Here is a 72,089-nt window from a genome sequence, read left to right on the forward strand (position 1 = left end):
TTGGTGTCATTTCATGCAGGTCAGCACATAGCACATGTGCAATCACCATCATTCGGGTCTGCCGGAGGGGGAGCCCGAAGGACGTTGTTTTTCTAGAGTCAACCAAATGGAATTTTGAAAATAGAATGAAAATTATATTTAAGAAGTGAAACAGAAGACAACATACAATCATGGAATTTTGATTTTTATAACTATAATAAGAAATAAAATACAAAACATATACTTCAATTTTAAAACTCTAAGAAGAAATAACATAGAAAAAATATATTTGATATACCTTTTTTGAAATAGAAAACAGAAAAGATATTGCATTTTTTGAATTTTAATAGTGTGAGAATAACTGAAAGAGTAGAAATATATTAGATTTTAAATTATTCTACATATAAAAGAAAATAAATATTTGATTGAATAAGTGAAATATAAGACATTAATTTTTGGTACACATTGAATAAGTGAAATATAACACATTGAAGCAGCTCGGTTTTAAATGTGGTAATAATCTGCGCGCGGGTGAGGCTGGCCTGGGACGGCCCACCCGAATTAGGCCCAAGCGAGCGTCACGCCGGGCACATCCCAGCAGTGCTGGGAGTTTAGTCCCACCTCGCCAAGCGAGGGGAGCTCGCACCGGTTTATATACCGGGCTGAGCTTCCCTTTTCAAGTTCCTTTCTAAAGCGGGCAGCACATTGCCTAACCCTGTCCGTCCCTGCCCAGTGGGCCCTACTAGCTGCCTATTATCACAATCTGGCGGGCCTGCATCCTGGCCCATTAAATGATTGGGTTGCTAGTCGTATGCTGGCCGTTGAATTGTGTAGTATGCAGCTAGTAGGCTGGCTTTTTTTGTCATATTTCACTTTTTGCATTTGTCACCATTATTTGTTGTTCTTCAAATCACCTCATAAAAGAATATAACACAACAATTTTCGCACATTCATGAATTTTCTAACTGTCAGAACAAATAATACAGAAAAATATATATGTGATTCAAAATTATTTCAAAGATAAAACTAAAAAGAAATATTTTAATTAACAAGTGAAATGAAAGAGAATGTATTATCTTGCATAATTTGAATTGTAAAACTGTCGGAATTAATGAAAGAGGAAAAATAGATTTGATTTTCAAATATTTGAAATATATATAAGAAATGAAATACGTAAACATCATGGCAATGCACACATTTCCATTGCAACCAGTAATTTAGGCTAACTAGGATTGTTTTCAAACACAAATGTGAGATTATGATAACCTTGCAGGGTTAAGCTATGTATTTGAATCTAGAACCAAATTAACGCAACCTTAGAGTTGAAGAACTGGCTGATCCATATATCAATAATAATGCTCTATTTTCACTTCAAGCCAGCATAAACCTATATAACCAAAAGCCAGCATGGCCTGCAGTCTACCTAACCCATCATCCTAGGCTTACAAAGTTCATGAGCACCGCAAAATAACAGCAACAACTACTAAAACATCGCAACAAAGTAAAGGCCACATCTTCAGCAGGAAGTAGAGTCTTCTTTTTATCCTTCCAGTCTTGCCACGTTGATTCTCCACCCCTGCTTCGCTGTGTACACTTCACTTGCTACTCGCTCTAGCAGTCTTGCTCCCACCTCCAGCACCTTTTTTGTGGCTCCTTTGTCTGCAAAATAGATCAATCAACAATCCAATGGCTCATTAGTTTGATTATAGAGAAAGTAGAAATTGGATTATTTTTGAAAATAAAAGGATAACATATGCATTACATTAACAACTGCATTACATAACTTAACAGTTTGAACACATCACATTTGCACTACATAAACTTCATCAGTACATAACTTAACACTTACTGCAGTTCTCTGGGTTTGGTAGCATGGTACTATATGAACCAACGTATTAAAAACTACAGTATTCTTGCGTATACATATGAGATAACATGGTTTGACTAAAACAGAGATTTTTGGAGTATTCACAATAGATACAACTGTTTGGTATGCTGTAAATTGTGCTGCCTAGCCATTGCATTTAAGCACTCACAAACTCTGTTTTTTTAAAGAGGCTACATTTTTCATGCAGAGAAATAACTATAGTTTTCCCAATACTGCAGTACTAAAATCACATTTATTAGGGGCAACCAAACAGCTCACTGTAAATAAAACTAACATAATCTCAAATACTGAAGTATTCTCAAAGAACTTAGAACATAGTATGCTATCAAACGGGTCCAAACTGACTCACACAGATAGACTAACTGAAGACACTGACATGCCATCACTCTGTTTTCTTGTCCTTCAACTTGTTGATGCGCTCTGAGTGACGAATGCCCATACGGATGTAGGTCTCCGCTTCAATCGGCATGGTCCTGTCTCCGAGCTGCGGGATCCCTGGACCCACAATCTGCACGTCCGCCGGCTGCTCCTGGACAACATCATCCTGCTCCTCCTCTCCAGCACTGTCGTCCAGCAGCAGAACAACCTCCTCTTCCCCGCTCTCATCCTTGCTCTGCTCCACATCTTCGCTATCACTCTCATCCTCGCTATGCTCCACATCTTCACTATCACTGTCATCCTTGCTCTGCTCCACATCACTGTCAGAGTGAACATTGGACTGATCAACCGGAGCAGGCACCGCGAGCAACACTCCGACAAGATCTGGCACTGGAATAGGAGGGGCGCGGCGGCGGGAGCGGTACATGTACCACCTCGCACGCTGACGCGGATCCGGGGAGTTCTCCGCTTCGTTCATAGCCCAGAGGAAAACCTGGACTGGAACAACTCCTCGAGCAGGACCAAACAACGATTTCTTCTCATTGCCCGTAAGCACTTTGATGAGACCCCTACCATGGTCGATGAACATCTGCAAGCTGGGAAACCAGCTGCAGATCTCCTCCACATTCGCCCTCTTCTCCAGATCGCCCTGACAGAACTTCCCAACTGCCTCCTCCCACTTTTCTTGAGCGCGGCGGCAATCACTTGCCGACCGCGACCTCCTTCCCTTCTTGTCCCCCATCGCCAACGACGCCAGATGTGAGATTTGAGCTCACGGAGTGAATGGGGAACAGAAGCAAAGACCTAGGGTTCGTATCTGCCAGATGAAATGGGGAATTTTCCCCTCTCCAGCTGTTAACCGCGTGTGAGGCCGGCCTGGTACGGCCCACCCAAATTAGGCCCAAATAAAAGTCGCGGCGGGCACTGTCTCGGGGTGGTGGGAGTTTAGTCCCACCTCGCCAACGGAGAATAGCTCGCACCGGTTTATAAACCCACCTGAGCTAATCATCTCAAGATCCTATCTAAAGCAGGCAGCTCATTGCCTAACCAGTCTCTCTCTGCCCGTTGGGCCTACCGGCAACTTATATACATTCACCGCGGGCCTGCATCCTGGCCCAATGGGTTACTAGTCGTATGCAGGTCGTGGGGTTTCATATAAATGCTGTTGTAGGCTGGCATTTTTTATTATTTATTTAATTTTTTTGCGTATGTCACATGTCTAATTTTTTGCATATGTCACATGTCAAATTTTGCAAACAAGTTTGAATCATTAAATTTTCAAATTTTAAATTAAATATAAATTTTAAAAATATTAAAAATATTTGGACCAAACATTTCCACCATGTGAGGATACCCAAAGTAAATTTTTAAATTTGTATTAAATTTTTTGCATATGTCAAATGTCTAATTTTGCACACAAGTTTGAAACAAAATATGTCACATGTCTAATTTTTTGCATATGTCACATGTCAAATTTCGCACACATGTCAGGACCACCTCCAAATCACCTCAAATTTGGCACACATAATCTCTTGCACAAACAAAGCTAGGTTTACAAGGTTTTTAAAATTTTTTTAATTTTTTTGAATTTATAATGACCTCTAGACTGACTGGTCAAAACATCGGTCTATACCTAAAGGGGCATTGTAAAGTATTATTTTTCCAAATTTTCTTTCATAGCCATGTTTGGCACATGTGGGTCACCATGTACAAGAAAAATTTGGGTGATTTGGAGGTGGTGGAAAAAATCACGTATGTTCAAAAACTGGCTTAAGTTAGACCAAATGGCCCCTCCGGAATGCGATGATTTTTTCGACCACCTCCAAATCACCTCAATTTTGGCACACATGATCTCTCGCACAAAAAAGCTAGTTTTCCAAGGTTTTATTTTTTTGGATTTTTTAATAATTTATAATGCCCTCTAGACTGACTGGTCAAACCATCGGTCTATACCTCAAGGGGGCATTGTAAAGTATTATTTTTCCAAAAATTTTTCATAGCCATGTTTGGCACATGTGGGTCACCATGTACAAGAAAATTTGGGTGATTTGGAGGTGGTGGAAAAAATCACGTATGTTCAAAAACTGGCTTAAGTTAGACCAAATGGCCCCTCCGGAATGCGATGATTTTTTAGACCACCTCCAAATCACCTCAATTTTGGCACACATGATCTCTTGCACAAACAAAGCTAGGTTTCCAAGGTTTTATATTTTTTTGAATTTTTTATTAATTTATAATACCCTCTAGACTGGCTGGTCAAAACATCGGTCTATACCTAGGGGGGAATTGTAAAATATTCTTTTTCCAAATTTTTCTTTCATAGGCATGATTGGCACATGTGGGTCACCATGTTCAAGAAAGTTTGGGTGATTTGGAGGTGGTGGAAAAGATCACATTTGTTCAAAAACTGGCTTAAGTTAGACCAAATGGCCCCTCCGGAATGCCCTCAAGACTGGCTGGTCAAAACATCGGTCTATAACTCTGGGGGGGGGGGGGGCATTGTAAAATATTCTTTTTCCAAAATTTCTTTGAAATTTCTAATGCCCTCTTATATTTGTTTATAATGCCCTCTTATATTTTCTTTGAAATTTATAATGCCCTCTTATATTTTCTTTCTATTTTTTTTGAATTTTTTTTAATTTATAATGCCCTCTTATATTTGTTTATTTTTAATGCCCTCTTATATTTGTTTATTTTTTAATGCCCTCTTATTTTTTGTATTTTTTGTATTTATAAAGTTAGGTTTCCAAGATGGCTAGGCTGGCCCATGCTTTTCCTTTTGTTTAATGCCTTCAGTTTATTTTTTTAATGCCCTCTTATATAACTTTATTAAAAATAAAGTAGATCTTATTTCAAATTCCTTTTTTTTGCACACATTAATTTTTAACTAGTATTACATTACTCTTCTAAATTTACATTTAATTCCTTCACACTTTGATGATGAAATATTTGCTCTGTTATTGCAACATTGGTTCAAATGATGGAACATTTGATCTTTTTGCTTATTCAAATTATGCATTGATGGAATGTGTGAGGATGAACAATTATAAGTAACTTTACGAAACCCCATGTAATATAATTCATGACAGCCAATTTGGAACATTGTCAGATTCAATATTTGGTATAATTGGCACATGCGCACAGCATGTTGCACTTGCCCACAGCATAGACAAGTGTTGCAGCATGTCTGAAGCAACACTGAAGCGCCATTTGTGATCATTGCACAATCAAAACAACAAGTAAACATGAAGGAAGCATTCACCACCAATAAAGTTAAGGCCACACATATATAGATAGCATTGTAGGTTACCACCACAGGTACCAGGCAGTTCACAACAGATCCAGTTCAGACACACAATACATTACATTACATTAATAGAGGTAGTTTCCAACCAGTTCAGACCCAGATGCAGCTTTCCAAAAGTAAAACATCATCAAATATACTGATGATGAGTACGGCTTCCAGCTTCTGATGATCAGCATGATGTAGGACTAGAGGTTAGGGTTTCTCAGGACCTTCAGGAGGGCAGAATGCTCAGCCCTGATCTTGTACTCATCACTGGAGATCGATGTAGCCCGGCAATGTTCCATCAGATGCTCCAATAACCCAGACCTGGGCTTGGGCTTGCTGCAGAAGGGGCAGCGGTACTTTTCCGTCCTCCAGTTGTGGTACATACCAGGTCCTTGGGCCCTGATCTTCAACACCACCTTCTCTTCAAACGACTCGACGTTCCCCTCGACCACATCATCTCCAGATTCATACTGCACACATTAATGACTGACATTAATACATTATGCATTCAAATACTATAAACACGTAATACTAACTCAATGCACAAATAACATTTCAACTAGGCCTTACCTCATACGGCTCATCTTCATCAGAGTCATATGGGTAGAACCCAGTCTTGTCCCACTTCCTCTTGTTGCCCACAAGATCCTCCTCCTCCTGCTATATTGTCAAACAAGCACATCAATTACAATGAATTGAATTGCAGTTCAAAGAATGTCATTACACACAAAATTGTGAATGTGAACCACATTGGTATGTTGCAAGTGACCAAATGCTTTCCTTATAAATACAGAATCTAAGCAATCAATCAACAGACAAATGCTTTCCTTCATAAATGCTAATGAAAATCCAAGCTGGATTCTTGACATTCCCTGGATTAACCCAACACTTTTCTTTTGAGGGAATCCCCCCCCCCACACACACTACTTAATGGAAACATATAGTATATTTTGTTGCTAGGATCCTGCCTTGGAATGTTTACTTCATAGTTATACAATGGTGACATCCTAGCTGCATATTTTTGTAATTCATCATAAGTATTTGCACAAGAGGAAAATCTCTGGCCAGGTTAATTTTATGAGGCTGGACAATAGGCCTGCCTACAACATTTGGTTTATAAAATTTTGGGCAAGGACAATATTTCAAGGCCATGTTACTGTTTTTGAGGCCACCCTTCTGCAATTGTAAAGTGAGTTATCTCTTAGCCCCCTAAATATAAAATTACATCCATTGCTACTAATTACAGAAGCCAACTACAAATTTTAATATGCACAAATTACTGTTTTTGGGATAATGCAGCAAAGCTCCTACACATATTAACATAATGCAGTAGTTAATTAGGTACAACTTCAACTATAAATGCATACATCTCCAACAAACATCTAAAATTTCATTACTTACCTAAACAACAACAAATTATACTATAGATGAATCTTGTATCATCTAAACCAATTCATTGGCACATCAAAATTAATGCATTCCAAATCAAATATGTTTCCATCCAGTATCATTGAACCACAGATCAAATCAAATAATCATATATGTCTGCAGCATTGAACTACAGATCTAATAATCATATGACGTCTATCTGACCTTAAATTCCCCCTTAAATAAGGTATTCAACCTCATACTAATTAAAATCTAACAAGCAAAAATTCCACTACTAACCACTGAAAAAACCCCAAGGTGCTTTTATCTCTGAAGCAACGGCATTGGAGAGGATGTTCAATGCTGTAAATATCTCTGAAGCAACGGCAAAATTCCACTACTAACCCAAACTAAATAAGCATAGACTGCCCCTTCCCCTCTCCTTCAGAAGCCCCAATCCAACACAAACAAATCCAGCCCTTGAGAAGCTCTTTTTGATTAACATGACAACACCCATTACATGAGCACATCCTTCACTATATTTACAACCAAACTAATGCACCATCTAATCACCTCAGGTAGACATTTTCCAAAAACACAAGGACATGCACAACCCATCTCATAGCCTCTGCCTGACAGGCATCAATCAAGCATCAAAGAACTGCAACTATGACAACATGCATCAATCAAGCATCTAAGAATTGCAACTATGACAGGCATAATCCCTAGAACTAAGCATCCATTTAATTAATCATCAAGCCAAAGAACTAAAGCAGGCACCAACCCAAACCAATAGAGAAGTATATATTTGACTAATCCATCGTCTAATCCTCAAGCCAAACACCTAAAGAATTGCAAAAATTCCACTACCAATCTAATAAGCATCTGAAAAAACCCCATCCCTCAATCCGGCTACTTCTAACCTAATCTAATAATCATATGAGGTCCACCATTCTTGCACGAATCAAATACACAAAAACCCTAATGCAGAGAAAACCCTACATCCAACAAATCTATCCAAAAAACCTTCTGGCCACAAACCCTACAATCTAAAAACTACCACATTAAAGTGAGAAGCAGATACCTTCTGCTCCGCCTGCTCCTCGCCAGAGCCGGCCTCCACCTTCTCCACCTCGTGCGCCTTGCTAGAGCCCGCCTCCACCTTCTGCGCCTCGCCAGAGCCCGCTTCCACCTTCTGCGCCTTGCCGGAGATCGCCAGAGCGGGCACATCTGGCTAGACTGCGCCGCTGCAGCCCGCCCCCGCCTTCTCCAGATCTGCAGCGGGGGGAGCACCGCGCTGGACGCCGGCACGTCCCCTCACAAAGGTGCCCGCAGCGACCTGCCGCGCCTGCTCCACCAGATCTGCGCCCCAATCGGGGCGCTCGCCTCCTGCGTCCGCCATGGCGATGGAGAGGATGCGGTGAGGGCGACGAGGAGGTTGGAGAGGAGAGGGAGTGGGGAGTGGGGAGTGGGGAGAGGGAGACGATGCGGCGGGAGGAAATGGTAGGCGATGCGGCCGGAGGTGGTTGCCGTCCACATTTATATGATGGGACGGTTTTGGAATCTACCCGTGACACGTGCCGCCCCACGCGCGGGCGGCTCCACGCGTGCACGAAACGCCGCCATATACAAATACGTATACGGCCAGGTATACGATCTAACCGGGCCCGTACGGGCCTCCCAGGGCTCCTCGACGGCTATACGCGGGGACAACAAAGACGATCGTGCCCCACGTTATAAACCGTTTTTGGTTCATCCTAGCCGTCAATGTGTTTTTCCACCTCGCGAGCCCAGGGGGAGCACCGGAGCAAAAACGGATGTGGACGATCCTCAAGGACACCAGGATGTCCATCGAGATCGAGCGGAGCGGGGGGCGCGCCGCGTTGGACGGCCGCGCCGCCGAGTCGGAGCTGACGATGGTGGAGCACAAGTCCGGCGGTTTCTGGCACTGCAAGGAGTACATGAAGGGGTACGTCAGGTTCGCGGGGAGGAAGGAGCTGGAGGAGAGTTTCACCATCAGGTGCACTCTGTCCGCCGACGAGAAGGTGGTCAAATGGCTCAACGGCCGCACGTCTCCGCCGGCGTCCTGCTCTCGAATTGTCAAGCAAAAACGAGCCAAGAACAGCTTATACTAGATAGTCTGAAGATCAGCTTCCTGCAGGCCGGCCAAGGCCCCAGCGGCCGGTCTCTTGGATATCTTCTTGCCTACTTAAAACTGCGATTCAACTGTTGGCTTGATTGTTACTCGCTCCGTCCCAAAATATAAGATCATTTTTTATACTACATTAGATGCGTAAAGAATCTTTGATTGATGCAGTGTAAACGTAAATTTATTTTGCTGCTACTTCATGCTTTAACAACACTTGAATCGATCTGTAATGATGCTTTGAACAACTTGGACACTGCCTCTTGATCTGTTTAGTCTTCTCTGTGTTCTGTTCATCTGCATGAAGTGTGCCAAAAAAAGAGTATATGATCTATTATAATGGAATATACTAAGAGAGTATGAAAGAGAGTACACATTATGCATTGGTACTTTATCTCAGTCGCTCATAATGTTGAGGGCAGTAAAGTTGAACATTTCATTGCCTGAGGAATCAATTGCATCCTTGTGCTTCAGCTGGCAGATGCACCACATGCATTATGACTAGGATACTGCAAATATGCGAATCAACCTGTGGTTGGATGGTTAGAGGGATTGTGCTATCCTCAACCCAACAGAGTTCAAATCCTGGTGCTCGCATTTATTCCTGGATTTATTATTTCAGGATTTCCGATGATGCGCATTCAGTGGGAGGAGACGTTCCCATCGACGCCGAGGTGCCTACGGTTACTTTGTAAATTTCAAGATGATATGCCGGCTCAGTCTTTCGTAGGTGCTCATAGGGGTAGGGTGTGCGTGTGTGCGTTCATAGGGGTCAGTGTATGCGCGTATATCTGAACGCTTGCTTCTGTACTGTGTTAAAAAAAGGATACTGCAAATATGCAATTAACCCAACACTGAACCACTAAAAAGCCCCTATTAGCTTACCACTATATGCAAGGCAATACAAATTACATGCTCATTTATAATAAGTTTGGTGATCTTATAATTGTGGGTTAGTCGGATATTTTTTTTGGCGAGATGTGTGGCTATTAATAATTCCATGTCATGTTACATGTACACCCTCACACGGGGAGCTAACTAGTGAAAAGCTTAAAAAGGAGTATCATGCCATCATGAGTGTTGCAAACTAATTTTTGGTATGTCAAGAGGATGCTTAGCAAGTTGTATGCCGAAGGATCTTGTTCCCGGCATTAAAAGTGGTAGACAACATATCTAAATCACTTTTTGTGATTTTGCACATGCAGTACTCCATGTCAATTGGTGTTGTCAAAACCATTGTCATTTTATTAAATGCTCTTAAAGATACAATCCATGATTGTAAAATGTTTTATTTATAATTCTTTGTCGTTCCTCTTACTAAAGGTTTATCATCTATCTTAGGAATATATTGTCGATAAGGGTTTAGGAGCCTTCTGATCTTGAAAATTAGAATCATCGCATTTTTAAAGTCACATAAAGTGCTATGTTTTCCATTTCAAGATAGAATGATGTACTATAAGTACAGACGTTCAGGGACATCACATTAGTTTTTCTAACACTTCTCATTGGTGTATTTTTTTTAATATTATGTATGTTTTTTCGAGAGTAGGCATATAGTGTTTGTTAGCCTTATGATTAAGGGGAAGAATGTTCGAACTGATCTAATGGCTCACCACATCACATGCATTCACCATGATCGGAGACGCCACAACATCTTTGAGTTTGGTCCCATGTACCCCGCACACACATATGTAAGAGCTAAGTGTTTTGTTTTGAGGGACAACTTCAAAAAAATCTCAACCCACTAGTAGAAAAAGGGCCATTTGTCCCGGTTCTGGAACCGGGACTAAAGGGTCGTTACTAAAGCCTCCCCCCTTTAGTCCCGGTTCTTACACGAACCGGGACTAAAGGCCGTCCACGTGGCCGCTGTCTGGAGCTCCACCTTTAGTCCGGGACTAAAGGTATTTTTACGATTTTTTTTTTTGAATTTTCAAATTTTCAAATTTTTTCAATTTAATCTCTAATCACCCCTCATCACTGCTTAATTTAACTTATAATCTTTAATCACCCCTCATCATTCCAAATAATCTAACTTCTCGGCCAGTCACCCATCCTCTCAGTACTCCAGCCTGAGCACGCTTAACTTCCGGGTTCTATTCCCCCTCGTTTCCAAGTCTGCACTTGTTGTTTTCCTGACAATAGTAAGATGTCAATCCTATTAACCCTCAGGAGTTTAGCTTGAGCATGAAGTCACATGTTTCACTGTTTGAGTTTGAAACTATTATTCTAAAAAACAATAATTATTTAGTAACACTAATATTTCCTAAATAAGTAGTTTGACCATAGTTTGACCAGATTTGACCAAAATTCAAAAAATTGAAATAATTATTTTGTAACACTAATATTCTTGAATAATTATGTAGTAACACTAATATTTCTTGAATAAGTAGTTTGACCATAGTTTGACCAGATTTGACCAAAATTCTAAAAATCTGTAATAATTATTTAGTAACACTTATTCTTGAATAATTATTTAGTAACACTAATACTTCTTGAATAAGTAGTTTGACCAAAGTTTGACCTGATTTAACCCAAATTCAAAAAAAAATAAAATTTGAGCATAACTTTTTTTCCTTTTAGAATTTGAGGATTCTAAAAATTTGCAAACAGGCCGTAGGCGGTCAAACTCGGATGCGGATTTTCGTGCTGAATGGTATAGCCGTTTTACTTTTTCATGACACTTTTTTGAAAAACATGTCCAAATTTAAGTTTTTTAATTTTCCTAACTAGTAGATGTAGTAATATAACTACATCTCGAAGGATTTTATTTTTTGAAGTTTTTATCATTTTCTTTTGCTTTTTAGAAAACTGAAAAGGCGATCCACGCCGGGGGGGGGGGTGGGGTGGGTGGGTGTAGAGTTTGAAAATGGGACCTTTAGTCCCGGTTTGAGACACAAACCGGGACTAAAGGTCTAATCTTTAGTCACGGTTTGAGATACGAACCGGGACTAAAGGACATCGCACCCTCAAACCAGGACTAAAGGGCTCATTTGAACCGGGACTAATGCCTTTAGCCGCACGAACCGGGACCAATGCTCACATTAGTCCCGGTTCGTGACTGAACCGGGACTAATGGGCTTATCTGGCCCGAACGAAAGCCCTGTTTTCTACTAGTGACCACCTGATTGCCGATCCGAAAGGTGTGCTGAGATACATGAAGACTATCTCCGTCGTCGGCCACCACAAGTCGGCGAGGTCTCTGACCCGCTGCATATTTCTTCAACAAATTCTACATTATTGGAGTCTCAAGACGACCAATAGCATTGGCTACTCCTTTTGTTTTACAATAAATGGACTTTATTCATCACAAGATTGCCATGTTTGTTTGGAAGAAGTGACGACATAAAGACAGGAACAAGAGAGTCCCACTAAGAAGGTGATCAAGTGCCAAATGTTGTTCTGGCTAAACAATTAGCTACCTCATTTGCTTATCTGTAACAATTATTAAAAGTGACATGACTAAAATCAGTGGCTAACTTCTTACATTGCGCAGTCACTGCTATGTTCAGGCCTAAATAATACTCATCCTTCTCCAATGGTTCAATGGAAACAAGCAGTCTCATTATTAGTTATATATGCCAATTATGGCTAGTCACTAATATTTCGCTGAATATGAGTACTCCATCTGTTCCTAAATATAAGTCTTCTTAGAGATTTCAACAAGGACTACATACAGAGCAAAATGAGTGAATCTACATTTTAAAATATGTCTATATACATCCGTATGTAGTCCATATTAAAATCTCTAAAAGACTTATATCTAGAAACAGATGAAGTATGTCTAACACTGTTGGTTTCCTTAATAAAAATTTGGGGGAACCCCCTTACATAAAAGATAGGTTGGTAAAGCACATCTAGATTGATTTTATCGGAGATTTGTGTGTGTATTTTCTTTTTTTTTTCTTTTTGTTTGTATGCTTGATTGAGTTATTTAGGTATGCAATAATTAAGGCACATCTAGATTTGGATACCGAGAATGTGTAACAAGGTTTGGATTCCGTGTACAATTTTTGTTCTTTGAAAAACCAGGGCTATATGCATGGCGCTAGGAACCGTCTGAGGCAAGTTAGGAAACAACTTTTAACATTCCAAAAAACAAAGTAGGAAACCCAATTATGCGACTAAGAAAATAGGAAACCATGGCGCCGAGCCACCGACCAAGGAGTTGATATATAGGCAGTACGCGGCGTGTCCAGCCGGCCGTGTGCACGTACTCTTCTTTGGATTTGGATTGACAGATCGAAGCACTCGGCCGGCCGGATCAGGCATCCGGCTTCCCGCGCCGGCGATGGGCTGCGGCCACTCCTCGCCGTCCTCGCCGGTCTCGTGCACCGTGCTCAAGAGGAAGTCCACGACGGGCCTTTTCACGGTCCCCAAGTTCTCCGAGTGGTCGCAGGCGCGCGCCGGCACTGCGCTCCACTTCGAATCCTTCTACTTCCGCGACCTAGGCTGGCACCTCAAGGTGTACCCGCGGGCTTCAGCGGCGCCGACGGCGCGGAGGGCTTCGTCGCCATCTTCGTCCACGGGCCCTACGCTCAGTCGGTCAGCAGCGCCAACATCTCCATCGAGATCCTGGACGCGCGCCGGGAGAGCGCCGTCTTCGACGGCCGCACCGCGGGGTCGGAGCAGACGCTGCTGGACGCCCACGATGACGACGAGGGGTCCGGCCGCGACAAGGGGTACGTCCGGTTCGTGGGGAGGAAGGAGCTGGAGGCGTCGCGGTGCATCCGCGCCGACGGCAGCTTCACGGTCAGATGCACCGTGTCCGTCGATCTGGAGGTGACCAAGCCGCTCGCGAGCGCGTGCGCCGCAGCCTTCCCCGCGACAGGCGTCAGGACCACTGCACGTCATGCCAGCAGCTCGCCTCCTCCGCCTCTGCCGCTGTACTGCACGTGGCGCAAGACGAGGTCCACCACGCGCCTCTTCGCCGTCACGGAGTTCTCCTCCAAGTGTGCCGGGATGCCAGCCGGCCACGCGCTCAACTTCAAGCGGTTCTGGTTCCGAGGAGGCTGGTGGCGCCTCATGCTGTACCCATCGGGCATCAACCAGGGCGACGGCGTCGCCATCTTCCTCGCGTCGGGTATGCCTGTGTGGATGCGCCTGAAGGACACGAGGATGTCCATCGAGATCCTGGACGCGAGCGGGGAGCGCGCCGTCTTCGACGGCAGCACCGCCAGGTCGGGGCTGACGACGGTCATGTACAACTCGGGCAGCTTCTGCCCCTGCCCCCAGTACAGGAATGGGTACGTCAGGTTCGTGGGGAGGAAGGAGCTGGAGGTGTCCGACTGCTTCCTCGGCGACAGTTTCACCGTCCGGTGCACCCTGTCGGCCGACGAGGTGGTGACCAACTGGCTTAACTTCACCGGCACGTCTCCGCCGTCGTCTCTGCTCTCGGATTTTGCCAAGGAAGAGCGAGCAAAGAACAAACGCCACTCATGATTGACTCCCTCTCCCTTCGATGCTGAGCCGAATGTCCTCTTTGATCTGCTGTCCTCTTGCGAAATCGATCGATCTATTTGCCCGCCCTAAGTGGAGTAAATTGCATAAAACCATCACTTTGAGGGCTTGGTTTGCGAAAAACACTAGGATACAGATTCTCTGCAGAAAGCACCACGTTTTGCGTAATTGTTTTGCAAAAACCACTGATCGGCGGATCGAGCTGAGTTAAGTGAGTTTATGACAGGTGGGGCCCGTTTTTCGCGTACGTGGCACTCCAGGCCGTCCCGACAGCCGTTAGACGGCGTTAGACGGCGACGTCGTCGGCCATCTTGGCCCACTCGGGCACGTACACCACGGCGACGTCGCTCGCGCCGACAGCGTTGAAGTCGTAGAAGATGTCCCGGTGGGAGAACCGCGCGGAGGTGGCGACGGCGGCGGCCGCCCGGTCCCTGGCGTGGCCGGGGGGCATGTCCGCGAGGGCGGAGACGTGGGCGCCGGAGGCGGCGACGAGGCGGCCGTCAGAGAAGAGGACGTGCAACTCCAGGTCGGAGGGCGGCGGCGGCGGCGCGAGGCCGGGGGTCCGGGTGGGCGTCGAGATGGGGAGCGAGCGGAGGTAGGAGATGTCGGTGAAGCGGAAGGCCTCGTTGGAGCGGCGGGTGGGCCAGGGCGTGGTGAGGAGGGAGAGCGTGGAGGCGGAGCGCAGCGGGTCGAGCAGCGGCGAGGACGGCGCCGCGTCCTCTAGCTGCTCCGCGATGCGGAGGACCAGGTCGTCGGAGACGGACAGGGCCGCCGCGCGCGACGCGGCGACGGAGGCGCAGGAGAGGGGGCGGGGGCGGGCCGGCGCGGGGAGGGGCGGCGCAGAGCGACGGCGGCGACATGGCGGCCGGCGAAGCTTCGCCGTGCCTCTCGTCTGGTGGCAGAGGAGAGGGGATGGGGGCGCAGTTGGGTTGTGACGCGTTGGTGGAATCGGCTGACGAGTGGGGCCCAGAGAGAGCAGATGATACGTTCGGTGGGGCCCGAGTGGGCCAAGATGGCCGACGACGTCGCCGTCTAACGCCGTCTAACGGCTGTCGGGACCGCCTGGAGTGCCACGTACGCGAAAAACGGGCCCCACCTGTCATAAACTCACTTAACTCAGCCCGATCCGCCGATCAGTGGTTTTTGCAAAATAATTACGCAAGACGTGGTGCTTTCTGCAGAGAATCTGTATCCTAGTGTTTTTCGCAAACCAAGCCCTCAAAGTGATGGTTTTATGCAATTTACTCCCCTAAATGTTATAGGTACGTATGAAACCGGTGAAATAAAACTTTCCATTCGTCCATCCCGCTAAACGGAAGTGCCTCCCAAGAATTTTTCAGTTACTATTTGTTTTTTCTTATAATATACTCCATATCCTAGCGCAAATGAACATCCCCGTATCATATACTCCCTTCGTTCGGGATTAATTACCGTAGAAATGGATGTATCTAAACCAATGTTTTAAATAGTTGGATCTCAAAATCAGCTATAACGAAGCTATAACGAGCTATTTATACATGAAACCATTTAGCGGCATCCTGCTGAAAAGGCTATAGCGGGCTATATGAGAGTTATAGTCGGGCTATTTAAAACTATGATCTAAACGTATTTTTAGTTCTAGATAAATCCATTTCTACCCATTTGTGCGGCAAGTAATTTGAGACGAAGGGAGTATATAGCTTTTTTTTACTGGTACCGTGGGCGCCGCTTACCTCCTTGGAGGCATCGTTGTACTTGTTGTCTGCACCCTCCATGTCGCGACCCGGGGGGAAACCCCTAGTCCAGGTCCTCCTGTATGAATGATGGCAGCGCAACCAGCGTTGCGGCCCTTCTTGAAGGCACCATCTTTGGAGTCAATATGGTTGTTGTGTGGGTGTTGCTTACTGAAGGAATGTTGGTGGTGGTGGTGTGGCCGATTGTGGTCGGTAGTGGTCTGTGTTGCTGTAGCACCACTTCCTATGTGTTCATCTTCGGTGGTGTTCCCTGGTTTTGGCCATGTTGTTGTGCATGTTCAAGTACCTCCCATGGTAGCCATTGTGGTGCGGTGAGCCTAGTGCGCTTGGTGTCGTTCCGGTTCATCTTTGCTCTTCGATGAGCAAGATGCCTCCCCAACTTGCTAATCGTTCAGAATTCTCGTGACGGAGCTCCCAATCAAGGTTCGTGTTGTTACTCGTTGGTTGTGGTTGCTCCTGAGTTGTGTTGTGAGGTTCGATTTGCACGCCGATGCGGTGCGTTAGGTTGCTTGCTTAGTCTTGGTATTGTGATCCCTCCACTACACCCCACATATACTTGTGCCTCCTGTGGTGTTAGTCCTCCGTCTGCTAGCTAGGTCGGGCCTTGTCTTGGGCGTCCTATTTCCTCATCTTTTGCAACTTTGTTACTTGTACGGTTTTCGGCCCGGTTTTCCTAATAAACGGGTTTGTTTAGGTTTTTGATCCGGTTTCCCTTATAAACGGGATCAGCCAAAGCTTAAGAGGTGACTCTTAGCTTCGGTAGCTTTTTTAGCAATATATTCAGGTGGGGAGGATCCCCTCCCTTCCTGTGACCGTTCAAAATAATAATAATGAAACTTTTGCAAGTTTTGATGTCTCGTACAATCATGCAGTGGCTCCCCATGTTTTGTGAGGCATCCAACTCTTTGACAACCTTTAATCTGATGCTGTGTGAATCTTGTCGAGCGGCAAATCCTATTCAAGAGCTAGAGCTTCTCGATATGCATACACTTCAACAACCTCTGGTCCCGAATTCCTTCATAGACCACGTCAGATGCCCCTTGGAACACACCTTCAAAATAGGTAAACGCAAGCATCTTCCTGGGGTAGGCTTTGTAAAACCTAACACGAAAAGGCGAGCTCTGGCCCAACATTCAATCGCCCGAGTCCTTAAAATGCCAGTTTTTGTTCTTGCTAAAAAAATGCCATTTTTTGATTTTAAAATATCAAATACTCTCTCCGTCCGGAAATACTTATCGAATTTTAGTTCTAGATACATCCATCGTTATCCATTTATCCGATAAATATTTCAGGACAGAGGGAGTAATTCATTCCTTGGATTATATATTATTTTTCGGAAATTGCCAAAAATGCTCTGCTTTTTTTTTTGAGTAACTCCAGAAATGCTCTGCTCGGGCCGAGTTTCTCTCGCCAAAATAGAGAGCTGCTGCGTTTTGGGCCGGGCCATCGTGAAAATCTGCTTAGTCCGTCCATACCTGATACCTTTGTGCGTTTCCCGCATCGTCTGGTTGAAAAAGGAAACGGCCCCAAATTTCCCCACTGTTCGGTTCCGTTTAAGGAAAATGGCAAAACCTAAAGAGCATTCCAGCGGGTTACATTGTTCGTGCGTCGTTCTGATGTTGTCTGCTCGCACGCACGGTTCGTGATTTGGTGGCGATTTCGCTCCCCTTCTCTCGTGTGCGTGACTTGAGGATTGGGGGCAGTCCTGCTGCGGCGTAGTGGCTTCATGCCTGGTTTTCTGTAGCAACAGTAACATTGTTTGCTTGCTCCTGTAGCAACGAGATTGGCCTGGGGTGTGTCTCTGATGTGGCTACGCCACTGGGGCAGAGATATATGAGGAATGTCCGGTTCTATGATACAGTTTTTCAGGTTGTCAAACAGCTGTTTTTGGTGAGGAGGAGGACTAGTTTCAGGCGGTTCAGAGAATGAATCATGTAGTCAGGTTGTGGGTAGTCACCGGCAGAAATGGATTGGTGATTATTATAGACTGTGACTGCACTGTTTCGGTTTGGGGAACGCGGTTGATTGCATAACAGGAGCAAGTTTGTTTCAACCTGTACATTGCAATCACATATTCGCTGGTGGTACGGTCATTCAATTTACATCGTCCGGAGCGTTTCTCTTCTTTGGGACAACCTTCTGGTTGTTGTTCCTGTTATGGAGCTTGAGCCCTGGTCGCGGTGGTCCCAAGCTTCAAGTGTTTTCCAGGGTCGTCAGACAGCGGCTGCGGTTGTGGGCTTCTCGTTGGAGCAAGTCCTTTTCTGTTTGTTTTGCTCCTTGTGGGTGGTTTTCAGGCTTCTTTCCGTTCATTAGTTTCTCCATGTTGTAAGGCTTTTAGAGCACTTTGTTGTTTAGGTTTGGGGTTTGTTTTGCTCTTCTCGATTGACGGCGGGGATTGATCCTGTATAATAATGCGGTGTGCCTCTGATTAGAACTTGTAGATGCAAGCTGGTCAAGGCACTCACTCAGGGCCATGCTTCTGGTGCGCTGGTTTAGACCTTTATTTAAGAGAAGCACTCACCGGAATTAGTAGATTACATGGCTTCATAATCGTACGGCTGCACAGATTATAAAACAAGTGCCACTCGAAAATAAGATTAGATCACAAGCAATTAGATGTGATGCATTACACTCACAATAAACATCATCGTTCTTGTAGTGCCATTCAGCCTTGTTTGGTGCTATTGTTTTGCTCCCCATAAACCTGCCCATTATGTCTGTAGTATCTGGAATGCTCATTTATCTTTCCCATATTGTTGTATCCTATAAATATCATATATCTCCATCTCCTATTACTACCATGAACAATTGTTTTTACATGGATGCACTAGAGAGAAGTACGAGGTTATACTTATGATCACTGAACAACACCCCTGGATTGTGTGGTACATTTTATTTTATTTGGAATGGAGTAGAATTTAGTATACACTATCTATTTTAAATGGAGAACTGTAGTTTGTACGTAGCAGCTGCAAGGTCAATCGTTTCTTCGAGTATTGTCTGCTGTATTAGATGATAGAGAGTAGTATGTGCCTTCGTGCGTCGTTGCTGATGTTATTCTGGCTCACACGCACGATTTGTGATTTGGTGGCGGTTTCGCTTCAGTAGTCTTGTGTGCGTGACTTGTAGAATTGGGGGCAGAGATATATGAACAGTGAGGAATGCCCGGTTCTTTGACACCTTTCTTCAAGTCGTGAACCTGCTGGTTTTGGTGAAGAGGACTAGTTCAGACGGTCCAGAGAATAATACATGTAGTCAGGTTGTGGGGCGTCACCAACACTGTTTGCTCCTGTATTGGCCACTTGAGCTGATTTTTGGCACTTATGGCTATAGCCCAGTTATTTTAAAAATGGTATTCGTACTTGTTTCAGGAGAAGCGAACCCTACCATGGGTCAAGGTCCGTCTGTGAGCGATGAGAATAGCAGGATCGAGTATGCAGTGGGATCTAGGAAAGGATCGAACCCAAACATGGAAGATGCAGTGAGTATTGCACTAATTTGTATGATTATTGGAAGGTTTACACAACCTTTGATCGTTTTTGAAGTTATTGCGGTGAAATCCTAACTTTGAATTTATCCCTTGCTCCTTTTAGCATTCAACTATCCTTGATCTAGATGATTCCAGTTCCACATCATTCTTTGGTGTTTATGATGGACATGGAGGTTTGAATTTCACTTCTGATCTTGTTACAGCATATTGGAACCTTCAATATATGTAGCTTACCTGACTACCTCATGCTTTAATGAAAATCTCATAGGATTCATAGTTCTTGGAAGATGCAGATCATATGCTTGCATGCATGCATTACATTATTAAATATATGCTATGAACAGTTAATGTTAAGAGAACTGTCCATGTTTATGTCCTAATTTCTAGCTGCCAGTAAATCACTTCATGCTTTGATGAAAATCTCATAGGATTAATAGTTTTCTAGAACATACAGATCATATGCTTGCACGCGCGTGCTTTACATTATTAAATTCTGTTTCAGGAGCTAATGTAGCATTGTATTGTGCGAAAAGACTTCATAATGAGCTTGTAAATGATGAGGATTATCAGACCAATCTGGAAGAAGCAATGGGGCGTGCGTTTTCTAGGTTATTTAACTTAATTATGTACTCAACACTCAGGCGACATTACTTTTTTCCTTTTTTCAGAACGTTGCTCCTTTTATTTTTTTGCAGCATGGATGAGCAGATGCAAGCAAATGATGAATGGAGAGCATTGGCGAACCCACCTCATGTCGGTCTGAAATTGCTCGGTTGTATGAAGACTGCTCCTTGTGTTAAGGTTTGGTTTACATATGCATACTGTTATCCATATAGAATTGATCGATTGATGTAACAGGATACATATTTGAGATCGATGTGCCTTTGAGTTATCCGTGTGCATACTTTTATCCTTATAAACTGACTGTGTGTACGCGCGCATGCACATACACACATCATTTTATCAAATTTTTGAGTTGAAGTTGTGGTTGTTGTGCACAGTTTACTGAGTTGGAGGGCACACATAGAATATTTTCTCCTAGTGGCTCTCATTGCTTGTTTCCTGATAGCCCGTTCTTCCAAAGATGTTGGGATTTTTTTTTGGGTATAATTTAGCTTGGAAACCTTTTCTTGTAGGGAACCCCATACCTGGAAGGAACCACAGCTTGTGTCGTTCTCATAAAAGGACATCAAATAATTGTTGGAAACGTTGGTACCACTCGCTGTGTGCTCTCAAGGGGCCAGGAGGTATAGTGATAGTTTCCTTATGAAATGTTTGTTGAACTATTGTAAGAATGCATTCAATGAGTGTCTAAAACTTCTTATTTGCATTTTTGCGAAGGCAATTGTTTTGTCCACTGACCACACGCCAAGTAATGTTGCTGAGCATGGGAGAATTCTAGATTCTAATGGAGCAGTAGTCCGTGTAAGGGACACTTATCTTATTGACGGGATATTCCCCTTGTCTAGATCTATAGGTATGTCTTGTCAGATATATTTTTAGTTGGTTAAATATTATGCATTGGTTTTATTGTACTTGACAATTGCATTTTAGGTGATTTTCATTTCAAGTCGAATGAATGTTTGCTCCGTACACAACAGATTGTGACATGTACCCCAAGTATCCACACTGTAAGTTTGTAACTGCTTTAGATGTGTCAATGAAGTGTAACATTGATTTCATGGATGTGTTCTAATGAAAACATGCTCTCTTTTGTTAGGAGGAAATAACTGATGATTCAAAGCATCTTCTTATAGCCACTAGTGCTTTCTGGTTAGTCCTTTTAATTGTTGTATCTGCATATGGATTTCTAATGAAAACACACCTAATTGTGAAAACACACAGTATAACCAGCACTATGACATGCTGAATTTTTTAGCAACATCATTATCTTTTTTTGTTTTATGCTTTGCCGTTGTGACATACACTATTTTCCTCCTATTTTCTTTCTGCATTGATTTGTATGTTTTGTTTATAATTATGTGTAGCTGGATCATGTCGAAATGGCAGTTAGATTTGCTTTCCCGCATAATTGAAGAAACTAAAAGAAGAAAGTGGAGAACGATTTTACTGGCAGAACTTTATTTTACAATCATTGTTGGGGTGGTAGACTATGAGCATAACTGGTTTAGCTTGGCATGCCATTGAATTCAGTTCCTGCAGCATAATACGGTCATCGAAACAAACCTAATTGTTAGGTCTGATCACTACTCACTAGGATCAATTTGCTGGTAGTTTCTCAGTCCGAGTGACTTCATTGCTTGTGTAGTCGTTTCTTGTATAGTTTCATAGATCATTTATATTACTCTATTCTTATTGGACGCTTTTGTTGCCCCCTCCCCCTCCAGGGACACCATCTCATGTCAGAGTGCTGTTAACTATTTGAGGCAGTATTCCGTAAGCCTTTTCTTACTCATTCATTTTTGCTGTTGTTACTTGATGTGGCCTAGACCTAACAAACATGTTGTGTCAACACAGGGGTCCTACAGTCTTGCTAGCATCTGTGACAAGCTTCTGAATCAAATTAAAAACCCAGTGGACAACCTGACACTGATGCTGATCTACTTTAAGCCCAGCGCCAGGCTCCCTCCTACTGCCCCGCCTGCACCCATGTTTGGCTAGCTAGCTGCACGTAAAAAAATGTTTACTAAGATCCTCCTCTGATCTGATCCTACTAGGATCCTCCTCTGATCTGAGCCTTGATAGAGAAGATCAAGGATGTCTGCGTTGCTATATGTTTGGTGTCTCAGATGTGATGCCACTGTCTAGGAGGATGATGATATCATGCGTAGGTAGAAGTAGTTCCGCCAACTCTTATACAGATTGATGCATGCTTCCTGGGAGCTGTGTTGGAGATTTTGCCTTGGAGTTGGATTCTTCATGTGCATCGTTTTCGTGTTCGACCTGATACACCTGATAGTGTGGATTTTCAGAATTCCTCTGTGCTGCAGAGTACTATGCCTTTCTGAATCTGAATCGCATGAATTCTTTTTCTGATCCTGCATCTTGAAGATGCTTAGGGCCTGTTTGGTAATCCACCAGCTCCACGAATCTGGCGGAGCACCTATTCCACCACTCTGAAAATTTGAACTGCAGCCTGCTCCGCTCCGTGACAGAGTTGTGGAGCGGAGGGCCTCCGAACGGGCACTTAATCTCGACTAGTTTAGTAATAGTGTTTCTGTAGATGCTCACCGCCTTCAGAATTCTTGTTTGCTATTCTATCTATTAATCCCAGCCTAGTGTTGATACAAGTAACTAAACTACTCCCCGTTTCCATAATATAAGACGTTTTTGCAAGCCGTTTTTGCTTGCAAAAACATCTTATACCGTGGGATGGAGGGAGTAGAATCTGTTAGCAATGCCAAATGAAGATCATTTACTTACTCCTAGAGCTCTGCACCACGTCATCTTTTTACTAGTTGCAGGTTCGGCTGGTGGGTCCCTGTCGGTAACCAACTCAAACACAATTATAACCGAGGCACACTCAAATGTAACTTCACGTCCACCCTAACAATCTCAACACTCCCGTGTGTGAGGGTTTCCTTTTGTAATAGGCGATTTCGCGGGTGCATCTGCCAAGCCTATTCTTCTTCCTCCTCCGCCTCTCCCGTGTGAGGGTGTGAGGGTTTCTGTGATGTGCGATTTCAGGGGCGACGTGTGCTGCCATCTAGGATTTGCTTCTCCAGCCTTGTGGTGATCCACCCTGGCCCGAGAAACCTCAATCTGTTGCTCCCTCTGCCTCATCATAATCGCCTCGCCTTCCCGTGGAACCCTAGGTGTCTAGGTTTTTATTCCATCCCCCATCCACCCCAAGCCTTTCCTGTGATCTAGGGTGCCCAATCGTAAAACACTCAATCCCCTAGATTGGTTTCACTGCTTTGCCGGAGAAGGAGATGGAGAAGGTGGAGGATCTTCTAAAGGGGTTGAAACTTGTAATGCACCGGCAAACACACCGGTTCCAAGCGGTTGCGCTTGGTTACCACCTAGGATCTGACTGGCCCCACAAACCAACACTAGTCTTTCCTGCACACCGTGTCCTCACTCACACGCATCTGGGGACAACTTCCCAGTCGGTCACCCATCCTCAAATTTCTCCAAGCCAAGCACACTTAGCTTTGAGATTCCTTGCGGATGGGTTCACAAAAAGAAGGAATTCTTTGTTGATATGAGTAGTATATATCCTCGCAAAAAAGATATGATTAATCTATCATTCTTATAAAGCCAGGATCATTATGTCAGAAAACTCTCGGAGACGGATAAGAGAGGAGTGAAGATCAGATGACCAGGGTCGTGAAAAGTAGGAAAGATCGAACCAAGAGCCATTGCAAAATTGTTCTCAGAGAAGCCGGCCTATGTGGATGCCCTAGCCTACTCTTTATGGCCGACATGGGGTCCCATGAGAGGGATGGAATGAAGAGATATGGGTGGTAATATTTACCTTTTTATGTTCAAACAGAGTCAGATCAGAGGAAAGCGATGGAAGTTGGCCCCTAAACTTTCGAAAAGGATTTACTTCTTCGGAGGAGTTTGTACCATCAAAGAGAATTGAGGACTATGAGTTCAACTATGTCACAGTGTGGGTGAGATTTTTTGATCCGACTTTGGGGGATATGCACCAATACAATGGCGAGTTAATTGGGAACCTGATGGGAGAGACATTGGATGTAGATGTTGGACCAGGCGAGATGGCTATAGGAAAGTTCATGAGAGTTAAGATGTCGGTTGCAGGACCAATGATGAGGGAAAGCTCGATCACAGTAACAAAGGAGGTGGGGGGAAGGAGGAATAGATATGGGTCAGGTTTGAGTAAGAATATATACCTGACTTCTATTTTGTTTGTGGAGTCATTTGACATGGTGCTAGAGAGTGCAAGATAAAGTTAAAGAGGGGAGATAACCCAAAATTTGGAAGGTGGATGAGAGCGTATATTGAGATCAGAAAAGGAGGGGATGATAGAGGGAGCTGGAGTAACGGAAGGGGATGAGATGGGAGTTTGAGGAAAGGGTACATCTTTGGTAACTAGGGCGGTAGATCAAGAAGTGATGAACTTTCTTGAAGGAAATACATCAGAGGAGAGGAAGTAATATAAACGGAGGATCTAGAAAGGATGATGAGGTTTGAACTCCAGAAAACAACTAACTTCCAATCCACCAAGGAGATTGTGGTAGATTCTAATGGAGCAACAAACAAAGATAAAGTGATGGAGGATGAAGATACTGTGATGTAGAAGGAAAAGGAGAGGCTAGAAGAAGCACAAAGGTAGGAGGAAAGAGAGGGAGTTGAAGGAGGCGGAGAGTAGAGCGGGGAAAATAGAAAATCTAGAGAAGGATGTAGCCGATAAGGGAGGGACATGTGGTGCTGGAAGGAGGTAAGGGAAAGATGACAAAGGAAAAGGTTCATGGAAAGAGTGGTGCAAAATTCAAATGTAACCGAAGAATAAAGGTGGCAGTTCAAGAGCCACTAGGGGTGCATGCCGGGACCAAATGAGGGCCATGATCAATGAAGGTGGATGGTGCAGGAGAGGGATGTCCGAGAAACAAACCCAAGAGTGCCACTTTGATCGAAGTGACTGAAGTTGGGCTGACAAATCAGCCCTGCGAGAAACAGTGAAGCTGTCGGCATGGAATTGCTGGGGTTTGGGGAATGGCCCGTAATTCGTGGTCTCCTGGATGTCCTGGAGGAGGACCCCGATGTGCTATTTTTGTGTGAAACAAAGACAGACAAGTGGGGCTTAGAGTGGTTGATATGGAAGTTAGGGCTCCCTAACTTGGTGGTGCAAAACAGTAAGGGACAGAGTGGTGGCCTGGTGGTGTTCTAGCGGAAGGGTTTGCAGATAAAGGAAGGGTGGAGTTCTAGGTATCATATAGATGTGGAGATCACAAAGGAAGATGAGTTTCAGTGGCGGTTCGCAGTCATATATAGAGAGTCAAAATCCGAGGAGAAAGACAAGACCTGGAAGCTTATGTGCACGTTAAAAAATTCATAACAATAAACCATGGCTCATGGAAGGGGATTCTAATGAGATCTTAATGCAATGTGAGAAGGAAGGTGTGGTGGCTCGACCCCAATGGGCTAGGGATAAGTTTAGGAATGCTTTAGAAGAATGTGGTCTGCATGACTTGGGATTCGCCTGTGACCCGTTTACATGGAGAAAAAACAACCATATCCCTGAGGAGTATATTCATGAGCGTCTCGACCTAGCGGTGGCTACAACTAGTTGGTGTTAGAAATTCTTGGCTTATATAGTGATCTATGGGAAGAATCCAACGAATTCAAATCATTGCCCTATCGCCATGCATGTGGAGATGGAGCCCAAGCAACCAAGGAAGAAAGTAGGGAGTGGGTTGTTTCGGTTTGAAGCTCGCTAGTTGGAGGAAGAGAAATGCAATACAATAGTGGAGCATGCTTGGGGAAGGGAAGTAGATGTTAGGGTAGCATATTTTACCCAAGCACTTAAAGGAGGCTTAGGACCTTACTAATTGTGGCTCGACGAGTCTTCGACAGTTATATAAGAGAACTGCGAGACATAAGGAGTTGGAGGCCTATCGAAGGAACATGAATAAAGACACATGTTGAAATATAAATTACAAAGGCCTGAGCACCAGAGGGATTTATATTATAAACAATAGGCACATGTCAATTGGATGGACATGGGTGAAAAGAATACCCAATACTTCAAGGCCTATGCTTCAACAAGGAAGAAAATGAACCGCACCGGCATGTTGAAGAAAATAATGGCGAGGTGATGGAGGGGAGTCAGAGATGGCGTTGGTGATCACTAATTATATATATTCTTTTTTATCTCACAGATGAGCGACCACATTATTGGACCAGGTGCCGGCTCGGATCTCCCCGGAGATGAGCGGGTTCCTTACTAGGGAGTTCACCGAAGAGGAGGTTAAAGTAGCCCTGAATAGCATCGGTGATCTCAAGTCTCATGGAGTTGGTGGAATGCCTGTCGTTTTCTTTAAGAAGGATTGGGAAACTGTGGGTGACAAGCACTAGTAGAAAAAGGGTCAAATGTGAAGCACATTAGTGCCGGTTTGATTTTGAGCCGGCACTAATGTGTCCATTAGTGCCGGTTCCAACGGCTAGGCGGGCGGAGATCATTAGTACCGGTTCGTGAGCAACCTTTAGTACCGGTTTGTGTCACGAACCGGTACTAATGAGGCTGCGTCAGGCTGTGGTCAGGCTGGGGCCCCACGGGCACATTTAGTACCGGTTCGTGCCATGAACCGGTACTATAGTTTCTTAGTAAGCTGTTTTTTAGTCCCACCTCGCGAAAAGAGAGGCACTAGGAACAGTTTATAAGCCCTGAGTGCAGATACGATGAAGGAGAGGCGCAATGCTCATCTGCACGTTGCTTAGCTTTAAGCCTCGAGGAATAGTGTAGACTGCACGGAGCTATGCGCAGTGCAGTTTGCACTATTCCGAAAGGCTTGAAGCTAATTAACGAGCATTGTGCCTCTTTTTTATCTTTAATAACTTATTACAACTCCGGACTTCTTGTGTTACGGCAAAAACTAGACGCACTTCGTGTACAAACCGGACAATCTCTTTCGAAGTATCAGGGTTTCTGACGAGAACTCATCTGTTACATGGGCACTTCATTTTTTTAAACTTATTACAACTCCAGACTTTTTTGCGTTCCGTACACACCATTCAAAGCAACGTCATCAATTTTCAAAACTTTCTGACATCATTTGCTATTTTGTGTCATTTACCGATTTGTTTAGAGAGCTAAATGACCGTGAAATTGAAAATCACTACAAAATGAACTCTGAAAATGTCGAAACTTGGCATGGTATATCATCATTTCACCCACATAGGATGTGCAAAAGAGTAGAGAGGGTTACGGTAAAAACTGGATGCACTTCGTGTACAAACTGTACAATCTCTTTCGGAGTATCAGGGTTTCTGACGAGAACTCATCTGTTACATGGTCACTTCATTTTTTAAACTTATTACAACTCCAGACTTCTTTGCGTTCCGTACGCACCATTCAAAGCGACGCCATCAATTTTCAACACATTTTGACATCATTTCCTATTTTTCAGTCATTTACCGATTTGTTTAGAGAGCTAAATGATCGTGAAATTGAAAATCACTACAAAATGAACTCTGAAAATGTCGAAACTTGGCATGGTATCATCATTTCACCCACATAGCATGTGCAAAAGAGTAGAGAGGGTTACGGCAAAAACTGGATGCACTTCGTGTACAAACTGGACAATCTCTTTCGAAGTATCAGGGTTTCTGACGAGAACTCATCTGTTACAGGGGCACTTCATTTTTTTAAACTTATTACAACTCCAGACTTTTTTGCGTTCCGTACACAGCATTCAAAGCGACGTCATCAATTTTCAAAACTTTCTGACATCATTTGCTATTTTTTAGTCATTTACCGATTTGTTTAGAGAGCTAAATGACCGTGAAATTGAAAATCACTACAAAATGAACTCTGAAAATGTCGAAACTTGGCATGGTATCATCATTTCACCCACATAGCATGTGCAAAAGGGTAGAGAGGGTTACGGCAAAAACTGGACGCACTTCTTGTACAAACTGGACAATCTCTTTCGAAGTATCAGGGTTTCTGACGAGAACTCATCTGTTACATGGGCACTTCATTTTTTTTAAACTTATTACAACTCTAGACTTTTTTGCGTTCCTTACACACCATTCAAAGCGACGTCATCAATTTTCAAAACTTTCTGACATCATTTGCTATTTTTTAGTCATTTACCGATTTGTTTAGAGAGCTAAATGACCGTGAAATTGAAAATCACTAAAAAATTAACTCTGAAAATGTCGAAACTTGGCATGGTATCATCGTTTCACCCACATAGTATGTGCAAAAGAGTAGAGAGGGTTACGGCAAAAACTGGATGCACTTCGTGTACAAACTGGACAATCTCTTTCGGAGTATCGGGGTTTCGGACCAGAACTCATCTGTTACACTGGCACTTCATTTTTTTAAACTTATTACAACTCCAGACTTTTTTTGCGTTCCGTACGCACCATTCAAAGCGAGGTCATCTATTTTCAACACTTTCTGACGTAATTTGCTATTTTTTAGTCATTTACCGATTTGTTTAGAGAGCTAAATGACTGTGAAATTGAAAATCATTACAAAATGAACTCTGAAAATGTCGAAACTTGGCATGGTATCATCACTTCACCGACATAGCATGTGCAAAAGAGTAGAGAGGGTTACGGCAAAAACTGGACGCACTTCGTGTACAAACTGGACAATCTCTTTCGAAGTATCAGAGTTTCTGACGAGAACTCATCTGTTACATGGGCACTTCATTTTTTTAAACTTATTACAACTCCAGACTTTTTTGCGTTCCGTACACACCATTCAAAGCGACGTCATCAATTTTCAAAACTTTCTGACATCATTTCCTATTTCTTAGTCATTTACCGATTTGTTTAGAGAGCTAAATGACCGTGAAATTGAAAATCATTACAAAATGAACTCAGAAAATGTCGAAACTTGGCATGGTATCATCATTTCACCCACATAGGATGTGCAAAAGCCAAAATTTTCTACGCATCACCAAGATCAATCTATGGAGTAATCTAGCAACGAGGGGAAGGGGAGTGCATCTACATACCATTGTAGATCGCGATGCGGAAGCGTTGCAAGAACGCGGATGAAGGAGTCGTACTCGTAGCGATTCAGATCGCGGTTGATTCCGATCTAAGCACCGAAGAACGGTGCCTCCGCGTTCAACACACGTGCAGCCCGGTGACGTCTCCCACGCCTTGATCCAGCAAGGAGAGAGGGAGAGGTTGGGGAAGACTCCGTCCAGTAGCAGCACGACGGCGTGGTGGTGGTGGAGGAGCGTGGCAATCCCGCAGGGCTTCGCCAAGTACCGCGGGAGAGGAGGAGGGAGAGAGGTAGGGCTGCGCCAAGAGAGACAGGAAAACTCATATGTTGGGCAGCCCTAGACCTCAACTATATATAGGGGGGGAGGGGGCTGCGCCCCCTCTAGGGTTCCCACCCCAAGGGGTGGCGGCCAGCCCTAGATCCCATCTAGGGGGGCGGCCAAGGGGAGGAGGGGGGGGGCGCCACTAGGGTGGGTCTTAAGGCCCACTCTCCCATGCGCCTTGGGCCTTGGTGGGGGGGGGGGCGCACCAGCCCACCTGGGGCTGGTCCCCTCCCACACTTGGCCCATGCAGCCTTCTGGGGCTGGTGGCCCCACTTGGTGGACCCCCGGGACCCTCCCGGTGGTCCCGGTACATTACTAACATCACCCGAAACTTTTTCGGTGACCAAAGCAGGACTTCCCATATATAAATCTTTACCTCCGGACCATTCCGGAACTCCTCATGATGTCCGGGATCTCATCCGGGACTCCGAACAACATTCGGTAACCACGTATATCTATTCCCTATAACCCTAGCGTCATCGAACCTTAAGTGTGTAGACCCTACGGGTTCGGGAACCATGCAGACACGACCGAGACGTTCTCCGGTCAATAACCAACAGCGGGATCTGGATACCCATGTTGGCTCCCACATGTTCCACGATGATCTCATCGGATGAACCACGATGTCGGGGATTCAATCAATCCCGTATTCAATTCCCTTTGTCTATCGGTATGCTACTTGCCCGAGATTCGATCGTCGGTATCCCTATACCTTGTTCAATCTCGTTACCGGCAAGTCTCTTTACTCGTTCCGTAACTCACATCATCCCGTGATCAACTCCTTGGTCACATTGTGCACATTATGATGATGTCCTACCGAGTGGGCCCAGAGATACCTCTCCGTTTACACGGAGTGACAAATCCCAGTCTCGATTCGTGCCAACCCAACAGGCACTTTCGGAGATACCTGTAGTGCACCTTTATAGCCACCCAGTTACGTTGTGACGTTTGGTACACCCAAAGCATTCCTACGGTATCCGGGAGTTGCACAATCTCATGGTCTAAGGAACTGATACTTGACATTAGAAAAGCTCTGAGCAAACGAACTACACGATCTTGTGCTAGGCTTAGGATTGGGTCTCGTCCATCACATCATTCTCCTAATGATGTGATCCCGTTATCAACGACATCCAATGTCCATGGTCAGGAAACCGTAACCATCCATTGATCAACGAGCTAGTCAACTAGAGGCTTACTAGGGACATGGTGTTGTCTATGTATCCACACATGTATCTGAGTTTCCTATCAATACAATTCTAGCATGGATAATAAACGATTATCGTGAACAAGGAAATATAATAATAACCAATTTATTATTGCCTCTAGGGCATATTTCCAACAGTCTCCCACTTGCACTAGAGTCAATAATCTAGTCCACATCACCATGTGATTAACACTCACAGGTCACATCACCATGTGACCAACATCCAAAGAGTTTACTAGAGTCAACAATCTAGTTCACATCTCTATGTGATTAACACTCAATGAGTTCTGGTTTGATCATGTTATGCTTGTGAGAGGGGTTATTTAGTCAACGGGTCTGAACCTTTCAGATCCGTGTGTGCTTTACGAATATCTATGTCATCTTGTGGATGCTACCACGCGCTACTTGGAGCCATTTCAAATAACTGCTCTATTATACGAATCCGGTTTACTACTCAGAGCCATCCGGATTAGTGTCAAAGTTCGCATCGACGTAACCCTTTACGACGAACCCCTTTTCACCTCCATAATCGAGAAAATTCCTTAGTCCACTAGATACTAAGGATAAGTTCGACCGCTGTCATGTGATCCATTCCCGGATCACTATTGTACCCCTTGACCAACTCATGGCAAGGCACACTTCATGTGCGGTACACAGCATAGCATACTATAGAGCCTACGTCTAAAGCATAGGGGACGACCTTCGTCCTTTCTCTCTCTCTTCTGCCGTGGTCAGGTCTTGAGTCTTATTCAATACTCACACCTTGTAACTCAGCCAAGAACTCCTTTGCTGATCTATTTTGAACTCTTTCAAAAACATGTCAAGGTGTGCGTTCTTTGAAAGTATCATCGGGCGTCTTGATCTATCTCTATAGATCTTAATGCCCAATATGTAAGCAGCTTTATCCAGGTCTTCCTTTGAAAAACTCCTTTCAAACAACCCTTTATGCTTTCCAGAAATTTTACATCATTTCGGATCAACAATATGTCATTCACATATACTTATCAGAAATGTTGTAGCGCTCCCACTCACTTTATTGTAAATACAAGTTTCTAACAAACTTTGTATAAACCCAAAAACTTTGATCACTCCATCAAAGCGTATATTCTGACTCCGAGATGCTTGCTCTAATCCATGGAAGGATCGCTGGAGCTAGCATACCTTTTAGCATCCTTAGGATCGACAAAACCTTTCTGACTGTATCACATACAACCTTTCCTTACGAAAACTGGTAAGGAAACTTGTTTTGACATCCATCTGCCAGATTTCATAAATGCAGCTAATGCTAACATGATTCCGACGGACTTAAGCATCGCTACGGATGAGAAAATCTCATCGTAGTCAACTCCTTGAAGTTGTGAAAACACTCTTTGCCACAAGTCGAGCTTCATAGATGGTAACCTTACCGTCCACGTCCGTCTTTTTCTTAAAGATCCATTTATCTCAATGGCTTGCCGATCATCGGGCAAGTTCACCAAAGTCCATGCTTTGTTCTGACACATGGATCCTATCTCGGATTTCATGGCTTCTAACCATTTGTCGGAATATGGGCCCACCATCGCTTCTCCATAGCTCGTAGGTTCAGTATTGTCCAACAACATGATATCTCAGACAGGATCACGTACCACTCTGAAGTAGCACGCATCCTCGTCGTCCTACGAGGTTTGGTGGTGACTTGATCCGAAGTTTTATGATCACTATCATAAGCTTCCACTTCAATTGGTATAGGTGCCACAGGAACAACTTCCTGTGCCCTGCTACACACTAATTGAAGTGACGGTTCAATAACCTTATCAAGTCTCCACCATCCTCCCACTCAATTCTTTCGAGAGAAACTTTTCCTCGAGAAAGGACTCGTTTCTAGAAGCAATTACTTTTGCTTCCAGATCTGAAATAGGAGGTATACCCAACTGTTTTGGGTATTCTATGAAGATGCATTTATCCGCTTTGGGTTCGAGCTTATCAGCCTGAAACTTTTCACATAAGCGTCGCAGCCCCAAACTTTTAAGAAACGACAACTTAGGTTTCTCTAAACGGTGTCGTCTCAACGGAATTGCGTGGTGCCCCTTTTAAAGTGAATGCGGTTGTCTCTAATGCCTAACCCATAAACGATAGTGGTAATTCGATAAGAGACATCATGGTATGCACCATATCCAATAGGGTGCAGTTATGATGTTCGGACACACCATCATACTATGGTGTTCCAGGCGGTATTAATTGTGAAACACTTTCCACAATGTCTTAATTGTGTGCCAAACTCGTAACTCAGATATCTCTATGATCATATCATAGACATTTTATTCTCTTGTCACGACGATCTTCATCTTCACTCTGAAATTACTTGAACCTTTCAATAATTCAGACTTGTGTTTCATCAAGTAAATACACTCAGCATCTACTCAAATCATCTGTGAAGTAAGAACATAACGATATCCACTGCATGCCTCGGCACTCATTGGACTGCACACATCAAATGTATTACTTCCAACAAGTTGCTATCTTGTTCCATCTTACTGAAAACGAGGCCTTTCAGTCATCTTGCCCATGTGGTATGATTTGCAGGTCTCAAGTGATTCAAAATCAAGTGAGTCCAAACGATCCATCTGCATGGAGTTTCTGCATATATACCAATAGACATGGTTTGCATGTCTCAATCTTTTCAAAAACGAGTTAGTCCAAAGATCCATCTACATGGAGCTGCTTCATGCATTCTATACCAATATGACTCAAATGGAGTGCCACAAGTATGTGGTACTATCATTACTATTTTATATCTTTTGGCACGAACATGTGTATCACTGCGATCGAGATTCATTCTAGGTGCAAGACCATTGAAGGTATTATTCAAATAAACAGAGTAACCATTATTCTCCTTAAATGAATAACCGTATTGCGATAAACACAATCCAATCATGCTCAACGCAAACACCAAATCTCGATGGTAGAGGGAGCATGCGATGCTTGATCACATCAACCTTGGAAACACTTCCAACACATATCGTCATCTCACCTTTAGCTAGTCTCCGTTTATTCCGTAGCTTTTATTTCGAGTTACTAACACTTAGCAACCGAACCGATATCTAATACCCTGGTGCTGCTCGGAGTGCTAGTAAAGTACACATTCATATAATGTATATCCAATATACTTCTGTCAACCTTGCCTGCCTTCTCATCTACCAAGTATCTAGGGTAGTTCCGCTTCAGTGACCGTTCCCCTCATTACAGAAGCACTTAGTCTCGGGTTTGGGTTCAACCTTGGGATTCTTCACTAGAGCAGCAAATGACTTGCTGTTTCATGAAGTATCCCTTTTTGCCCTTGCCCTTCTAGAGACTAGTGGTTTTATTAACCATCAACAATTGATGCTCCTATTTGATTTCTACTTTCGCGGTGTCAAACATCGCGAGTTGCTCAAGGATCATCATCTATCCTTGATATGTTATAGTTCATCACGAAGCTCTAATAGCTTGGTGGCAGTGACTATGGAGAACCATCACTATCTCATCTGGAAGATTAACTCCCACTCGATTCAAGCGATTGTGGCACTCAGACAATCTGAGCACATGCTCAACGATTGAGCTTTTCTCCCTTAGTCTGCAGGCTTAAGAAACTTGTCAGAGGTCTCATACCTCTTGACGTGGGCACTAGTCTGAAATCCCAATTTCAGTCTTCGGAACATCTCATATGTTCTGCGAAGTTTCAAAAACGTCTTTGGTGCCACAATTCTAAACCGTTAGCATTACGCACTGAACTATCACGTAGTCATCAAAACGTGTATGTCAGATGTTTCGCAACATCTATAGACGACGCTGAGGTTCAGCACACCGAGCGGTGCATTAAGGACATAAGCCTTCTGTGCAGCAATGAGGACAATCCTCAGTTTACGGACCCAGTCCGCATAATTGCTACTACCAACTTTCAACTAAATTTTCTCTAGGAACATATCTTAAACCGTAGAACTAAAGCGTATGACATAATTTGCAAAGACCTTTTGACTATGTCCATGATAATGAAGTTCATCTGATTATTGAACTCCCACTCAGATAGACATCCCTCTAGTCATCTAAGTGATACATGATCCGAGTCAAACTAGGCCGTGTCCGATCATCACGTGAGACGGACTAGTCATCATCGGTGAACATCTCCATGTTGATCGCATCTACTATACGACTCATGTTCGACCTTTCGGTCTCTTGTGTTCCGAGGCCATGTCTGTACATGCTAGGCTCGTCAAGTCAACCTAAGTGTTTCGCATGTGTTCCGAGGCCATGTCTGTACATGCTAGGCTCGTCAACACCCGTTGTATTCGAACGTTAGAATCTATCACACCCGATCATCACGTGGTGCTTCGAAACAACGAACCTTCGCAACGGTGCACAGTTAGGGGGAACACGTCTCTTGAAATTTCAGTGAGGGATCATCTTATTTATGCTACCGTCGTTCTAAGCAAATAAGATGTAAACATGATAAACATCACATGCAAATCATAAAGTGACGTGATATGGCCAATATCATCCTGCGCTTTTGATCTCCATCTTCGAGGCGCGGCATGATCACCTTCGTCACCGGCATGACACCATGATCTCCATCATTGTGTCTTCATGAAGTTGTCTCGCCAACTATTACTTCTACTAATATGGCTAACGGTTAGCAATAAAGTAAAGTAATTACATGGCGTTTTCATTGACACGCAAGTCATACAATAAATTTAGACAACTCCTATGGCTCCTGCCGGTTGTCATACTCATCGACATGCAAGTCGTGATTCCTATTACAAGAATATGATCAATCTCATACAACACATATATCATTCATCACATTCTTTTGGCCATATCACATCACATAGTATACCCTGCAAAAACAAGTTAGACGTCCTCTAATTGTTGTTGCATGTTTTACGTGGCTGCTATGGGTTTCTAGCAAGAACGTTTCTTACCTACGCAAAAGCCACAACGTGATATGCCAATTTCTATTTACCCTTCATAAGGACCCTTTTCATCGAATCCGATCCGACTAAAGTGGGAGAGACAGACACCCGCTAGCCACCTTATGCAACTAGTGCATGTCGGTCGGTGGAACCTGTCTCACGTAAGAGTACGTGTAAGGTCGGTCCGGGCCGATTCATCCCACGATGCCGCCGAATCAAGATAAGACTAGTAACGGCAAGTAAATTGACAACATCGACGCCCACAACTACTTTGTGTTCTACTCATGCATAGAAACTACGCATAGACCTAGCTCATGATGCCACTGTTGGGGAACGTAGAAGAAATTCAAAATTTTCTACGCATCACCAAGATCAATCTATGGAGTAATCTAGCAACGAGGGGAAGGGGAGTGCATCTACATACCATTGTAGATCGCGATGCGGAAGCGTTGCAAGAACGCGGATGAAGGAGTCGTACTCGTAGCGATTCAGATCGCGGTTGATTCCGATCTAAGCACCGAAGAACGGTGCCTCCGCGTTCAACACACGTGCAGCCCGGTGACGTCTCCCACGCCTTGATCCAGCAAGGAGAGAGGGAGAGGTTGGGGAAGACTCCGTCCAGTAGCAGCACGACGGCGTGGTGGTGGTGGAGGAGCGTGGCAATCCCGCAGGGCTTCGCCAAGTACCGCGGGAGAGGAGGAGGGAGAGAGGTAGGGCTGCGCCAAGAGAGACAGGAAAACTCATATGTTGGGCAGCCCTAGACCTCAACTATATATAGGGGGGGAGGGGGCTGCGCCCCCTCTAGGGTTCCCACCCCAAGGGGTGGCGGCCAGCCCTAGATCCCATCTAGGGGGGCGGCCAAGGGGAGGAGAGGGGGGGGCGCCACTAGGGTGGGCCTTAAGGCCCATCTGGACCTAGGGTTTGCCCCCTCCCACTCTCCCATGCGCCTTGGGCCTTGGTGGGGGGGGGGGGGCGCACCAGCCCACCTGGGGCTGGTCCCCTCCCACACTTGGCCCACGCAGCCTTCTGGGGCTGGTGGCCCCACTTGGTGGACCCCCGGGACCCTCCCGGTGGTCCCGGTACATTACCGATATCACCCGAAACTTTTCCGGTGAACAAAACAGGACTTCCCATATATAAATCTTTACCTCCGGACCATTCCGGAACTCCTCGTGACGTCCGGGATCTCATCCGGGACTCCGAACAACATTCGGTAACCACGTATATCTATTCCCTATAACCCTAGCATCACCGAACCTTAATTGTGTAGACCCTACGGGTTCGGGAACCATGCAGACATGACCGAGACGTTCTCCGGTCAATAACCAACAGCGGGATCTGGATACCCATGTTGGCTCGCACATGTTCCACGATGATCTCATCGGATGAACCACGATGTCGGGGATTCAATCAATCTCGTATTCAATTCCCTTTGTCTATCGGTATGCTACTTGCCCGAGATTCGATCGTCGGTATCCCTATACCTTGTTCAATCTCGTTACCGGCAAGTCTCTTTACTCGTTCTGTAACTCACATCATCCCGTGATCAACTCCTTGGTCACATTGTGCACATTATGATGATGTCCTACCGAGTGGGCCCAGAGATACCTCTCCGTTTACACGGAGTGACAAATCCCAGTCTCGATTCGTGCCAACCCAACAGACACTTTCGGAGATACCTGTAGTGCACCTTTATAGCCACCCAATTACGTTGTGAAGTTTGGTACACCCAAAGCATTCCTACGGTATCCGGGAGCTGCACAATCTCATGGTTTAAGGAACTGATACTTGACATTAGAAAAGCTCTGAGCAAACGAACTACACGATCTTGTGCTAGGCTTAGGATTGGGTCTCGTCGATCACATCATTCTCCTAATGATGTGATCCCGTTATCAACGACATCCAATGTCCATGGTCAGGAAACCGTAACCATCCATTGATCAACGAGCTAGTCAACTAGAGGCTTACTAGGGACATGGTGTTGTCTATGTATCCACACATGTATCTGAGTTTCCTATCAATACAATTCTAGCATGGATAATAAACGATTATCGTGAACAAGGAAATATAATAATAACCAATTTATTATTGCCTCTATGGCATATTTCCAACAGCTCCAACCGGTACTAAAGGGGGGGCCTTTAGTACCGGTTGGAGCCACGAACCGGTACTAAATGGGCAGTTTCCCGCCCCTTGGCCTGGCGAAAATTGGCCTGTAGTACCGGTTGGTGGCTCCAACCGGTACTAAAGGCCCCTCCTATATATATGACACTTACGAAAAATTCAGTTTCATCGACCACCACTTCTTCTCCAACTACTTCGCGCGACATCGCCCTCGCCGCCCCCGTCGCCCGTCGTCGCCGTCACCGCCGTCGCCCCCGCCGCCCGTCATCGCCGTCACTGCCGTCGCCCCCGCTGCCCGTCGCCGCCGCCCCGTACTACGTCGCCGTCTCGATCGCGCCGTCGCCCCCGGCCCGCCGCTCGTCGTCGCCCCGTCCCCGTCGCATCGCCGTCTCGCGCCGCCGCCCGTACTCCACCGTCGCCCGCTCGTACACACACACACACACAGACACACACACACACACACACACAGACACACACACACACATATTGTTTTTACTTATTTTCTGTTTTCTGTTGTTTAGATTAATGTTAGATAAATTACGTAGATAAGAATGTTAGAATGTTAATGTTAGATGAATTATATGGAAAAGATGTTAAATATTAATGTCAATTTTAGATGAATTAGCTAGATATTAATTAGGTATATATATGAGATTTGAACTAGTTGAATTAATATAACTAGTTTATTTTTAGTATGAAAATTAATAGAACAAGTTTATTTTTAGTAAGAAAATTTAGGTATATGAGATTGTTTGAACTAGTTGAATTAATATAACTAGTTTATGTTTAGTAAATGCTTAGTTGAACTAGTTGAATTAGTAGAACTAGTTTATTTTTAGTAAGAAAAGTTAGGTATATAGCTACTTTATATATTTTAGTAAGAAAATTAATAAAACTAGTTTATTTTTAGTAAATTCTTAGTTGAATTAGTTGAATAAATAGAACTAGTTTATTTTTAGTAAGAAAATTTAGATATCTGAGATTTGATGATCTAATTAAAATATTACTATATAGAACTAGCTACTTTATTTTAGTAAGAAAATTAATAGAACCAGTTTATTTTTATTAAATGCTTAGTTGAATTAATAGAACTAGTTGAACTAATAGAAGTAGTTGAATTAGTTGAATTAATAGAACTAGTAAGTGTTTAATGTTTCACCTATATGAACATAGGAAATCTCGTCTGACGACGAAAAAGATTTCATTAAGTGCGAATTCTGTGAAGACCAGCGCGACCTGTGCGACAGAAATTTCCTTGTTGATGATAGGCGCTTCAGCATCAAGCTGGATGAGACCTTCGAAGTGGATATAGTAAGTCACAACGACAAGTCTTTTTTCGTAATTAAGCATGACTTATATATGCTTCATTTGCTTCAACTTATAATTTTAAATTTTCACTATTCTACTAGCGCATCCCCTGCCATGCAAGAATTTTTGTCTTGGATAAGATAGGTTTCAGTGCTATGGAAACTATGGAGGTAAAGAGAGTTTACCTGAAGACCGAGCATGGTTATACTTTCAACGTCAAATTATACAATGCAGACACGTACACCTATTTTGAATGCAAAACTTGGCAAGCACTATGCAAGGCTTATGCATTTGAGCCTGATATGGTTATCACCTTTGATATTCGGCCGGAAGATGATATTGAAGGTAATAGAGACATCTGGGTCGATGTGCAGACGCCTCCAGTTCTACCATTATGTGAGTTTCTCAACCATATTTATGTCTTTGATATTGTTTATTCAAAAACAGTTGACAACTAATTTCTATTGACAGCTTATTTCCATTCAAGCAAACATGTCCGACGCTTGGTAGACAGGACCTACTACTGTCCCGGAGCTGAACTAAACTGCGAGGAGATAAGTCATTATGTTTCATGGCTTGAGGATCTTGATGCTGTTAAGGGAAATAATTTTCCTGAATTTGAAAATCTTAGTACTCAAAACGTGCGACCAATAGTGATCGTATTGAACTACAGTCACATGTATTTAGGAAAGATGGTAAGATTTTTACTATTAGTCCTCAGTGCATCTTTTGCATACATTATTTTTCAAGCTAAACTTTCTTTGCTAAGTATATTAATTACTATACGATGTTCTTCAACAGGGACTCCCGATGACAGTTGTGCCTCAGTGGATCGAGACTAAAGGTCGCATGTCAATTGTTAGCTTACGGCCAAGATATCCTACAGTGCACATGAGTGCATTCAGGATTTCTGAAAGCGATAAATGCTTAATAGTGAAAGATTGAAGCAAAATTGTTAACGATCGCAGAGAAGTACTAGGGGGCAGCAATCAGAAGCGCAGCCCATGATTAGGAGACATGTTCATCTGCATGCTCCAATATGATGAATCAGGAGAGCTACACATGTTCTATGCTATTTTACCTGAGAGAGAGAGCAGGAGTGATTTAGCTAGTTATCATGCTCTTAGTACTTGTTGTCCTCTCATGCGTGTCCGTGTTCTTCGTCCTGAACTTAATCTCAAAGAGTGATTTGCTTTTGTGGTGTTATGAACGCTTATAATATCATGTCCATGTTGAATTCGATGATATCTTTGCTAGCTAGTATATACTGTTGTTGGTGATGATATGATGCAAGAGTTTTTATATTAATATGATGATGATGATGATGATGAGTTATTATATCATTTATGAAAGAAACCGCATATCAGTTTCAAGTGGATGGATCCTAGCTAAGTGATCAAGTATATGCCATATCCATATTACTTAGATCACTAGTGATCTAAGTAATATGGATATGGCAGTGATCTAAGTAATATGGATATGGCATATACTTGATCACTTAGCTAGGATCCACATGCATCCAGTCGAACCTAATCTGCGGTACTTTCACCTAATGATTTAACAAAACCAAAACACACCCAAACATTTAGTGAAGGTAGCTAAATAAGTGCTCAATATTTTGAGGGGTGGTGATATATTGCAGTCATGGAATGATACATGCATGTGTAGTTCCGATTCTCAAAATAAAGAAGCCCGAGTGCTTGAAAGATCTCTGTCCTATAAGTTTATGTAATGTAGTTTACTAGTTGGTCTGCAAAGTTCTGGCTAATTAGTTGTAAGTAATCCTACTAGAGATCATTGCACCTAACCAAAGTGCTTTTATGCCTAGAAGACTGGTCACAGAATATGAGAAGTGGATCAGTGGGTGTGCGTCTTTGAAATTAGATATGAGCAAAGCGTACGATAGAGTGGAGTGGCATTTCCTGGAAGGGCTACTGAGAAAAACTGATTTTGCTGATAGTTGGGTAAAGACAATTATGAAGTGTGTCACTATGATAAAATACAGATTCAAGTTTAATGGCATGATGACAGAGGAGATAAGCCTAGGTAGAGGACTAAGACAAGGATACTCCATCTCCCCTTATTTGTTTCTTATATGTGTTGAGGGATTTTCAAGCTTGCTAAATAGGGCAGAAGCTAGTGGAGATCTAGAGGGGGAAAAGATGTGTAGGGAGGCCCTGATTTTTAACCACTTACTATTTGCAGATGACTTAATGATTCTTCTCAAGGTGGACGAAGAAAGTCTGCATCACCTACAAAACATTCTGAAGCTTTATCAGGTTTGCTCGGGACAAACTATAAACGTTAATATATCATCCATTATGTTTAGAAAAAAAATACAAACTATGTTGATCGGTTACACATGATGCATCAGCTGGATCCCCAGGGTGAGACTTGGAATGAGTGGTACCTTCGGCTTCTGATGTACGTTGGGCAGTACCAGACCAATGTGTTTCCATATATAAGAGTATCTCCAACAGCCGCCCAATGCGCGGCGTGCTAAAAAGAGTTCGCAGCACGCCGATCGCCTGTTTTGGCGCGGCGAGGAGCGCTGGCTCTAGCAGCCGCTGTAAACTTTAGCGCGTGCACATAGCTCCAGCAGGTGCACTAAAAAGCAGCGCGCGCGAGCAGCCGGCGCTTGCCATATGTTGCATTTTGGACATGAAATGAATTTCAAACATCAAAACAAAGACATGACAATTTAAATCACCCAAACAAGTTCATGATGACATAAAAGTTCATGCCCACAAGTTCAAATTCATGCCCACAACATCATCCAACCGAGTTCAAAATCCGAACCAAGTTCATGGCACAAAAGTTCACACCAACGAATGGCACATCAACAATCAAGCCTCGCCCTCGTCTTCGTCCTCATCTTCCTCCTCCTCCGAAGACGATTCTTCCTCCTCCTCTTCATTGTCGTGCGCCGCATCATCATGTGATGAAGCTCGGAAGGTGTTGGCAAGATCTTCAACGGCATCATGCGAAGGTGTGTGAGGCAGACCGGAAGACATTCCGCCCATGTCGCCCGGAGGTGCTCCCATGCCTCCCATGAGAGACGCAAAACTCATGCCTCCCATGCTTCCCATGCCGCCCGGAGGTGCTCCGAAGCCACCCTTGCGTCCCATGGTCTCCATGGTAGCTCCAAAGCCACCCATGGCACCAATGCCGCCCATGGTAGCTCCGAAGCCACCGATGCCTCCCATGTCGCCAATGCCACCGCCACCCATGCCGCCAATGCCACCGCCACCCATGCCACGAATCATGGCTCTTTTTTGGATCAAGACTTCTTCACGGGCAAGATTGACATACTCCTTTTGCGCCTCATTGATGATAGATGTGTCCATGAAGAACAAGTACTTCTCCCAGTCCAACAACCTAGCTCGCTCCTCCATGGCCACCTTCCTCTCCTCCAATGCCACCTTCCTCTCCTCGGCCGCCACCCTCCTCTCCTCGGCCACCAACCTCCTCTCCTCGGCCGCGACATCTTGGTTCCTTGCCATCTTCGTCACCTCGTTCGCTTCTTTTCTTGCCTTCACAATAGCTTCCATAGCATTTTTGATCTCATCGTCTCCTTTCCTCTTCTTCTTTTCTTTTGCGTCTTTGTTGCACCCATCCGGTCATTTTGGCTTCGAGTGTGAAACCGAATTTGGTGTAGGGCTTCTCTTGCCGTCATCACTTGATGCATTCTCCTCATCATCATCCAACTCAATTGGTCGCTTGCGTTTGTTGCTCTCATCAACATCATCGATATCATCACGCTTCTTCCATTTCTCATCATCCTTCATTGCTTCATAGCAATGAGGCAATGTAAATGGTCCCCCTTTCTTCATCTTTCCTTTCTTGCTCTTCTTCTCCTCTCCTTTGAACAAGTTTTGTGCAATATTGAACTACAAAAAAAACAAAACAAGTTAGCACTACAAACACCAAGAACAAGCATGATGAACATGGATGAAATGGCACTTACCCTATGTATATCATTAGTGCCACTTGGGTTCAGCTTGTCAACCGCCTTTTGTGCAGCCACCCACTTTTGACAATCTTGGTTGATTGTCGACCACCGGGAGCGAAGAGATCGTACCGAGCGGTCAACTCCACTCTTGTTGTGTAAATCAAAGTGCTCCTTCATCCGGTTCCAATATGCATCTCTACTTTGATCACCTCCAACAGATGGATCTCTCGACACTTGCAACCAAGTATTGCATAGCAAGACGTCTTCATCATTGGTGTAGTTGCCTCCTCTTCCTTTCGGTGCGTTGACAATGCCCTCACCATCCTCATCCACCTCGAACTCATGGTCATCGAAATGCATGTCATTGGTTTGAGACCAATGAGAATTGTTGGAGCCAACACCCATAGTTGACATATATGCCTCAGCGTTGAAACTACAAAGTATATACAACGAAGCAAATAAGCCATCTATATGTATGCATTCAAAAAATAACAACAACAAAAAGTTGGCAAAATTTTATACCTTTGGGGCATTTCCTCAAACATCTTGTGCGCGTCAGCCGCCGGCTCAACAAGTGTGCTCGCCGGCGCTTCGGTATCTGCCGCGTCCGTCGCACGCCTTGCAAGCTTCTTCCTCGACGGCTTAGAGGAGCCGGAGCCATCCGCCGCCTTGTTCTTCTTCGCGGACACCGTGCCCTTCTTCAGCCCCGCTGCATTCGGCAGCTTCGAGAGGGGGGCACGTGGCTTTACGGCGGGCGCCGGCACGACGCCACCCGCCGCCGAGGTCATCCGTGGCGGCATGAAAAGGCCGCGGGCGATACCGGTGCTTGGAGGAGCACTGGCGGAGGCGAAGCCAAAGCTTCCCGCGCTAGGGTTTGCGGCGGCGGCGGCGGCGGCGGCGGAGGGGTCACTGGAGTAGGAAGGGGTGAGGGGGGTGCCGGCACGGGGCGGGGCGAAGCTGGCGCGTCTGAGAGAGTGCGGCGCACGGAAGCGGGCGCACCAAATACACATCACGATATGGTGATTCAGACCGCGCGCTGTACTCTATATGCCGCGCGCGCTTATTGCGCGTCTGCTGGAGCCCGAATATCGATTGCGCGCGCTTTAAAAAGGACAAATTGGCGGCGCAACGCTTATTTAGCGCGGCTGTTGGAGATGCTCTAAAGTAGAGCATACTTTCGTGTATTCAAGGTTGGAAGGAGAAGCTCCTCTCCAAGGTGGGTAAAGAGATCTTAATAACAGCATGTGCCCAAGCAGTACCAACTTTTGCCATGTCATGTTTCGATCTACCCAAAGGCCTACATGAGCAGATAAATAGTATGATCTAAAGATATGTTTGGTCACAACAGGAGGAACAGAATATGGTCCATTGGATTAGCCGGGAAAAGCCTACTTTAGCGAAAGAGGAAGGGGGCCTCGGGTACCGTAATCTACAATCTTTCAACCTTGCCATGTAGCCATACAAGGTGTCAAACTCCTGACTGAACTCAACTTGCTCTGTGCTAGGGTATTGATGGCTAACTACTTCTTCAATGGGGACGTCTTGACTGCGACGACAAAAGAAGGTATATCCTACACATGTCACAACATATTAAAGGGATTGAGGTACTGAAACAAGGGATGATCAAGCGGGTAGGGGATAGAATGACGATCAAAATTTGATCGGACCCCTGGTTACCTTGGAAGTGGTCTAGGTTTCCGTTGACGCCGAGATGGCGGTCAATTCCCACTGCAACTGATGAATTGATTGATCCATATACTGAAACTTGGAATGTCCAGCTAGTACAACAAATATTTTGGTGACAAGATGCCGAGCTAACCTTAGCTATCCTAGTCAAGGCACAAATTGAGTACGATTGGGCATATGGTTCTATGATTGCAAAGGATTGTTTTCGGTGAAGTCAGCATACAAAGTGCACATGATCGGAATACGCAAACCCAAGATGATCCCACTTCTTCATCAGGAGAAGTTGGAAACAATCAGTTTAGTTTGAAGGATATCCGACACATGCTTTGTACCCCTTAGGGATAAACATCACCTATAATTAAAAAAAGACACATCCGTGATAATGCACGTTTGTCATAGTAGGTTATGTTTTTCGTTACCCATGTACATCCGTGAGGTTTTTATGACAGAATGTAGTCATACTTGTGCTGTCGCAGATGTGTTGCATGACAATAATCAGTTCTTCATCATCGGAGTGTCCACTTCCATGATGAAAAATGGTGCATCATGGAAGTGTTTTCATCAAGGGTAACCGACAGGTGGCAGCCACCGTAATGGGTCGCTGTTATGCTATCGGGTGCGGGTTCTGGATCAGATTCACACTAATGGTGTCAACCAATGATGATCCTACATGTGTCGGATTCTCATTGGAAATGGAGCCATGCATCAGCTCTTCGTTGGAACAAGTGTCGCCCATCCAATGGACAATATACGTGTATGAAACAACGACACATGGAATGACCCAACAGTGACCCGTTTAGTTAAAAAGTCTAGCCTTGTCAAAGGCCTACTTAAGGCCTAGTTGACTTAGTCAAAATTTAGTGGGATGGCCCATGATATGCCTGCTAATGACATGTTTGCATATATCCCATTTAAGGCCCAAGCCGACATGGCCCATCAGGACCTGTGTGAACTCAGTCCATTATAAGCCCGTGGGTCATTCATCATTATTACATCCCATTGATAGTTTTAGTCCATCAACGGCCCGTGGTTTCTTTTGACCCATTTGATGACTCTTTCGTCCTCTTAGTGCAACTTGGTGGCATTGAGCCAATTTGCATATCGAGTGCCTTTTGGCCTGTTAATGTCCCTTGATGTCCTTGGGCCCATTTATGACTCTATGTTCCTCTGGGCCTACTAATGATCCGTAGTGCCTTTAGCCTCATTTGCGGCCCGATGGGACTTTCTTTTTCTTTTAACGACCTTAGAATACTTTGGCCAAATTACGGCTAAGGTGACTTTTGGCCTTTTAACGACCCAAGATTACCTTTGGGCCAAATTATGACCAAGGAAGCTGCGCCACTACTTCCAAGCCCATGAGATCACGGTTGTCACTCGCTTCCCATTGCAAAGGATACTCTAAAACCCTGAGGCTACCGGCAGAATACTGGAGTGGGCTTTGGAGTTATCCAGCTTTGGCCTGAACTTTGAGAGCACATCAACAATTCAGAGCCGGGCATTGGCAGAGTTTATTGCAGAATGGACGCCAACCCCTGATGAGGAAGTGCTGGAAACAATTATCCCCGGCAAGGAAGCGCCCCAAGAATGGATCATGTATTTCGATGGCGCCTTTTCCCTATAAGGTGCGGGGGCTAGCGTGCATCTCGTTGCCCCCTCCGGGGAGCACTTTAAGAACGACGTCCAGATGCACTTTGCCTGGGAAGAGGCGACCAATAATACATCAGACTATGAAGGGCTCCTTGCCGGGCTAAGGATTGCTACAGAATTGGGAATCAAGAAGCTGATCATTCGAGGAGATTCACAGCTTGTGGTGAGACAAGTCAACAAGGATTACCAAAGTCCATTGATGGAGGCATACGTCGAAGAAGTGAGAAGATTGGAGGAGCGCTTTGACGGATTGCAAATAGAGCACGTACCCGTGCGGAAAAAAGCATAGCTGATCATCCGTCAAAGTGTGTTGCGCAGAAGCTTCGTGTGGAACCAGGAACTTTGGTTCTCCATCTTACTCAGCCCTCCGTATCCCCAGCAACAATGGCCCGGAAAAGGAGAAAGATGGACTCTGGTAAGCCTCTCCCGGTAGAGCCTCTCGGGGCTCCTGGTAGGGACCCTGCCGAAAACAACTCCCCATCACTTACCAGACCGTACCCTCCAGCCGGGCCTATGGTCCCCGTGAACGAGTAACATGCCCCCGCAGTTGAGGAGGTGCCGCTAGTCCTTGTTGCCGAGCCCTAGGCTCCAACTTGGGCAAGGCACATAGTCCATTTCCTCCAGACCGGAGAGCTTCCCGATGACCAAGATGAAGCTGAAAGAGTAGTCCGGAGGGCTGATGTCTGCTAGAACTACGTCTGTATTTCCCCAAAGAGGAAGGGATAATGTAGCACAACAACGGTAGGTATTTCCCTCAGTGATGAGACCAAGGTTATCGAACCAGTAGGAGAACCATGCAACACTACGTGAACGGCACCTGCACACAAATAACAAATACTCACAACCCGGCGTATTAAAGGGGTTGTCAATCCCTTTCGGGCAACGGCGCCATAAATTGGCAAGTAGACGGGATATAAATATGATAGATTGGATAAATAGATCTCGCGGGAATGTGAGATAAAAAATAAATAAATTGCAGCAAGGTATTTCTGGATTTTTGGAAATATAGATCTGAAATAACAGCAAATGAAAATATATCGCAAAGGCAAATATAATAAAGAAGAGATCCGGGGGCCGTAGATTTCACTAGTGGATTCTCTCGAGAAAAATAGAAAATGGTGAGTAAACGAATTACTGTTGGGCAATTGATGAAACTTTAAATAATCATGACGATATCCAGGAAATGATCATTATATAGGCATCACGTCCAAGATTAGTAGGCCGACTTCTGTCTGCATCTACTACTATTACTCGACACATCGACCGCTATCCAGCATGCATCTAGTGTATTAAGTTCATGGAGAAACGGAGTAATGCCATAAGAATGATGACATGATACAGACAAGATCTATTTATGTAGCAGTAGACCCCATCTTGTTATCCTTAATAACAATGATACATACGTGTCGGTTCCCCTTCTGTCACTGGGATCAAGCACCGTAAGATCGAACCCATCACAAAGCACCTCTTCCCATTGCAAGATAAATAGATCAAGTTGGCCAAACAAAACCCAGATATCGGAGAAGAGTTATGAGGCTATAAGTAATCATGCATATAAGAGATCAAACAAGACTCAAATAACTTTCATGGATAAAAAGATAGATCTGATCATAACAAACAGGCGGTGCGGGAGGCCACTGAGGTGGGCACAACCGCCCAGGCATGCCCTGGTGTCTTGTGCTCACCTCGGGCTCCCTCTTCGGTACTTCTTTGGCCCACTGGATTCTTCTGGTCCAAAAAAATCCACAAAAAGTTTCACTGCGTTTGGACTCCGTTTGGTATTGATTTCCTCCGATGTAAAAAACATGCAGAAAACAACAACTGGCACTGTGCACTATGTCAATAGGTTAGTATGAAAAATGATATAAAATGATTGTAAAACATCCAAGAATGATAATATAACAACATGGAACAATCAAAAATTATAGATACGTTGGAGACGTATCAGCATCCCCAAGCTTAATTCCTGCTCGTCCTCGAGTAGGTAAATGATAAAAAACATAATTTTTGATGTGGAATGCTGCCTAACATGCTCATCTCATATTCTTTTCTTTGTAGCATGAACATTTGGACTTTTCTATGGTTCAAAGCAATAGTCTAGTTTTGACATGAGAATTTCAATATTCAAGCATATCAACAAGCAACCATGTCTTTCAAAATATCAACGCTGAAATAAGTTATCCCTAGCCCATTATGCTCAGTCATTGATCCATTCATGAAACACAGTCGCATATTAACTACACCCACAATATAACAGGATGCTGCCAACAGGACACTACGATCAGAGACCCTTCGACGAAACTGTGTGCGGTGCAATAATCACAAACGATGGTGTTGAAAAACCGTCAAAAAGGTGCAAAACGTTTGCAATGACGGATGCATCAAACACGATTCTGATTTTAGTTGCCTATGCGATGCAGGGCATACGGTCCACTTCAATTAACTGTTTGCGATGAGGAGGAACAAAAGAAACGGGCAGCCAGATAAAGGTGTGTGCGATATACAGCATACGGTTCACTCGAATGAACTGTTTGTGGTTAGATAACACAAAAGAAACGGTCAGCTAGATCAAGGTGTGTGCGATATACGGCATGCGGTTCAGTCGGATGAACTGTTTGTTTTGAGACAAGAGAACAAAAACGGTTCAATATAACAAGATGTGTGTGATACGCGGGCAAACAGGTCTGTAATCAGAAATGTGTGTGAAGACCAATAATAACACATACGATTGCTGCTAATAAGACGTGTGTGTTGTGCGATGGCATTGCATACATAACAACAACAACATATATATATAAATTAAACATCCACTTACATAGGTGGCTACTACAACCATGGCATTTGCACACACCAAAGTAAACTATTACATGCATAATTACATAGGTGGCTACTACACACATGACCTTTCCACACACCAAAGTAAACTATATATTACATGCATGATTAACTAGGATAAACGATCATCTGATCATCATCTACATCTTGTGACGCTTGCTCTGGTTGTGGCTCGATCCGGCCTTGTTGATCTCCGTAACAAGGCACTTCCTCATGTCAACGATTCGCTTGTGCATCTCGTAGCATGTGTACACGCTATTGGCCGCGAACCTGAGGTGAGATTCATCCAATTGCCGCATCCAGGCCCCGTGCTAGGATACGGGACGTGTTCTCTTTTCATCCTGCTTCATCTCTTCGTAGTATGGGTCGATGATGGCCGAGGCGAGTTCAACCAGGGAGTCCTTCTTCGTGCTGCCCCAAACCCTGTAGTGTTCACGGATTTCTACAAGGTTCTGGCAGGCCAAGCCTGTAACCCTGAGCACTTTTACATCGTCAGTGGTTTCCATCGTGGCAAACTTGTAGTCGGTGTTGTTTAAAAACCTGGTGAAACGGTCGCAAGGCTCTGTGGCCATGCACAAATGGTAGATGAGGACATGATGGCGCACACACAACTGGGTGATGACAACCTTCTGATCTATGTTGGGACGACCGGCGGTGTACTGGAGGTCGATGCCAGCCACCTTGTACTTGTCTCGAGGAAGCAACTGCTCAATGGTGTTGATGTAGTCGTCCACCACGGCCAGGTCGATGGTGTACACCACCGAGATATCCGTCTCCCTCGCGTGGGTCTCCACTTTATGCTTGTCGAACTCCATTGGAGCGCCGCTAGACATACCCTCTCTATGTGTCATCGTGGGTGTGCTTGTTGTGTTGTGGGGCGCGATCGAAAGGTTGAAGAGACTAAGGTTATAATGGCCGCGGGAATTAAAGGGGAAGCTAGGATATTGATGGCTGAGTACTTCATCAATGGGGATGTCTTGACTGCGATGACAAAAGAAGGTATATCCTACACATGTCACAACATATTATAGGGGATTGAGGTACTGAAACAAGGGATGATCAAGCGGGTAGGTGATAAAATGACGATCAAAATTTGGTCGGACCCTTGGTTACCTTGGAAGTGGTCTAGGTTTCCGTTGACACCGAGATGGCGGTCAATTCCCACTACAACTGATGAATTGATTGATCCATATACTGAAACTTGGAATGCCCAGCTAGTACAACAAATATTTTTGTGACAAGATGCCGAGCTAACCTTAGCTATCCTAGTCAAGGCACAAATTGAGTATGATTGGGCATATGGTTCTATGATTGCAAAGGACTGTTTTCGATGAAGTCAGCATACAAAGTGCAAATGATCGGAATACACAAACCCAAGATGATCCTACTTCTTCATCAGGAGAAATTGGAAACAATCAGTTTAGTTTGAAGGATATCTGGCACATGCTTTGTACCCCCTAGGGATAAACATCACCCATAAAAAAAAGATGCATCCGTGATAATGCACATTTGTCATAGTAGGTTATGTTTTTGGTTACCCATGTACATCCGTGAGGTTTTTATGATAGAATGTAGTCATACTTGTGCTGTCGCGGATGTGTTGCATGAAAATAATCATTTCTTCATCATCGAAGTTTCCACTTCCATGATGAAAAATGGTGCGTCATGGAAGTGTTTTCATCAAGGGTAACCGACACGCGGCAGCCACCGTAATGGGTCGCTGTTATGCTATCGGGTGCGGGTTCTGGATTTGATTCACACTAATGGTGTCAACCAATGATGATCCTCCATGTGTCAGATTCTCATTGGAAATGGAGCCATGCATCAGCATTTCGTTGGAACAAGTGTCGCCCATCCAATGGACAATATACGTGTATGAAACAACGACACATGGAATGACCCAACAGTGACCCGTTTAGTTAGAAAGTCTAGCCTTGTCAAAGGCCTACTTAAGGCCTAGTTGACTTATTCAAAATTCAGTGGGATGGCCCATGATAGGCCTGCTAATGACATGTTTGCATATATCCCATTTAAGGCCCAAGCCGACATGGCCCATCAGGACCTGTGTGAACTCAGTCCATTATAAGCCCATGGGTCATTCATCATTATTACAGCCCATTGAGAGTTTTAGTCCATCAACAGCCCGTGGTTTCTTTTGACCCATTTGATGCCTCTTTCGTCCTCTTAGTGCAACTTGGTGGCATTGAGCCAATTTGCATCTCGAGTGCCTTTTGGCCTGTTAATGTCCCTTGATGTCCTTGGGCCCATTTATGACTCTATTATCCTTTGGGCCTACTAATGATCCGTAGTGCCTTTAGGCTCATTTGCGGCCCGATGTGACTTTTTTTTAACCTTTTAACGACCTTAGAATACTTTGGTCAAATTACGGCTAAGGTGACTCTTGTCCTTTTAACGACCCAAGATTACCTTTGGGCCAAATTACGACCAAGGTATCTTTTGTCGTGTTAATGGACTGTAATGTATTTGGACTCTTTTACGCCTAACTTTACTTGTGAGCCATTAAGGGCCCATGTTTACATTGAGGCCCATTAGTGGCCCATGGTTATCTTGCCCTTTAAAGGCCTATGTTTTGTCGACAGTTAATGCCCATGAATGGCCTAGTGCATAACGACCCGTGTATCGCCTGGGCCGCTGGCAGTCCATGTATGGACTGGTCCGATGACGACGGACATATGGCCTAGCCCATTTGTGTCCTACCTCCTACGTATGGCCGGCCCCATTAACGTATGGACTGGCCGTTAGTGACCCATTTTTAGTCTGGCCCATTAGTGCCCCATGTATTGTCTGGACCGTTAAAGGGAAACATACTGTTCGTTGTCGAAGACTACAAAATGCAGTAAATTATCCCGCAAAATGCGAGTTATTACATGGTATGGAAAAAATTGCCTGGTCACTCTGCATTACGCACATACACCTGATAATTCATGGACTCGGATCAGGCAACTTACCATTCGAACTATGATATCTTTCGGGAATGGGATTGCCCGGATTCAGATAGAACAAACTATAGTAAGCTCCATCACAACTTGCTTCGTTCTGACTTCCTCGGTGTCATGTTTGATTTTGGTAATTAATGCATATAATTCCCGAGTTTTTCTCCGAAACATTTCAATTGCCTGATTTTGGTAAGTAATGCATATCTCCCCAACATGTCAACTACGTCTCGGAGTGCAGCTGTACACGCACTAGTAGGAAAAGGGGCTTAGGTCACAGGACAGTTTTCACATTAGCCCCGGTTCAGTCACGAACCGGGACTAATGTGAGCATTGGTCCCGGTTCATGCGGCCAGGGACCTGGCGGGCCTCGTGGGGGCATTGGTCCCGGTTCGTCCGGACCCTTTGGTCCCGGTTGGTGGGACAAACCGGGACCAATGGGCCACGCTCCTGGCCCACCACCCTTTAGTCCCGGTTCCTACCACAAACCGGGACTGAAGGCCTGGTCCTAGTTGCGGCCAATGTTTAGTCCCACCTCGCCAACCGAAGGGCGCTCACATCAGTTTATAAGGCCGTCCCTATCTGCCTTGTTGAGCTTCTCTTAAAGTGAAAATAGATGCCCTTATACAGGAAATTTGACCTAAATTCATAGTAAATTTCATAGAAATTTATTATGAATTTAGGTTGAATTTTCTCTATAAGCGCATCTATGTTCATTTTTTTATATTTATAAAATAAATAAACCTTAATAAAATAAATAAAACTAAATAAACCTTAATAAAATAAAATAAAATAAACTATAGTAACTACAATAAATAAACCTTAATAAATTAAGTAAAAATAGCAGCAGTAAAATAAATAAAAATAGCAGCAGTAAAATAAATAAAAATAAAATAATTAAAGTAAAATACATAAGTAATTAGAAATAAAATAAATAGGTTTTCTGTTGTAAGTAGAAACAAAACAAAACAAATAAAGCAAAAGAGAAAAAAAACACGAGCCATCAACTCCATAACCGCCATATCTGGGATAGAGAAGGGCGATCCCTTGGAGTGGGATTCACATACAGTTGCCCGTAACATCTACCATTCGAGCCTAGCAGGTGGAACTCGGATCTGTCAACAGTGTCAAAGCGGCAAATAGCAGGCGGAGGAGAAGCCACCGATGTCATGTGTAGATCCCTTCTAGGTCTTGCGGATCGTGCTATTACAGCAATTTGGTTGGTTGATCCCAAAAAAAAGGAATTTGGTTGGTTTTCTTGAAGCCCTAGCTTGTTGTGTCGTCCTATTCTCTCAATGCAATTTAGCAAATGCTACTACAGTACAGTAAAGGGCACAAAGAAAAAGCACGCAGTGAAGGAAAATACCTCCATATCAAAGCTGGTACTTATCTTGTTGGTTATCAGGATGTGGATATGTAGAATTTTCTCTAGCCACGGCAACAGACATGCATTCATCGAGGGGGTTCACTACAGAACAAAATAAATGCTGACGTTAGTTGTTGAGGGTACGTTTGACATCCCTGAGAGACTAGATAATGAAAAGATGAATCGTCAAACCTGGATGAGCAAAGACGCTACCAAGTGGATGAATCTGATGGCCTGTCCTCCCTTGAAGATCATGCGTCCTCCCTTGAAGGCGCCACCAGGGCCATGGACGCCTCATACACCGCCGCCGACGTGTTGTAGTGATGAGGTATCGTGCAGGATCTGACACAGGATCACCTTCAGGCAAGATGAATAGGTCTTCAGGGGCACGACGGCCGGCCACAGCAGGCCCCTGCCATGGACGGCGCCGCCCGAGCCACAGCCGCTCGCCAGCTCGCCTCTGGAGCAGTCCAAGCTTATCCGCGAGCTCGTCCACTAGTGCCCGTCGCCGCCACGACGTCCTGCAGGCTAGAGAACGGCGGTTCGCCGTTCTTATCCACGGCCGCCGTTGGAACCGACTCCGGCCGCCTATATAAGGAGCCCCCGAGTCCGTCCAGTCCCTTAGGCGACCTCAAGCCACCCCACCTAGCACCTCCATAGCAGGCAATCGACCTGGGAGGGTCTTCTTCCCCATCTCCGGCCAGTACAGCCGCCGCCGCCCTCCGGTCCATTCAGTCGCAACCAGAGCCCCCCCCGTCCGTATAGCACCACCATCCTCCTCCCCTCGACCGTGCGGAGCCGCCCAAACCCTCAGCTGCGTCGGGGAACCACCGTAGGCCAAAGCCCCAAACCTCCCGAAGCTGCCATCCGCCGCGAAGCTCGCCGCCGGCGACTCCCTCCATCCCCGCCACCTCCTCGACCACCGGGAGGACCGCCCCGGCCTGGCGGATCCATCCCCGCCCTCAGGACCCCGCGAGGAGCCGCCGTTCGCCGGCGTTGATCGCCGGAGCCCCGCCTCTGTTCGGCCAGAGGAGGAAGGAGGCGGGGGCGACTGGTCAAACCTGACCAGTGGGCCCAAGGGACCCACTGTCAGTGACCCACGAGCCGGTCCACGCGGGTTAAGTGGAGGATCTGACACAGGATCACCTTCAGGCAAGATGAATAGGTCTTCAGGGGCACGACGGCAGCGGCGGCGCCATGGCAGGGACTGGTGACGACGGCGGCGGCGAGTGAGCGGGAGGGTGGCGGCGGCTGCGTGCGAGTGGGAGGCCGGAGGATCACCACTCATTGTGCTCGACATATCACTACAAGAAACCTGTTAATCCATGACGGATTTCTAATGACATTTTTGGAAACTCTCATCGATGACCTGGTAAAACCCCACAAGCCCGGTGAAAGCCCGCTAAAGCCCGTCTAACCGTTCCCGTATAAAAACTTAACCCTAAATTCCCTCCTCGGCCCCTGCATCGTGTCCCACAGCACGTCGCCACCCCTCGTCCCTCCCACAGCTCGTAAACCTTAATAAATAAAATAAAATAAACTATAGTAACTACAATAAATAAACCTTAATAAATTAAGTAAAAATAGCAGCAGTAAAATAAATAAAAATAGCAGCAGTAAAATAAATAAAAATAAAATAATTAAAGTAAAATACATAAGTAATTAGAAATAAAATAAATAAGTTTTTGTTGTAAGTAGAAACAAAACAAAACAAATAAAGCAAAAGAGAAAAAAACAGAGGAAAAAATTATGCCACCTACTGGGCCACCACGGCCTGAATACGACTAGAAACCCATCCATGGGCCAGGATTCAGGCCCGCAGAAGGCCCAGAAGGCCCACAGGCAAATAGTGACAGAATAGGCCCGTAAGCCTGCATTTGAGAGGAGCTCGAAGTGGTCAGCGCAGCTGCGCTTATAAACCACTGTCAAAGCCTCTCGGCTAGCGAGGTGGGACTAAACATCCCACCGCACCGCGCCAGTTCCAGCACAAGGCCTTTGGTCCCGGTTGGTGCCACCAACCGGGACTAAAGGGGGCATTGGTCCCGGTTCGTGGCACCAACCGGGACCAAAGGCCTTTAGTCCCGGTTGGTGCCACCAACCGGGACCAATGAGTTCCCTATATATACCCCATCGCCACAGCAGAGCACTCCAGAGTGCTCTGTTTTTTCTGGCCGGCGAGGGGAGGGCATTTGGGTGCTCTAGCTCACCTCCTATGCACATGAGGTGTTCGATGAAATGTCTGAGCCACACTAGTTAATCTTTGTCCTCTCGAAACTCGACCTCCGAGCTCCATTTTCCCCGAGATTTGTCTAGGTTTAGCGGTCCGTCACGTCCCGTCCCCGTCTTCACCGCCGTCGATCGCCCGCGCCGATCTCGTCGCCAGCACCACCGTGGTGAGCCTCTTGTTCTTATCTTCTTTCTGAAAGGAAAAAATTCTTACTTTAGATAGTTACTTGTCTAATTTTGTTACTTTTATTATTCCTTCTTATTACATAGTGCGATGGTTTTGGTATCCGCCCCCGTCGGCCCTCGTCCTGTCTATGATTCGGATGTGGTATATATTATCTTTTATAACTATTTGATTCATTTATTGTTTATGACAAATATACCGACCAACGTGACATAGATTTTATTTATCTAGGAGGTGGTTGAACCGGAAATTCTAACCGACCCTATTGTCGAGAGGTTAAATTTAGTTGAAGAAGAAAACAATTACTTGAAGGAAAAAATAAAAAAAATTGAGGAGGAGAAGATGATATTGGAGTTGCATGTTGCAGATGTCGTTGATGATCACAAGATCAAGATGGATGCAATGCGCTTGAAGATTAGAAAGATTAGAAAATATGCCATTCATACCGAGGCTTGGTATCATTATGCCGTTGGATCAATTGTTACCTTGGTTGCGATTATGATCGCATTTGTTTTCGCATTGAAATGTTTTACATAGTTTCAATGTATGGTTTAATTAATTAGATGCTCTGGAGAGCTATATATGTTGTTAGATGAGAACTATGTATGTACTTTGGTTCTAATGTGATGATGAACTTCTATTAATTTGGTCACTTAATTATCTATTCATGATGTTCTGTAATGGTTTTTGACACACTTAATTATATATAATGCACGCAGATGAACCGGCAATGGATGTACGGTGACAGACACACCTCCGAGTACATTAAGGGCGTGCATGATTTTCTCGAAGTGGCTGAGGCAAACAAGCAGAATGGTTTTATGTGTTGTCCATGCCCTATATGTGGGAATACGAAGTCTTACTCTGACCGGAAAATCCTTCACACCCACCTGCTTTACAAGGGTTTCATGCCACACTATAATGTTTGGACGAGGCACGGAGAAATAGGGGTTATGATGGAAGACGGCGAAGAAGAAGAGGACGATGACAACTATGTGCCCCCTGAATACGGTGATGCTGCAACGGGGGAAGCTGCTGAAGATCAAGAGGAACCAGACGATGTGCCCAATGATGCTGCAAGGGGGGAAGCTGCTGAAGATCAAGAGGAACCAGTGCCCGATGATGATGATCTCCGCCGGGTCATAGTCGATGCAAGGACGCAATGCGAAAGTCAAAAGGAGAAGCTGAAGTTCGATCGCATGTTAGAGGATCACAAAAAAGGGTTGTACCCCAATTGCGAAGATGGCAACACAAAGCTCGGTACCGTACTGGAATTGCTGCAGTGGAAGGCAGAGAATGCTGTGCCTGACAAAGGATTTGAGAAGCTATTGAAAATATTGAAGAAGAAGCTTCCAAAGGATAACGAATTGCCCGACAGTACATACGCAGCAAAGAAGGTCGTATGCCCTCTAGGATTGGAGGTGCAGAAGATACATGCATGCCCTAATGACTGCATCCTCTACCGCGGTGCGTACAAGGATCTGAACGCATGCCCGGTATGCGGTGCATTGCGGTATAAGATCAGACGAGATGACCCTGGTGATGTTGACGGCGAGCCCCCCAGGAAGAGGGTTCCTGCGAAGGTGATGTGGTATGCTCCTATAATACCACGGTTGAAACGTCTGTTCAGAAACGAAGAGCATGCCAAGTTGATGCGATGGCACAGTGAGGACCGTAAGAAAGACGGGAAGTTGAGAGCACCCGCTGACGGGTCGCAGTGGAGAAAAATCGAGAGAAAGTACTGGGCTGAGTTTGCAGCTGACCCAAGGAATGTATGGTTTGGTTTAAGCGCGGATGGCATTAATCCTTTCGGGGAGCAGAGCAGCAATCACAGCACCTGGCCCGTGACTCTATGTATGTATAACCTTCCTCCTTGGATGTGCATGAAGCGGAAGTTCATTATGATGCCAGTTCTCATCCAAGGCCCTAAGCAACCCGGCAACGACATTGATGTGTACCTAAGGCCATTAGTTGAAGAACTTTTACAGCTGTGGAATGGAAACGGTGTACGTACGTGGGATGAGCACAAACAGGAGGAATTTAACCTGCACGCATTGCTGTTTGTAACCATCAACGATTGGCCCGCTCTCAGTAACCTTTCAGGACAGACAAACAAGGGATACCACGCATGCACGCACTGTTTAGATGACACTGAAAGTATATACCTGGACAAAAGCAGGAAGAATGTGTACCTGGGCCATCGTCGATTTCTTCCGACCAACCATCAATGTCGAAAGAAAGGCAAGCATTTCAAAGGCGAGGCAGATCACCGGAAGAAGCCCGCCATGCGTACCGGTGATCACGTACTTGCTATGGTCAATGATTTACACGTAATCTTTGGAAAGGGTCCCGGCGGACTAGCTGTTCCGAATGACGCTGAGGGACACGCACCCATGTGGAAGAAGAAATCTATATTTTGGGACCTACCCTACTGGAAAGAGCTAGAGGTCCGCTCTTCAATCGACGTGATGCACGTGACGAAGAACCTTTGCGTGAACCTGCTAGGCTTCTTGGGCGTGTATGGGAAGACAAAAGATACACCTGAGGCACGGGAGGACCTGCAACGTTTGCACGAAAAAGACGGCATGCCTCCGAAGCAGTATGAAGGTCCTGCCAGCTACGCTCTTACGAAAGAAGAGAAAGAAATCTTCTTTGAATGCCTGCTCAGTATGAAGGTCCCGACTGGCTTCTCGTCGAATATAAAGGGAATAATAAATATGCCAGAGAAAAAGTTCCAGAACCTAAAGTCTCATGACTGCCACGTGATTATGACGCAACTGCTTCCGGTTGCATTGAGGGGGCTTCTACCGGAAAACGTCCGATTAGCCATTGTGAAGCTATGTGCATTCCTCAATGCAATCTCTCAGAAGGTGATCGATCCAGAAATCATACCAAGGCTAAGGAGTGATGTGGCGCAATGTCTTGTCAGTTTCGAGCTGGTGTTCCCACCATCCTTCTTCAATATCATGACGCACGTCCTAGTTCATCTAGTCGACGAGATTGTCATTCTGGGGCCCGTATTTCTACACAATATGTTCCCCTTTGAGAGGTTCATGGGAGTCCTAAAGAAATATGTCCGTAACCGCGCTAGGCCAGAAGGAAGCATCTCCATGGGCCATCAAACAGAGGATGTCATTGGGTTTTGTGTTGACTTCATTCCTGGCCTTAAGAAGATAGGTCTCCCTAAATCGCGGTATGAGGGGAGACTGACTGGAAAAGGCACGCTTGGAGGGGGGACTCAATAATATGCAGGGACGGATATTCTTGGTCTCAAGCACACTACACAGTTCTACAGAACTCTACCTTGGTGACCCCGTATGTCGATGAACACAAGAACAGTCTGCGCTCCAAACACCCGGAGCAGTGTGACGACTGGATTACATGTGAACACATCAGGACTTTCAGCAGTTGGTTGGAAACACGTCTCAGAGGTGACACCACTGTTTGTGATGAGTTGTACTCGTTGTCCAGGGGACCATCTTCGACTGTATTGACTTACAAAGGATACGAGATAAATGGGAATACATTTTACACGATCGCCCAAGATCAAAAGAGCACCAACCAAAACAGCGGTGTCCGCTTTGATGCAGCAACCGAGAGGGGAAAGGACACATATTATGGTTACATAATGGACATATGGGAACTTGACTACGGACATGATTTTAAGGTCCCTTTGTTTAAGTGCAAATGGGTCAATCTGTCAGGAGGCGGGGTACAGGTAGACCCACAGTACGGAATGACAACAGTGGATCTGAACAATCTTGGGTACACTGACGAACCGTTCGTCCTAGCCAATGATGTGGCACAGGTTATCTATGTGAAGGACATGTCTACCAGACCGAGGAAAAGAAAAGATAAGGAAGCGAATACATCATACGATGAGCCAAAGCGGCACATAGTTCTTTCAGGAAAAAGGGATATTGTGGGAGTGGAGGGCAAGGCAGACATGTCTGAGATATGAAAAGTTTCATGAAATTCCTCCCTTCAAAGTCAAGGCTGACCCAAGCATCCTGATAAACGATGAAGATTATCCATGGTTACGGCGCAATAAGCAAATGACACAAGCGAAGAAAAAGTGAAGACTTTCTCCCGCAACTATTATGATGATACCATGCCAACTTTGTAATAGACGAGTATGATACCATTGTCTGTTTTGTACAAGAAGTGCATCTAGTTTTTGCCATAACCCTCTCAACTTTCTTGCACATGCTATGTGGTTGAAATGATGATACCATGCCAACTTTCAACCTTTTCAGAGTTCATTTGAAATGCTTTTCTATTTTAGGGTCTTATAGCTCAAAATAATTAGTAAATGCATGAAAAATAACAGGCCAAAAATAAAAAATTATGCCACCTACTGGGCCACCACGGCCTGAATACGATTAGAAACCCATCCATGGGCCAGGATTCAGGCCCGCAGAAGGCCTAGTAGGCCCACATGCATGTACAGAGAGGTTAGGCCCGTAAGACTGCTTTAGAGAGGAGCTCGACAGCTCAAGCGCACCGCACCTTATAAACAGGTGCGACTCTCTCTTAGCTAGCGAGGTGGGACTAAACTCACCACCACGCCGCTGTGCAAGGCCATTGGTCCCGGTTGGTGGCACGAACCGGGACCAATTCCACCCTTTCGTCCCTGTTGGTGCCACGAACCGGTACTAATGAGGCTGTGGCCCCACGAGCACCTTTAGTACCTGTTCGTGGCACGAACCGGTACTAGAGTTTCTTACTAGCTAAGCAGTTTTTTAGTCCCACCTCGCTAGCTGAGAGGCACTAGGAGCGGTTTATAAGCCCTGAGTGCAGAGACGATGAAGAAGAGGCGCAATGCTCACGTTGCTTAGCTTCAAGCCTTGAGGAATAAGGTAGACTGCATCGAGCTATGTGCAGTGCAGTCTACACTATTCCGAAAGGCTTGAAGCAAATCAACGCGCATTGCGCCTCTTTTTTATTTTTAATCATGAAAAGCAAAAAGAATTTTCATAAAGAACTTTTTTTGATAGAAACTTTAATAGCAGAAAGAGTTATCATAAAGTAAAATAAATAAGTAATTAGAAACAAAATGAAATAGAATAAATAAGTTTTTTGTTGTAAGTAGAAACAAAAAAAATAAATATCGCAAAAAAGAAAACAAAAAAACTAAATACAGCAAAAAGAATTTTCATAAAGAACTAATGGCACTAATAGAAAGTTTATATTTTTTCTAAAACTAATGGCACTAACAGACAGTTTATAATTTTGCTGACCTAAAAGCAAAAAGAATTAAAAAATAAAGCAAAAAACAAAAGAAAATAAATAATGCAAAAAACAGAACCAAAAAACTGGATATTTTTTTAAAAAACTGCCACCTATTGGGCCACCATGGCCTGAATACGACTAGAAACCCAACCTGGGCCAGGATTTAGGCCCGCAGAAGGCCCAATAGGGCCACACACAGCACAGTGTGACATTAGGCCCGTAAGCCTGCATTTGAGAGGAGCTCGAGAGGGCATCCACAGTGGGGCTTATAAACCACTCCGAGCCCCTCTCAACTAGTGAGGTGGGACTAAACTTTTGGCCGCGGGCAGCGCAAGGCCTTTGGTCCCGGTTGGTGGCACCAACCGGGACCAATGCCCCCGCTTTAGTCCCGGTTGGTGCCACCAACCGGGACCAAAGGCCGCCGCTTCCCGCCCTTTGGGCTGCTGAAAAGGGACCTTTGGTCCCGGTTGGTGGCACCAACCGGGACTACAGGGTGGCATTGGTCCCGGTTGGTGCCACCAACCGGGACCAAAGGTGTGCCTATATAAGCCAACACTTGGGAAATTTTCAGAGACCTCGCCAGTTGCCCCCGACGCCGCCAGGCTGCCCGTGCTCGCCGTCGCCGCCCGATCCTCGTCGCCGTCGCCCCGCGCCCTTGCCTCGACGGGTCGCTGCCCGGTGCTCGTCGCCGTTGCCCTGCCCCCACGCGCCGCCCCGCCTCGTGCTCTCCTGCTCGCGCGCGCCGCCTCGGCGCCCCGAGCCCCCCTGCCCGGCCCGCGCGTGCTCGCCGGCGCCCTCGCCGCCCCCGCCCCGTCCCGCCCCCGCGCGCCGGCGCCCTCGCCGCCCCCGCCGTCGCCATCGTCCTAGCCGCCCCCGCTGTGAGAGCCGCCGCCCCGGCTCTGTTTTTTATTAGTTAATTGTTTTTTGATCATATATATATAATGTATATGTGTATGTATGTGGCTATAAGTTTTTGTTCATATGTGGCTATATGTTTTTTTTTATTTTTATTAGTTTAATTTTTTTGTTCATATGTGATGTATATGTGTATGTGGCTATAATGTATATGTGAACAAAAAAAAATTTGTATCGGGTCTGTCGTCGTCGATATATGCCCCTCCCGATAACTTCAACACGAGGGGGGATAACTTCAACACGAGGGGGGGTCGATATACCCCCTCCCCGATAACATTATTTTCCCGTGTATATATGTCGTCGTTGTCGATATAACCCCCTCCTGATAACTTCAACACGTGGGGGGGGGGGGTCGATATACCCCCTCCCCGATAACATTATTTTCCCGTGTATGTATGTTGTCGTTGTCGATATTACCCCTCCCGATAACTTCAACACTAGGGGGGATAACTTCAACACGAGGGGGGGTCGATATACCCCCTCCTCGATAACATTATTTTCCTGTGTATGTATGTCGTCGTTGTCGATATAAAACCCCCTCTCGATAACTTCAACACGTGGGGGGGGGGTCGATATACCCCCTCCCCGGTAACATTATTTTCCCGTGTATGTATGTCGTCGTTGTCGATATATATAACTCCCTCCCAGATAACTTCGACATGATGGACGGTCGATATGTATACCCCCTCTCGACCGTGATAACTTATACCACGGGAGCACCCCCCGGCCCTCTCGCTCGACCAAAACTCTCGAGGACACCCAAACCCTAGAAAAAACGATGTCGGTCTCCTACCCCCTCCCGCCGCGCCCCTACCCTTGAAGCGTTGCCTAGGCCACCCCAAACCCGGAATAAGCTAGGTCTACGTTTGCACTAATATATCCACCTGCTGTCATGTTTGTGTAATAATTGCCATGTTGTAATATTTGCAGAAACAATGGAGCACGGACGAGATGAGCAAGCAGAAGAGGTGTTGGGGGACATAATCTTAGCCGGAGGTGATATCTTGTCGTATCTTAACGACAATGATGGTCTGGAAGAACAAGGTGAAGAAGCAGGCTACGGTGATCGAAGAGTGGAGGAGGAAAGACATGATTATGATGGCTCCGGTGACCCAATGCTGGTGCAAGAAGGAGCCCGTGGTGACGGCTCCGGTGACCGAACAGAGTCCGGCCAGGTAAATATATTAGTTAAGCCTGTGCTGACTAGCTAATTGATGCATTCATTGTTTTTGTATGTACACATATTAATTAACACTCGTCTTTCTTCTTTTTTCTAGCCCTCCGAATCGAGCACAACTGCGGTAAAGAGCCGAGGCCCGAAGAGAAAGTTGCGCTCGGATGAAAGGTTTGAGATCACAGCAATCACGCGCGATGGCCAACCGATTGAACCCCTCCGGACAAAGGATGCTTTTGCTGCTCAGTGCGGGGTTCTAGTTAGGGACAAGATCCCGATCAGCATCCACCAATGGTATAAGCCTAAGAAGGAAGACCCTGAGGTGTCTTATGTCAATGATATGCAGAAAGATGATCTTTGGACTGAGCTGAAGGCAAATTTCACCCTACCGCCAGAGGAGGATCCGGAGAAGCCAGTTATAGAGCAATTAATCAAGTCTCATGCTCTTAAGAAGATGGTAGACCTATTCAGGTGGTGGAAGAATGAGCTGAAAACGTTTGTCGACAAAGAAGAGACACCAGAATTCATCGGCCGGTATGAGAAGATCAGAGATCACTGGCCCGCATTTGTGGCCCACAAGACATCGAAAAAGAGTAAGAAGATGTCAGCGACAAACAAGAAGAATGCTGCGAAGAAGAAGCTTCACCATCGCACGGGGTCAGGTGGCTACCTCAAAGCCCGGCCTAAGTGGGCCAAGTCTGAGAGGGATCTGCTTGATAAAGGGATCGAACCATAGACAATGAACTGGCCAGACCGTTGCCGGACTTGGTTCTTCGGGGCTGGCGGAACCTTGGACCCTGTATCAGGGAGGTGTCGTTGGACGGACGAGCAACTTGTAATACCCGTCAAGAAGCTTAAGCACTATATCGATGCAGCGCAGCAAGGGACGTTCGTTCCAGACAGAGAGAACGACGAGCTAACAATGGCCCTTGGGAATCCTGAGCACCCTGGACAGACACGAGGCACGCCAGGCTCCGTTCCGTGGAAGGCTGGTTTTCCGGACGCGGGCGGTTACAAAACCCAGGAGAGGAGGAAAAAAGTGGAGCAGATCCAAATTCAGAAGCTGCACGAAAGGGTTCAAGCGCTAGAGGAACGAGAGGGCAATCGAGATGCCGAAACTGCCCCCGAAGCTACACCGCCATCTCAGCGGAGAAGCAGCGTGGCTTCCACCGAGCTGCCTCAGCTGGAGCATGCAGCTCCTGCTAGCTACCCCGTGGATGCTATCACGGAGTCTCAACATTGCCACCTTATGGCGGAATGGCAGGACTTGAAAGTCAAGGCGGCTGTTGGCTCTGTTTTACCTACTGAACCCGGCGCAACCTACCACTGCCGGCCGATTCCAGAAGGATATGCTAGGGTGATGGTGGATGAAATAACGGAGGGATTTGAGGACCTCCAGCTTGACCATCCTACCGGTGAAGGGGAGACTCGGCTGGGTTTAGCTCTGAAGACTCCATGCCTATGGCGGAAGGAGCTCATCAAGCTTCCGAACTGGACGGCTCCGGCAAGTAAGGGCACTCCGCCTCCTCCTCCGCCTCCTCCTCCGGCGAGTGATCAGGGCACTCAGCCTCCTTCTCCGGCGCGTGGCGGCACTCCGCCTCCTTCTCCGCCAGCGCTGGCGCGCCAGAGCAGCCAGCCTCCTCCTTCTCCGCCTCGTCAGCAAGGGCGGAAGAGACCCGCCGCCGCTGCGGCTGCTCCGGCGTGTCGTAGTCCTTCTCCTCCGCCTCGTAAGCAAGGAAAGAAGACAGCCGAAGCCGCTCCGTCTGCTCTACCGGCGTCTAGCAGTACAGCTGCCAGAGGCGGGAGGCAATACAGATTCGGTCCTTCTTTGAAGACTCCAGAGAAGTTACCATATGAGAGGACCGAGGAGGAGAACGCGAAGATCGTACGAGCCGAAGTGAAGAACTTCTTTGAAGGGGTGAAAGCAAAGAAACATCCACCTCCGGAGGAGAAGGTAGATCCGGTGAAAGCAAAGCGCACTCTGGCTGCCCTGACAAAACCACCAAAGTCTCCGCCGGGAGGCAACTATGAGCGCGTTCTTGCAAAGACATATGCCGAAGCGGAGCGGTCGGGAAGTACTGTCAGTGATAAAAGGATGAAAGAACGACGAGCTGGGAAAAAATTGCCCAGCTCGGCGAACAAGCGAACCAATCATGCCCCCCGCTCAAGGTGTCAAAAGACATCGTCGCTAATGATCCGAGTATGGTGCCCGGTTATAGCAATCTTGGAGATTACCTGCCCGACGATGTACATTATGAAATCATGGAGGTGGACGAACACAAATACCATTACGGGAAGCCTCTCGTCAAAGATGCCAGATCTCTAAGCACGATGATGCGAAGACTACATGATTGGTACATGAAAACCTGCAGAGAGCCTGATGGGATGAGTACTTTGATGCAGAGAGTTAAACTGGAGCATGACCTCGTTGGAATTGAACTGCCGAATGTTCCATTTGAGGATTTCTTCTAGTTTTACAATCAAAAGGCCCTCGATAAAACAACGATCACTTGCTACTGTCTGTAAGTAGTACTACTTCTGTCATTAAGTCTCTCTATATAGGTCAGCTCTTTCATTGCATGTATTTATACTTATCCTCACTATATTATGCAGATTGAAGATCACCGAATTGAAGAAAAGACAAATCGGTGATATTGGGTTCATTAACACAAATCTCATAGATGCATATACGGTTGAAAAACATCCCAAAGAAGACGAGGCCAACTTGCTACAATCGTTGGTATTAAATCAAAACAAAGATATAATACTCTTTCCTTACAACTTCAAGTGAGTGTTACTGTCTTGTGCATATTCGGTTTCCCTTATTAGTCCAGGTTATGGTAATGTAATTGATGACTTATGCATGCATGCGCAGCTTCCACTATATTCTCCTAGAGATTAAGCTTGAGCCGGGAGTAGTAACCGTCTTAGACTCGAGACGAAAAGATCCCCAAGACTATGCGAACATGACTCAAATGCTCGAGAAGTAAGTTAAATCGATCATTATCCACCATATCAGCAACTTTGTTCATTTCCTGATACCAAGTAATTGTTTTCTTTGTCTGGCAGGGTTTGGAGAAAATTCACCTCAAAAGCTCCGGGACTGCCGAAGAAGCTGCAATTTAATCACCCGAAAGTAAGTACTATAGTAGCATGTTCCGTGCATCTCCTAGTGATTCAAGCGCTAGTTTCATCAATACCATTTAGCATGCTTGCTTATCAGTTTGATTGACCTCTATTTCTTGTAAAGTGGTTGTGGCAGGAACCCGGGAATAATTACTGTGGATACTACGTTTGCGAGTCCATCCGCTACCATACCTGTGAGCGGGGCTACACTGAAGAACAATATGAAGTGCGTAAGCAATAATATTCACAATTTTATTTTATTACCATCATTTGTGTTGAGTTTCATTTATTCATATATATATGTATTGACCCCTTCTTCAAATTATATGTTTCGGAAGCGGGATGAACTCCTAGCAGAAGATCGTATGCGAGGAATTCAAGTGGAATTGGTGGCATTCTTCCTTGACCACGTGATCGCTGAAAACGGAGAATACTATGTGGACCCTGTGTTCCTACAATATAATTAGGAGATTGTATTGTAAGAGATAATTATTGTATATATGTAGCCGGTAGTGTCAGATAGATATACGAGAACTTGTTGTTCGACCAATATCTCGGAGAAGGAGAGGTGGTCGATATCACTTCTCTCTGTATGCATATGTTCATGACGATCTTCTGTTTCCTTCATTTGATTACTAGCTAGCGTGTCTACTCCTCTCCATACGTATATAGTACGTAGCGTCGACCAAGCACGGAGATAAGAGAGGACACTTCTCTCTATTAATTAGCTAGCTAACACAATATATGAAACACCTAAATTAACCCCCCAAAACCCCTAAACCACCCCCTTTCAAAAAAAACAAAAACCTCAGCTCCTGCCAGGTGCTGACGCGTGGATGCCTATTGGTCCCGGTTGGTGACACCAACCGGGACAAAAGGCCCTGCCTATTGGTCCCGGTTGGTGGCACCAACCGGGACCAAAGGCCCTCCTGCCTGGGCTCCCCACACCGGCCACATGGATGGCCTTTAGTCCCGGTTCGTGTAAGAACCGGGACTAAAGGGCTAGGGCATTAGTAACGACCCTTTAGTCCCGGTTCCAGAACCGGGAGTAAAGGCCCTTATGAACCGGGGTAAAAGCCCATTTTCCTACTAGTGACGGCCTTTCTGTCATCAGTAGATCCTCTAGAACATCAACACTTTCTAACTCCAAATGAGTTGCCTCTAATGCAGTATCGTTTGGTAACGCCCATGCTGCACTGCTCCCAGAACGTGATGTTGAGGTCACTTCCTTCTAAAAAGTTTTAATTACTACTCATGAGTATGACACAAAGATAGTTACAACAGTGAACCAAACAAGACATATTAACTTTTACATGCCAAACATGACTAACAATAATGTATAAGCATTAGCAGGAGATATTGTAAAAAATATAATAATGGTAGCCTATGTGTAGCATGCGTATAGAAATCTCTCTTCCCTCACCATATTTAAGGAGCATGATAAAGAAATAGACAACATCTTGGGGCCAAACCCAAAGCACCGGTGGGCTACAGGTTGAGACCAGGTGCAGCTATTGAACATTGGATATATCTTGTGTATAAGTAAACAAGTAGTTAAGCATTGTGTGGTGTGCTTTAAAGGAGTCTTAGGGAGCCTCATGAACTGCACATCACTACTAGGAAAATGCTTATACATAGAAACTCACCAGTAGCGCTTTTTAGAAGCAAGGCAGCAGCAGCGCTTTTTGACAACCAACGCTGCTACTAATCGCTTAGCAGTAGCGTCGTGGATGCAAAACATGCTACTATTATAATTGCCAGACCATTGCAGACAGGCTATGTATACTAGTAGCGCTTATACTTAAAAATCGCTATTGCTATTGAACTTACAGTAGCGCTTTCCTCTAACAAGCGCTACTACTAGAAATGCTATTGCTAATGATCATATCAGTAGTGCTTTTTCCACAGGAGCGCTACCGCTATGTACCTTAGCCGTAGCGCTGTTTGCCTTCCAGCGCTACCACTACATGTACCTTATCGTCCCGCGCGCGTCCCTGCCTCTCCACTCGCATTCTCACTCGCCCAACTCCGTCGTGCGCCGTCGCCGCCGTCGCCCACCAGCGCCCCCCCCCCCTAGGTAACTCCCTCCCTCCCTCCCCGCCCTCCTCCTCCCCGTCCTCCTCCCTCCGGCGGCCCCCTCCTCCTCCTCCTCCTCCCTTCGGCGGCCTCCTCCTCCCTCCGGCGCCCCCTTCCTCCTCCCTTCTTCTCCTCCTCCCTCCGGCGGCCCCCTCCTCCTCCCCCTCCCTCCTCCTGCTCTCTCCTCCCCCTCCCTCCTCCTGCTCTCTCCTCCTCCCTCCTCCTCCTCCCACCTCCCCCTCCTGTTTTCTGTAATAAAAAGTTTTTTAGTAATAGAATTTAAGAACAAATTATTTAGTACTAGTCATCAACCCGTGCATTTGCACAAGCGCCATTATAATTATAAAAATGCTAAAATTAACAAAGTTAACATGAGCCAAATATAAATCTGTATATGAACTAAATAGAATAACTGAAATTAATTGCATATCTAAATAGAAACAACTTGAGCCATTGAGATGATGGTTGAAACTGCACACACATTTTATTTATTGATTGAAGGTTCATAAGAATCAGAAAGAAGAAGGCAATGTTGTTTCTGTTCAAAAATATATGGAGAGCAATCCGTGAACGGCGGCGACATGGATCACACACTTCACACGTCGGTTAGAACGGACATGCAAGAATAATGTCAAACAAATAACATACATCAATTTTGAAAAAAAATCTCAAAGATTTTGTATGAATATGACATTACAAAATATAGTAGATGCTAGATATAATAAGTAAGACTAATGTTGAATGGATGGATCTGGTATCATGCATATACATGAAAGTGGGTGGATATAATAACTCTATATAAGCAAACAAAAGCGAGTTGCACTCCACCAGCAAGCTTCATATGTCTGTACCCATGTCACACCCAGATCGTTCATGATATCATGTATTAAGCAGTCCTAATATGCTAAATTACTACAACGTACAAAGATAAGAAATGCTGTGAAAAAACATATCTATATACCTCTAAGATTGGCTGACATTGTTGCCATATCTATCGAAGGCCACCATACGAATAGTCTGAAACTGGTACACTAATGAGGTGCAGAAAATTGAAAGAAAATATGCAAGCACTGCTTAAATGTTAGTGAAACTTAATGGAGGATAGTGACCTTGGCCTAACTGATCTTTGCTCCTCCGGTTCTCTAATGTTGTTACAAAGAAACCAAAGATGACTTATATATCTTATTCCATGTCATCTAAAATAGGATGATAACTTCAAAAGAAGATCTTATGATTATGTAAATTAATGTCCTAGTAAATTAATGTAACAACTAATCTGCTCACACTGAAATTTAATTAGTAGGCGAAGCATTGATCTCAACAATCTTGTAAGTTATTTACTTATGTTGTACCATTTATTAAATATCATCTGAGATGTTAAGAAATATATGTTCCAAAATTGATCATTCTATTCAAGAAAAATTCCAAATATTATATCATGGAAAGCAAAATCATACTCGACGGCTTTGTGAAACTAAAAAGTAGAAATAACTATAAAAATATATCATGGTGCATGTCAAATATTTGGTAATAGGTCTATGTGCAAGATATACGGGTAACCACTGCCACGTACGGCTTGTTTGTGTAACATCAATCTTGACAAAAAAAAATCCTGCAACTTCCTTAGAAGGCTCAAAAGGCTGCCAACATGTAACCATCAGTTCTTTCCTGATGTACGTGGCCTACATGTATTACACTATCTCATCCGCTCCTTGCTAGCTCATGCTTTTGGGTGGAGAAAATATCAGGTACGGCAAGATGGATCCCCTCGTGGGGTACCTAGCTAGCTTTGGCACAAGGTTGCCAATTAATGGATTCTGCTAGAAGACGCACACGTGTATGTGGCAAAGTATGTATGAAGATCAATTGGATCATTGTACGCTCCTGATTCGTTAAGCCGTGTGACAGCCTCGAGAAAGCACATGCATGTCCATCCAGTGTGTGAATTTATCAGACACCTAGTTACCCTTCACACTGTCGAAACCTAGGCTATTGTGCACACTACAAATGTTTTATATAATTAAAGCATGATGCTGAAGAAGGAATTGGAGAACCTAATGCTGAGAATATAGGTGTCACCATGTAGCTCATTGATCGGCACCGCCCCGACACCGCATCTCTTTGACTCTTTCCTCTTCCAAATCAACGATCTCGCATCAAGAGAAAGATGAGGCGACAAACACGTGATGGAGAAGCAGAACATGTCACGTACATGCAGCTACCAGGCAGTCACTAATCAGGCACAAAATAGGCTGTGTACATCGGCATCCAAAAAATAGCAAAAGAGATTACTGGAAGGAGAAAATTTGGAGAGGAGATAGATTATTTGCCTTTTCGACTGAGACGCCGGGAGAAACCGCAGCGAACCATCCTTCTTCCTCAGGACTGGAAGCAGCAACGACCAAGAGATGGAGCGCCGTCATTGATCGGCACCACCCCGACACCGCATCTCTTTGACTATTTCCTCTTCCAAATCAATGATCTCGCATCAAGAGAAAGATGAGGCGACAGTCCCGTGATGGAGAAGCAGAACATGTCACGTACATGCAGCTACCAGCCAGTCACTAATCAGTTGGAGAGGAGACAGGTTATTTGCCTTTTCGACTGAGACGCCGGGAGAAACCGCAGCGAACCTTCCTTCTTCCTCAGGACTGGAAGCAGCAACGACCAGGAGATGGAGCGCCGGGAGCAGTTCAGATCAGGCTGCCGTCTTTGCCGCCGCCATGGATAAGCAAGGTCCGTGGATTTGTGAGGGGATCGCGGTGATGCCTCGGTGGAGATGGCGCTGGAGTGAGGTTGGAGGGGCAGGCCAGATCCAATCTGGCGGCAGTCTCTCGGTGTCGATGAAGGCCGATGGAGCGGATCTGGCTTTTGCTCAGCTTGGAGGATGTGGTTGCTTCTCGACGGCGATGTTGGTGGAGGTCTGGTTCGCGCTCTCTCGGCAGTGCGGGTGGTGTTGGACCACGGCTACGCGGCTTCGGCGGATTTGCTGCGATGACAGCGGTGCGAGGCTTCAGGAACGGTGCTGCCCGGTACCTCGTCGGAGTGGAGATGCGCAACATTACGGATGAAAATCCTGTCTGGTTTTGGCCGGCAAGCGTCGATGGCACCCGCGGGTGTCGTTCCCCTCTCTGGAGGCGACATCGAGTGTGTCGCCATCTCCCTCGTGCTTAGTGTTGGCAGTTGTCTCCGGGCGAAAGCCTTGGTCCTCTGGAGCAGCATGATGGCGGCGTCGGCGACGTCGTTTCTCTGTTGGGAGAGGAGACTGAGTTTCCTGTTGGCGCTCCTCCGGTGTTCGTCGTGGCCCTGACCGCTCACCTCCGGCACTATGTATGGTCGTCATGGATGAATCCAAAGGAAGCTGGAGTTGCTGTTCTTCGGAGGTGTTCGGCGTCGATCAAGACGCGGCGAGGTGTTTCGGTTTTGGGCAGGTTTTTCCGTGTTGTAGTTGTGTTGTTGTGTGTGGCTGTCCTGAGGATAGCTAGA

The 72,089-nt window shown here is 45.3% G+C and overlaps 1 protein-coding gene and 1 long non-coding RNA gene across 2 annotated transcripts; both read left to right on the top strand.

Moving 5' to 3' along the window:
- The first annotated feature begins 19,057 nt into the window (after positions 1-19,057).
- On the top strand, positions 19,058-20,984 carry LOC123142341 (probable protein phosphatase 2C 16). Its single transcript, XM_044561297.1, has 5 exons — positions 19,058-19,722; positions 19,835-19,904; positions 20,234-20,339; positions 20,427-20,532; positions 20,868-20,984. The coding sequence occupies exons 1-5, from the start codon at positions 19,591-19,593 to the stop codon at positions 20,982-20,984; spliced, it is 531 nt and encodes a 176-aa protein (XP_044417232.1). The 5' UTR covers positions 19,058-19,590.
- A 207-nt stretch (positions 20,985-21,191) lies between these two features.
- LOC123140827 (uncharacterized) lies at positions 21,192-22,347 on the top strand. The gene is made up of 4 exons (XR_006470072.1): positions 21,192-21,362; positions 21,452-21,504; positions 22,080-22,128; positions 22,210-22,347. It is a non-coding gene; the product is annotated as an uncharacterized lncRNA (long non-coding RNA).
- The last annotated feature ends 49,742 nt before the right edge of the window (positions 22,348-72,089 follow it).

The sequence above is a fragment of the Triticum aestivum genome, chromosome 6D (assembly GCF_018294505.1).
Source record: "Triticum aestivum cultivar Chinese Spring chromosome 6D, IWGSC CS RefSeq v2.1, whole genome shotgun sequence".
NCBI lineage: Eukaryota > Viridiplantae > Streptophyta > Magnoliopsida > Poales > Poaceae > Triticum > Triticum aestivum.

Excerpts from the sequence above, each read along its gene's own strand:
- LOC123142341 (XM_044561297.1), top strand. The coding sequence starts at position 19,591 with ATGGTATTCGTACTTGTTTCAGGAGAAGCGAACCCTACCATGGGTCAA. Across the intron at positions 19,723-19,834 it reads ACCCAAACATGGAAGATGCA|CATTCAACTATCCTTGATCT; the intron begins GTGAGTATTGCA and ends TGCTCCTTTTAG. Across the intron at positions 20,533-20,867 it reads AGACTGCTCCTTGTGTTAAG|GGAACCCCATACCTGGAAGG; the intron begins GTTTGGTTTACA and ends CTTTTCTTGTAG.